The sequence below is a fragment of the Lactuca virosa genome, chromosome 1 (assembly GCF_052849685.1).
Source record: "Lactuca virosa cultivar CGN04683 chromosome 1, Lactuca_virosa_CGN04683_v6, whole genome shotgun sequence".
Classification (NCBI taxonomy): domain Eukaryota; kingdom Viridiplantae; phylum Streptophyta; class Magnoliopsida; order Asterales; family Asteraceae; genus Lactuca; species Lactuca virosa.
This window is the reverse complement of record NC_136426.1, coordinates 189,381,609-189,453,697: the sequence shown is the minus strand read 5'-3', so window position 1 is coordinate 189,453,697 and position 72,089 is coordinate 189,381,609. Positions and strand designations below refer to the sequence as shown.

The following is a 72,089-nucleotide window of genomic DNA, read 5'->3' as shown; positions in this document are numbered from 1 at the left end:
TTCCAAAACTAACTAAGATTGGGAATATATAAAAGTTTAGTTACTTAGTATTTATCATTAATACTTTTAATGAAGGGAGAATTCTAGTCCTTGTCCTACCCGTTCGACTAACGACCCTCCACCAGTCAAGGAAACGGTGAGTGAGAGTGGACACCCATTAAACTGCCATTTTATAGGCAGTAACTGTGACAACCCGAAATTTCTTCTGTTCGAACCGTTTAAAAATAAATTAATTCGGATTTATTTCTGCTCTCGTTAGCATTATTTTGGGTCTAATTAAATATTCTAATCTCAATACAATCAAGGTTTGGGTCCAAGAACGCGTTTTCCTAAGTCACAACATAGCATCCGGGCCAAACACCCCTTTGAGAGTAGTGTACGGCCGCAAACTCGAGTTTACGGTCGTACACCCCCACCCCACCCCATGGCCGAAAACTCCCTCCTATATATGGAGTGATTGGCTTTCATTTATCACGTTACTAACTTCAAAGACTCCCTCTCTCTACTCTCTCTCTACATTCATCGATTTTACTCAAGGAATCCTCAAGAATGTAAGTGATTGTTCACCTTGATTGTGTTCCAATCACTTATTTAGTGATGAATTCATGTTTCATCTCATTTAATCTCATCTTTGTCTAGATTTTCCCTCTCACCAAGAACACCAAGAACACACACTAGTTCTTGGTGGCTAAAAACCTCATTTCAAGCTTTCTAATAGTAAGTAACTACTTCCTATGCTCGATATCTACTAGAAACCTTTGATTTTCACCTACAAATCGACCCAAAAGGCATGAACACAGAGGGTTTATGGCCATACACACCTCATGGACCGTAAACCCTAGTATTTGGTCAAGTATTGACCTTAAACACTCATTTTAGCAATACACGTGACTTAGAACACTTTTGGGAGGCTAGAAAGCACCTTGAAACACCACAAATCGCACCTTTCATCGAGTGATTACGGCCGCAAACTCATGGGCCGTATACCCATTGGGCCGTAAACCCATGGGCCGTAAACCCATGGACCGCAAACACTTGGGCGGCAAACTCTTGGGCCGAAAACCCCATTGGGCCGCAAACCCATGACCGTACACCCTTTGTTGTGACCGCAAACTCCCCTCCTTCAATCACATGTGATTCTAACACTTAGTTCCAAGTGTTTCCTATTCCCTAAGGTGGTTTCCCTCCATAACAAATAGTGTTATGCCCTCATCTAATACATATATGTGCTTCTATATGTTGAATAGGATCCGTTTGTGTCCGAGGCTTCATTTGACACTCAACAATTCCTATCGACTTACACTTGAATCCCACGTCAAACAGTAAGTTCATACCCCTACACTTTTATGATTTTTAAATGTTTTCAGGGGGGGGGAATACAAGCCAAACACAAAGTTTTCAACAAGTCAAACTTATGCAATTTATACAAATCAGTGATTTTCATAAAGCATTTAGATATTTAATCCCTTTTGTAGTATGCGGAGCATAAGGGACGTTTTCTATGTTTAATTGCATAGTTTTACGAACATTTCATGAATATAACATTTCAATCAAACTATAAAGGGTATAGTTTGGGGATTTCATTAACCAGTCTTACAAATGCAAACTACTTACACGGTTGAATACATAAAGTATGACAGATTTAGTTTATAACATACATTACTACGAGAGTACAACAGTAAATAATTATTTTAGTGTAATTATTTTTACTCTACAAAACACACATAAGTTCTATATGCGAAAGAACAGTACACTTTCATATTATTACATGCAAAGTCGTTAACTTGATTGGGAGACACGTCCTTGGGCGCTTACAACATTAACTAAGTGGAGGAATACCCTTATGAACCAGAATTTCCTGGAGAGAAAGCGTGACTTTTGTGTATAGATCTATATGGGACTGACTATCCCGCACCTGGCTGCTAGCTACAGTCGGACCGGCAGGTCTACAGGTGACAAATGTCATAAAGGATATCGGCATCCGTTTCAAATGGGATATAAAGCAACAAACACACGTATACCAGGGCAAAATAAGGGATTTTCCCAGACAAACAGAACATACTTTACATACTGATGGTAGCCAGGGTTTTCAAATGGGATACATTTCATATACTAGTGGTAGCCAGGGTTTCGATACAAACGATATTTTATGTATTATGAAATTTTAACATTTATACAAATTCAGTGACTAGTTCTCATTATAAAAACATGCTTATGAACTCACCAGCTTTATGCTGATACGTTTTCAAAAATCGCTTGTATTCTCAGGACAACAATAGACAGGTACCCTTGCCAGCTTTTGGAGAAGACGGAGCATTTTGGAGTCTCGTCTTTTACTTTTGTCATATACTAATGTATACAAACTATGTTTTTCGAACAGATGTAATTGTTGTGATACTACGCATGACGTCATCCACCTCCGGACATTTCCGCCGTTTGTTTTTTTTTTACGTTTCGGGGGTGTGACAGATTGGTATCAGAGCCATTGTTTATAGTAAACTAAGTAAACCGAACCTCACATGGTATACAACTATAAACACTAAGGGGCCGAAGCGCTCTGAACTAAAAGTATACTTTAAAATATAAGTATTTTACAAGAAGTATACAAGTATTCATACGTAGCAGAAACAATATCATGAGTAGAACAAAACAAAAGTAATTGGATGTTGGACACTACGGTTAAACCTGGGCAGTTATGTAATCATGTATAGGGTCAATATAGCCTGATCAACTATATTTATTCGAGACATGTCCAAGATGTGTTTGGGAGTGACTGTGATGTTGCAGCAGACCTAAAACTTACGAAGTATTCATACAAAAAGATACAAATATAACTTAAAATACTGTAGGAGTATTTTATCTAGAGTCGAATTCATTGCAGAAATTCATTTCCAAGTGTTGCTACTCATTCCTTTTAGCGATAGTTTACTTGCATTAGTAAGTTTTCCTTATTTATCGCTTAGTAGAACACTCTATCTATCAGACTGAGATATATATTGCTTCATATCCCTTTATTCAAATCCAGGGGACTTATCATCCTCTTCTTCCTGATTATTTTAGAACAAGATGCCTCCAAAGAAAAGACCCAGCAAAAAGAACAACAATACCCCAACAGATCCGACGCCACCACCTCCTCAGTTCGATCCTGCTATGTTCCAGGCAGCAGTCACAGCCGCTATGGTTGCGTAATGTCGCAGATAAATTCTGGAGGTTCTAGCGGGTCGGGTGGTGGTGCCCAACCCCTCAATCTTGATGGAAGCCAAGGACACCAAAAGCAGTGCTCCTATAAAGACTTCATGAACGCAAAACCCACATCCTTCGACGGCAATGGAGGCGTTATTGCCCTGACTCGATGGTTCGAGAAGATCGATTCCATCTTCAAAATTTGTTCCTGTTCTGAAGCCAACAAGGTGAAATTCGCGCTTGCACTTTCACCAGCAGAGCACTGACCTGGTGGAATGGTCGGGTCAAATCCTAACCCTACCAGTAGCAAATGCTATGGGTTGGGAGAGCTTGAAAGAACTCATGCTTGCTGAATACTGCCCAAGGGGCGAGATGTAGAAACTGGAGCACGAATTATGGAACTTGAAGATGAAGGGTTCCGACGTTGACTCCTATACAGCTAGATTCTGTGATCTCGCTCTCCCCTGTCTGGGAATGGTCACCCCGGAAAGCAAGAAAATAGAAAGATACATTTGGGGATTGACGCCCCCAATGCAAGGAAATGTCTTGGCCGCTAGGCCAACCACTTTTGACAGCGCCAAATGCCTGGCGCAGACTCTCATAGATCACGGAGTTGATCTTGATAAAGTGACAGCCGCTCCCGAACCAGCGAAGGTGAGTGGTGAGAAAAGAAAATTCTGGAAGTAGCGAAAGGGCCAGCCTTCGCAGGAGCCCTCAAAGAAATAGCAAACGGTGGCAGTTCACGCTGCTACTACTCCTTCCGCTGCTACTGCCACTCAAGCACCTACCAGTAGATATGCTGGTACCCTTCCTCGGTGCGACAAGTGTAATTATCATCATAATCCCGGCACATGATGTGAAATGCTCTGCAACAGCTGTGGCAAAAAGGGGCACACAGCTCGGGTTTGTAAGGCACCAATCCAACCAACCAATCTAGCATCTGGAGCAGGTGTCGGTCAAGCCTGTTATGGATGTGGTGAAGTCGGACACTACTAGAGAAACTGCCCCAAGGCAACAACAACAGGTAGCACAAGGAGAGTGCTAGCGATGGGCAAAGAAGTGGCAGTTGCAGATCCCATAATTTTAGGGGTACGTTCCTCCTCGACAACTCTTATGCATGCATTCTTTTCAATTCTGGTGCGTAGAGAAGTTTCGTTAGTCAGGCATTCAAACATCTTCTCAAAGATAAATCCCAAACTCTAACCGAAACATTTACCATTGAGATGGCTAACGGTGAGAAAGAGAGCACTAACGATATATTCATCGGCTGTACTCTTAACTTAAACGACCATTCCTTACCTATCGACCTTATGCCTGTTTCCATAAAGAGTTTCGTTGTCATCATCGACATGGATTGGTTGAGCCCCAATCGCGCTGATATCCTTTGTTACAAAAAAGCTATTCATCTCAATCTTCCCTCTGGTGACACCCTCATGATTTATGGCGATAAACTCAGCTCGAACCTTCGTATGATTTCGTGCATCAAAGCCCAAAAATACCTGCGAAAGGAGTGTCATGCATTCCTAGCCCATGTCATTAATGAGAAACAGGAAGTTAAAGACCTCGAGAGCATTCCCAAAGTTTGCAAATTTCCTAATGTCTTTCCCGAAGAGCTCCCAGGAATCCTTCCCGAATGACAAGTCGAGTTTCGCATTGACTTAATCCCCGGAGCTACCCCCGTAGCTAAATCCCCATATCGCCTAGCGCCAGCAGAAATGCAAGAGTTATCCAGCCAGCTCAATGAGCTCCTCAACAAAGGATTCATCAGTCCGACTTCCTCACCCTGTGGAGCCCCGGTCTTATTTGTGAAAAAGAAATATGGATCTTTCCGGATGCGCATTGACTATCGCAAACTAAACAAACTCACCGTCAAAAACCGTTATCCTCTTCCGCGAATCGACGACCTCTTCGACCAACTTCAAGGGGCCAGCTACTTCTCAAAGATAGACCTAAGATTAGAGTACCATCAGTTGCGAGTTCATAAGAATGATGTTCCCAAGACAGCATTATGAACTCGTTATGGACACTACGAGCTTGTAGTAATGCCCTTCGTTCTAACCAACGCACCCGCGGTATTCATGGATCTGATGAATCGGGTGTGCCGCCCTTTTCTAGACAAGTTTGTAATCGTGTTCATCGACGATATACTTGTCTATTCCAGAAGCGAAGAAGATCACAGACGGCACTTGAGGTTGGTGCTGGAAACTCTAAGGACAGAGAAGCTATATGCGAAATTTTCCAAGTACGAATTCTGGATTCGAAAAGTAGCTTTCCTAGGTCACGTGGTAAGCGAGGAAGGCATACACGTGGACCCTTCCAAAACCAAAGCAATAGAAAACTGGTCAGCACCGAAGACGCCCACAGAAATCCATCAATTCTTGGGCCTCGCTGGCTATTATCGCAGGTTTACCCAAAATTTCTCCAGGATTGCCAAACCCTTAACAACTTTCACTCAGAAAGGTGTACCCCTTTATTGGAGTGAAAAGCAAGACACTGCGTTCCAAACATTGAAGCATGCCCTATACAGCGCACCTATCATGTCTCTGCCCGAAGGGAAAGAGGACTTTGTTGTCTACTACGATGCATCCAATCAGGGCTTAGGCTGTGTGCTCATGCAGCGAGGAAAGGTTATCGCCTATGCCTCAAGACAGCTGAAAGCACACGAAGTCAACTATACAACTCATGAGTTGGGAGTAGTGTTCTTCGCATTAAAATTATGGAGACATTATCTCTACGGAACTAAGTGCACTATCTTCACTGACCATAAAAGCCTGCAACGCATTTTCGACCAGAAGCAGCTGAACATGAGACAACGGCGATGGGTAGAACTACTCAGTGATTATGAGTGCGAAATTCGCTACCATCCCGGCAAGGCCAATGTGGTGGCTGATGCCCTTAGCCGGATGGAATGCTCAGGTCGGAAAGTGAAAGCACTAACCATGACCATCCATTCCCACTTATTCGCACAAATCAGAGAGGCTCAGCTGGAAGCCTTAAAACCCGAGAACATGTCGGGTGAAGCCTTGAGAGGAATGGAAAAGAACCTAGAGATCAAGGGAGACGGAGTCTACTATTTCATGGATCGGATCTGGACCCCAAAGTTCGGAGGATACAGGGAGGTTGTCATGAACGATGCTCACAAGACCAGATACTCCGTTCATCCAGGTTCGGATAAGATGTACCTTGATCTCAAGAAGCAGTATTGGTGGCCAAACATGAAAGCGGAGATTGCTACCTTCGTGGGCAAGTGCTTGACTTGCGCCAAGGTGAAGGTTGAATATCAGAAGCCCTCGGGTCTACTCCAGGAGCCGGAGATACCTGGGTGGAAGTGGGAGAGAATTACTATGGATTTTATCACAAAATTACCCAAATCTCCGAGTGGGTATGACACCATATGGGTAATAGTCGATCGATTGACAAAATCCGCTCACTTCCTGCCAATCAAAGAAACATTCAAGATGGAAAGACTTACTCGGATCTATATCCAAGAGATAGTTCGTCTGCACGGTGTGCCAGTTTCCATTATCTCCGATCGAGATAGCAGGTTTACCTCAAGATTTTGGCAGTCATTGCAGAAGGCTCTTGGAACTAAGCTGGATATGAGCACAGCTTACCATCCTCAGACAGATGGACAGAGTGAGAGGACCATTCAAACGTTAGAAGACATGCTGAGAGCATGTGTCATATATTTTGGTAAGTCATGGGACACCCATTTGCCCTTGGTTGAATTCTCCTACAACAACAGTTATCAAACCAGTATCAAGGCTGCGCCGTTTGAAGCCCTTTATGGCCACAAGTGCAGATCCCCTCTGTGCTGGTCGGACGTGGGCGACACGCAACTAGCCAAGGGGCAAGTCCCTGACAGCACTCTCACTGGTCCAGAAATCATCCGCGAAACTACAGAAAAGATCGTTCAAATCCGGGAATGACTGAAAGCTTCGAGAGACAGACAAAAGAGCTACGGCGATAAGAGACGGAAACCCTTGGAGTTCCAGGTTGGTGACTGAGTTCTATTGAAGGTCTCGCCCTGTAAAGGTATGATACGCTTCAGAAAGCATGGAAAGCTGAATCCGAGATACATAGGACCGTTCGAAATCCTCGCTAGGATCGGTCCCATAGCATACAAACTTCATTTACCCCAAGAGCTTAGCAACATCCATCCCGTCTTCCACGTCTCGAATCTTAAAAAGTGTCTATCTGACGAGACCCTTATGGTCCCTCTCGATGAGATCGAAATCAACGAGAACCTTAACTTCTTGGAAGAACCAGTCGAAATCATGGACATAGAGATCAAGCGAACGAAACAAAGTCGCATCCTGATAGTGAAGGTTCGTTGGAATGCCAAGCGGGGACCTGAATTCACTTGGGAGCGTGAAGATCAGATGAAACAGAAATATCCGCATCTCTTTCCAAATCCATGTTTTGTATTCTATGTTCGAATTTCAGGACGAAATTCGCTCTAACGGGGGGATGATGTGACAACCCGAAATGTCTTCTGTTCGAACCGTTTAAAAATAAATTAATTCGGATTTTTTTCTGCTCTTGTTAGCATTATTTTGGGTCTAATTAAATATTCTAAGCTCAATACAATCAAGGTTTGGGTCCAGGAACGCATTTTTCTAAGTCATAACATAGCATCCAGGCCAAACACCTCTTCGAGAGGAGTGTACGGCTGCAAACTCGAGTTTACGGTCGTACACCTCCACCCCACCCCATGGCCGAAAACTCCATCATATATATGGAGTGATTGGCTTTCATTTATCACTTTACTCACTTCAAAGACTCCCTCTCTCTACTCTCTCTCTACATTCATCGATTTTACTCAAGGAATCCTCAAGAATGTAAGTGATTCTTCACCTTGATTGTGTTCCAATCACTTATCTAGTGATGAATTCATGTTTCATCTCATTTAATCTCATCTTTGTCTAGATTTTCTCTCTCACCAAGAACACCAAGAACACACACTAGTTATTGGTGGCTAAAAACCTCATTTCAAGCTTTCTAATAGTAAGTAACTACTTCCTATGCTCGATATCTACTAGAAACCTTTGATTTTCACCTAGAAATCGACCCAAAAGGCATGAACACGGAGGGTTTATGGCCGTACACACCTCATGGACTGTAAACCCTAGTATTTGGTCAAATATTGACCTTAAACACTCATTTTAGCCATACACGGGACTTAGAACACTTCTGGGAGGCTAGAAAGGACCTTGAAACACCACAAATCGCACCTTTCATCGAGTGACTACGGCCGCAAACTCATGGGCCGTATACCCATTGGGCCGTAAACCCATGGGCCGTAAACCCATGGACGGCAAACACTTGGGCCGCAAACTCTTGGGCCGAAAACCCCATTGGGCCGCAAACCCATGACTGCACACCATTTGTTGTGACCGCAAACTCCCCTCTTCAATCATATGTGATTCTAACACTTAGTTCCAAGTGTTTCCTATTCCCTAAGGTGGTTTCCCTCCATAAAAAATAGTGTTATGTCCTCATCTAATATATATATGTACTTCTATATGTTGAATAGGATCCGTTTGTGTCTGAGGCTTCATTTGACACTCAACAATTCCTATCGACTTACACTCGAATCCCATGTCAAACAGTGAGTTCAAACCCCTACACTTTTATGATTTTTAAATGTTTTCAGGGGGGGGGGAATACAAGCCAAATATAAAGTTGTCAACAAGTCAAACTTATGCAATTTATACAAATCAATGATTTTCATAAAGCATTTAGATACTTAATCCCTTTTGTAGTATGCAGAACATAAGAGACGTTTTCTAAATTTAATTGCATAGTTTTCCGAACATTTCATGAACATAACATTTCAATCAAACTATAAAGGGTATAGTTTCGGGATTTCATTAACCAGTCTTACAAATGCAAACTACTTACACGGTTGAATACATAAACTATGACAGATTTAATTTATAACATACATTACTACGAGAGTTCAATAGTAAATAATTATTTTAGTATAATTATTTTTACTCTACAAAACACACATCGGTTCTATATGCGAAAGAACATTACGCTTTCCTATTATTACATGCAAAGTCGTTAACTTGATTGGGAGACACGTCCTTGGGCGCTTACAACATTAACTAAGTGGAGGACTACCCTTATGAACCAGAATTTCCTGGAGGGAAAGCGTGACTTTTGTGTATAGATCTATACGGGACTGACTATCCCGCACCTGGATGCTAGCTACAGTCGGACCGGCAGGTCTACAGGTGACAAATGTCATAAAGGATATCGGCATCCGTTTCACATCGTATCAAGTTTAAGTATGGTCATAAAACTCGCCAATCGTACGACTCTTTTACATAATAATATATCTCTCATAAACAATTGCTTTACTAACATAAGTGTGATACTTATGCCTTAGGAATTCGGAACCATTAAAGCAACAAACACACGCATACTAGGGAAAATAAGGGATTTTCCCAGACAAACAGAACATACTTTACATACTGATGGTAGCCAGGGTTTTCAAATGGGATACATTTCATATACTGGTGGTAGCCAGGGTTTCGATACAAACGATACTTTACGTATAATGAAAATTTAACATTTATACAAATTCAGTGACTAGTTCTCATTACAAAAACATGCTTATGAACTCACCAGTTTATGCTGATACGTTTTCAAAAATCGCTTGTATTCTCAGGACAACAATAGACAGGTACCCTTGCCGGCTTTTGGAGAAGACGGAGCATTTTGGAGTCTCGTCTTTTACTTTTGTCATATACAAAAGTATACAAACTATGTTTTTCGAACAGATGTAAATATTCCTATGTAATGTAATTGTTGTGTTTACTTTGGTTACTATGATGCAATTGTTGTGATACTATGCATGACGTCATCCACCTCCGGACGTTTCCACCGTTTGTCTTTTTTTTTATGGTTCGGGGGTGTGACAGTAACCTTATACCCCCTTATAGACCGGCTTCGTGAATAACGCCTACTAACAGTAAGACTGACTTGCTCTTATACATATATATATATATATATATATATATATATATATATATATATATATATATATATATATATATATATATACATATATATATATATATATATATATATATATATATATATATATATATATATATATATATTATTAACTTATAATACTATAAAGTATAAGGGTTGAATTTTAACTTTTAAAATTCTAAGGGCTTAACATTGAATTAAAGTATTCATGAGGGGAAACTTTACAAATTCCAAAACTTAAGGGCAAGTTTTGAACTATTCAAAAACTTTTCAATTCCATAACTTAAGTGTTTAAAGTAGTTTTAATGAAAAAACTCTTCAAGTTCCATAACTTGAGGACAAGTTATGGAAGACTTTAAAACATTTAAAAATGAGACTCTCCATTTTTCATAACTTATGGAAATTTTATGTGTTTTAATCATCATAAATGTGACTTCTCATATAACTTGAGTACTAGTTACAAAAACACATATTATGAACAAGTTTTAGATTAATTTGGATTGAAAACATATTATCACATAACTTTTCTATTAATCTAAATCAACTCATAAGAACAAGATAATTCAAATCAATCACTTTTCATGTAATTAGCCTAACCATTAAACTAATACAAAACATGAATCTATTGATAATTATCAATGAAATTGGATTAGCATGAACATTACCACATCAAAAACAGGTTTACAAGTTCAAAAACAGCTTAGGGTAATGTTCCTAGTTCAATTCCAGCCAAAAAACTCGAAAATATGTTGTCTGGGGCGCCTAATCGTCGAGTGTATGAACCTACTCGACGAGTAGGATGATTTTCTTCATGGACTCGGCGAGTCCGTCAGTGGACTTAGCGAGTCCAGTGCCCAGACAGCCAGAAAATCGAATATTTTCAGCTTTTTCAGTAATTTGCATCAAGTATAATTGAAAACAAGCCTAGGCTCTGATGCCACTGAAGGGTTTTGAGCATTCTAACACTCCTAAAGCGTACATGCAACCCTAAATACCTTGGATCTATGTTTTCTCTATTATACATGCAAATACCAATTTTTCCAAGGTATTGTTCTAACTAGCTTAATATGAAGAACATATAATATAAATTCTAGTAGAATTACATACCTCTTTGTTGTAGCTTGATTCCATGGAGCTTAAGAGCCTAGTGCCTCAAGTGTGACACCTCAAATGGTTCACACAACATCTTGGAATAACTTGAGAGAAAAGGTTCATGATATGTGTATATTTAGCTATATATTTAGTATAGATTTTTATTATTTATTAGCTAATTATTTGCAAATTATGGACAAAAGGTACTTAATAGTGTTTAAATTGTATTTTCAGTCCAAAACATATGCTCGGAAGCAAGAAGGAAGCAGGAGAGGTGATCGGAAGCTTGGGAACTAAAGAAAGAAGAAAAGAGTCAAATTCTGAAGCCACTCGGCGAGTAGGGACGTCTACTCGGCGAGTCCACACGAAGGTTCGCGAAGCAACACGTAAAGTCCTTGCCGTATACGGATTCCACAAGGGTGACTCGGCGAGTCGGTTATCTACTCGAGGAGTAGCCCCTGTTTTCCGAAAATTATAAATAGAAGTCACATACCCGACTTGAGGCTGGTTGGAGAATCCTAGTGGAGTTACCTGGCGAACAAGAATACATCTGGAGCTTAGGAATTCGTGAAGAACCCTAATTCTCAATTCCAAGTAGATTAAGGCAACATAAGTTTACTTTTTCACTTTTTCTTTGAATAGAACTATGTTTGGTTTGATTGAATTCGATTTTAGGTGTTTATCTGTTGTTATTATGAACTAATTTCATTAGTTTCTGTTTAGGGTAGATAAGTTTGCTCCTATGGATAAATTTATGTTTGGATTAAGTGTTAATTGGTGAACTTTGTTAAATTAAGCTTGTTAAAGACCCTTATGCATTAACCATAACTATTTTCTGTTAATTGTCAAGTAATTAAGCTGCATGAACATCTCTTAATTGCTTACCTCATACGATTTATGTGAAAACATTGTTATATGCCTAGGAATAGTGAATGTGAAACTAGGATTAACTAGAGAATGGGTAAATTAATGTGTGAGCTTGTGTGATAAACCATCAACAAGAGGTTAATTGAATTATTAATTTGATTAACTAATTACAAGTCTTATTTAATCTGAATAATTAAACTAGGGAATTTATTAGTTTAATCACTCGATCACTGCTTAAATTAATTTATTTTCTAAGGATTGGTAATAGCGAATGTGAATCTAATCACCTTAGTCGGTAACCAATAACAATTAATCCATTGCATTGACATAAAATTAACCATAGGAGTAAATGAATCTAACCTAAACAGAAACCCTTTTAATTACTGAATTTAGTTGGTTTTTACTTGTTTTAGCTGTTAATCATTTAAACTGCGTGTTAGATAGTTTGTCAAAGTTTCTAGTCTTGCAAAACTAGAGAAAACCTTTTACTTAATCTATTTGCTTAGTTAATTCTAGATATTAGTTTAATTTTCCGCTCCCTGTGTTCGATACCCTACTTATTCAATAATACCACTATTAGACAGGTTCACTGCCTTTGTGTGTTTAAATTTCATCTAAAAAGTAGGACTAAAAGTCGTGCATTTATATACACATCAAGTTTTTGGCGCCGTTGCCGGGGGACGGTTCAAAAATTAATTCTAATTTCTAGTATTATCGATCCTTTGGTGAGAATACTCTTGCACAAAGTTACTGCTTTAGTAGTCTAGGTATTAGGTTTAGTTTTAAGTTTATCTGATTTGTTAGAATTTTTTGTTCAATTTTTTTTTCAATTTTAGCCTTGAACTCACCCGAAGCTACTCGACGAGTCCATCGCTGAAATTCAGTTTCGTTTTTATTTTATTTTTGTTCTTTTTACGCGTGTTTTTTGTTTTGTTTGCAGTTCGTTTATGACCAGGGGAGGAGGTACACCTTTGATTCCACCACTTGAAGACCCGGAAGCAACTTTGAGGAAAAACAAAGGCAAAAACGTAGGAGAAACCGTAACATCGAAGAATTCACCGTTGAAGAATCTAAAATCTGTTTTTAGTAAGAAAAAGGGCAAGAAAGTAGGAGAATCCAGCATCTCTTCAGTGGCGGACGAAGACCCAAAGAAGGAGGATATTGAGTACGAAACCGAAAGGGAAGAAACCAAATCCGAAGAAGGAAGCGATTTTGAAGACGAACTCGCTAACACCATGGCTAACATCGATGAAGTTCCCATGGGAGAATGGAAGAAAAGGATACGTGACGATACCGGCCCGGGACTCGTGCAACCCGTGATTCCTGGGACTGCCACTTTCGAGCTCAAGGGCCACATACTTGCTCAACTTAAGGAAATTCCCTTCTACGGGAAAGATCACGAAGACGCATACAAACATTTGGACGAGGTCAACGATGTAGCCGACTACTTCAACGTTCCAAATGTACCTCGCAAAACCGTTTTGCTTTGCATGCTTCCCGTCACATTCAAAGGAGCTGCGAAGGATTGGTTAAAATCACTCTCTCCAGGATCCATCACTACTTGGGCTAAAATGAAAGAAGAATTTATAGACCAATTTTGCCCTCCTTCAAAGATAGCCAAGTTGAAGAAAGCCATAGCCAACTTTGAACAACAAGCTGGAGAGTCACTTTATGAGGCTTGGGAGAGATACAAGGGCCTACTAAGGAACTGCCCACATCATGATCTAAAAAGTCAACTAGAAGTCGCCATTTTCTATGATGGAGTCAATGTAACAACTAGGCAGCTCCTTGATTTGCAAGGACCTCTCACAAAGAAGGGACCCCGGTGATCAAAGAACTAATTGAAGAATTCTCTAAGCACTCTAGAGAATATCATAAGCCAAGGAATGACTTGACTCGGGGGGCGGTGAACTCTATTACTGATGACATGGCAGCCATGATGGCAAAATTGGAAAGCATGGACCGAAGAATGACTAAGATGGACCAATCCATCCATGCCATAAGAGTGGGATGTGAAAATTGTAGAGGGCCCCACCTTACAAAGGATTGTAACCTTGATGAGAATGGGAACCGGAAGGTACAAGTGTGCTATTCGAGTGGTGATATGTTTGATGACAATTGGGGAAAACCCAAAAAAGAATGGCTTCCATATGAAGAGTACAAAAAGACAAGGGAGGAAAAATATAAGCAAAAAGATAGAGGCTTTTATCTAAGGGAGGAACCGGTACATGAAAAGAAATCAGATTTAGAAGACATGCTTTCAAGATACGTGGCCGTGTCCGAGAAAATACATAATGACACTGATGCTGCAATTAAAGATCAACAAAACATGTTGAGAGAACACCAAATTATGATGAAAGATCAACAGGCTTTGCTTAGGAACTAGCAAGCATCCATTCTCAACATAGAAAAGCAGCTGGGCCAACTTGCACAACAAGTGAACTAGAGAAGACCGGGTGAACTTCCTAGTAATATCGAAAGCAACCCAAAAGGTGCACATATAAACATCGTGACAACTAGGAGTGGGAATATTATAACTCCTTTGGCCCCTATTCAGCAAGAAGATCCCAAGATGGTGCAAGAGGAAGAAGCAGAACACGAAGAATCACAAATTCCCGAACCGACTCGCCGAGTCAAGGTTACGAACTCGACGAGTCCCCCACTTGAACAGAAAAATAAGCCTCCTGTTAAGCCATATCAGCCACCACTGCCATTTCCAGCCCGAGCTAGACAAGAAGAGAATCATGTTGACTACCAGAAGTTTCTGGAACACATAAAGGCTCTTCAAATCAATATGCCATTCATAGAAGCGGTTGCACAAATGCCTAAATATGCAAAATTCCTCAAGGAACTTCTAACTAATAGAAGGAAGATGGAAGAGGTGAAGAAAGTGGTCCTAAACAAGAACTGTTCAGCTGCCATGTTGAACAAACTACCTAAGAAAAAGGGTGATCCGGGAAGCTTAACATTGCCTTGTTAATTCGGAAACTTAGCTACCATTTATGCACTAGCTGATTCGGGGGCAAGTGTAAATCTCATGCCATACTCATTCTTCAGGAAACTAGATCTTCCGGAGCCAAGGCCAATTTGAATGGCAATTTACCTAGCGAATAAAACGGTCACATTTCCGAGAGGAATATGCGAAGATTTATTGGTGAAGGTCGATAAGTTCATGTTTCCCGTGGACTTCATAGTATTAGATATGGAAGCGGATCCACAAGTCCCAATCATACTTGGAAGGCCTTTCTTAAACACCGCAAGTGCCATAATTCACATGCGAGATTCAAAACATACTCTTCGGGTAGGAGACGAATCTGTTACATTTGGGGTTGATCAAGCCATGAAGCATCCATGGAATAGTGATGACACGACATTCTCAGTTGATATGTTGGAAGAATTAATGGAAGAATGGAATGAAGAAGAGCCAAACAAGTCCACCGTCCCCCTTGAAGAAGAGTTTGATGCTGAAAAAGACATGTTGGAAATAGAGAGACTACTCGAGGAAGCTGAATACAATGATCTGATCAGAAATGCAGAAAACTCGACTCGCCGAGTAGCCACGACCAACTCGACGAGTCCATCCGAAGAAACTCGATTTGTCGCGAATTTTGCCCAGGACTCGACGAGTCCCCTCTCTGGACTCGACGTGTGCAACATTCAGAACGCAAAAACTGAGCTCAATGCATTACCAGATCACTTGGAGTATACATTTCTTGAAGATAGGCAACAAAAACCAGTAATTATAGTTGCTGATTTGGCCAAACATGAAAAAGAAAGTCTCGTGGGTGTACTACGAAAGAGGCAAGGAGCTATAGCATGGAAGATAACCGACATCAAGGGAATTAGTCCGGCTTACTGTTCTCACAAGATTAACTTGGAAGATGGAGCTAAACCTGTAGTTCAACGCCAAAGAAGACTTAACCCAAACATGCAAGAAGTTCTGAAAAAGGAGGTCGTTAGACTATTAGATGTTGTAATCATTTACTCAATCTCCGATAGTCCATGGGTAAGTCTGGTGCAAGTGGTACCGAAAAAAGGCGGAATGACGGTAGTGATCAATGAAAATAATGAGTTAATTCCGACAAGAACAGTAACCGGGTGGCGCGTTTGCATTGACTATAGAAAACTAAATGATGCCACATGCAAGGATCACTTTCCATTACCGTTTATTGATCGAATGCTCGAAAGACTCTCCGGTCATCTCTATTATTGCTTTCTTGATGGTTTTTCGGGGTATTTCCAAATTCCAATCGACCCACAAGACCAAGAGAAGACCACTTTTACATGCCCAAGTGGAACATTCGCATATAGACGCATGCCTTTTGAGTTGTGCAATGCCCCGACTACTTTCCAAAGGTGCATGATGGCCATTTTTCATGACATGATTGAGAAATTTATGGAGGTCTTTATGAATGATTTCTCAGTGTTCGGGTCATCTTTTGAAGATTGTTTGTCTAATTTGGATTTGATGCTAGCAAGATGTGAGACGACTAACCTTGTTCTTAATTGGGAGAAGTGTCATTTCATGGTGAAGGAAGGAATTGTGCTAGGACACAAGGTCTCAAGGATGGGGATTGAGGTAGATAGAGCAAAAGTTGACACTATAGCAAAATTACCACCTCCAAATAATGTAAAAGGAGTAAGAAGCTTTCTAGGTCATGCGGGATTTTACCGGCGTTTTATTAAGGACTTTTTGAAGATCACAAGACCCTTGACTCAACTTCTTTTGAAGGATGCCTCGTTTGACTTTTCTAAAGAGTGTCTTGATGCATTTCACTTATTAAAGGAAAAGTTAACCACTACACCTATTATGATAGCCCCAAATTGGAGTCTTCCTTTTCAGCTTATGTGTGATGCTAGTGACTATGCGGTGGGAGCTGTTTTGGGACAAAGAGTTGACAAGCATTTTCAGCGAATCTACTATGCAAGCAAGACCTTGAACCCAACTCAAGAAAACTACACTACTACCGAGAAGGAGCTACTAGCGGTGGTTTATGCATTCGATAAATTCCGTCCATATTTGGTTTTGTCAAAGACAATAGTTTTTACCGACCATTCTGCCCTTAAGTATCTTTTTACTAAACAAGATGCTATACCAAGGTTGATACGTTCGGTATTGCTTTTACAACAATTTGACATTGAAATAAAAGATAAAAAGGGAATGGAAAATGTAGCTGCCGACCATTTGTCAAGATTGGAGAACCCGCATTTGGAGGAGTTGGAAGAAAATAAGATTGGAGACGATTTTCCCGATGAATATCTTTTAGTAGTATCCGGAGAAATGCCATGGTTTGCGGATATAGCTAACTACTTAACAACCGAATACATTCCAAAGGACTTAACCCGCCAACAAAAGAAGAAATTCTTTTCAGAAATCAAGTACTACTTTTGGGAAGAGCCATATCTTTTCCGAAGTTGCGCTGATGGAATGATACGAAGATGTGTATTTGGGAAGGAAAGTCGGGAAATCTTAGAACACTGCCATAGCGGGCCCGCTGGGGGACATCATGGAGCATATTACACGGCTAAAAAGATTATTGATATTGGGTTTTATTGGCCCACAATTTTCAAAGATGCTGCTCAATATGTCAAGGAATGTGATTCATGCCAACGAGCGGGGAACATATCATCCCGAAATGAAATGCTCCAACATAATATTTAAGTTTGTGAAATATTTGATGTTTGGGGGATTGACTTTATGGGACCTTTCCCAATGTCAAAAGGAAATAAATACATCTTGGTGGCGGTCGACTATGTGTCTAAGTGGGCGGAGGCACAAGCATTACCTACTAATGATGCTCGGGTGGTGGTGCGATTTTTTAAAAAGCTATTCTCAAGATTTGGAGTTCCTAAAGCTCTTATTCGTGACCAGGGTACTCATTTTGCAAATGATCAATTAGCCAAAGTATTGAAAAAGTATGGGGTACACCATAGATTCTCCACATCCTATCATCCATAAACTAGTGGACAAACTAAAGTGACAAATAGGGCATTGAAAAGGATTTTGGAGAGATCGGTTGGAGGAAATCGAAAGGAATGGTCGGATAAACTAGATGATGCACTTTGGGCCTTTCGAACGGCTTTCAAAACACCTATTGGTACTACACCATATAGGCTATTTTATGGAAAGAATTGTCGCTTACCGGTAGAAATAGAGCATAAAGCTTTTTGGGCTTTAAAAATGTGCAATTTTGATTTGGCTAAACTTTGTGCCAACCGGTTGATGCAAATGAATGCACTTGAAGAGCTTAGAAATGAGGCCTACACTAGTTCCTTGATATATACAGAAAAGACCAAGCATTGGCATGACAAAAGACTAAAGGGTAATAAGGACTTTCATGAAGGACAAAAGGTGTTACTCTTCAATTCAAGGTTAAAACTTTTTCCGGGTAAGCTGAAAACATGGTGGGATGGTCCTTTTGTGGTGAAACAAGTTTTTCCACATGGAGCAATTGAACTTATATCAAAGGATGGGACTCATTTCAAAGTTAATGGTCATAGAGTAAAGAAATATGAAGAGGGAATTCCAAAACATGAAGGACTTGAAGAAGGGCTACACTTAGAAGAAATTACAGAAACGTAAAGCGGGAAGGAGTCCAGCTAATGACTCCTTAAAATGAAGCGCTTCCGGGAGGCAACCCGAGTTTAGAGTTTGCTTTCTTTTACGTTTTTTTTTTCGTTTTACTTTCATTTTTGTTAGAATCTGCTTTTATCAATCTTCTTTTGTGCTTAAAATGATTACTTGAGGGCAAGCAATGCTCAAGTGTGGGGTTGGTGGCATAAAAATTAAGAACTCAATTTTTTGTCAAACAGATCGAAAAACTCGTCGAGACTAGGTATCTACTCGACGAGTCCATTTTGGAAATCACGAAAAACACGGATTCGCGTATCTACTCAGCGAGTAGGCGCTCCTACTCTCGAGTGCATGTATTTACCCGAAAAAAATTTATTTTCACATTTTGTAAATAAGGGGTTTTAACCCTAATTGGTAAAACACAAGATCATTTGCAGCCACCAACCGCTCGTCGAGCATCCCTTACCTCTCAAGCGTTCATCTTCAATTCTTTCTAGATCTTGCTTCTTAAACCAAAAAGGTAAAGTTTTTTCCACTAATTCTTGTTAAAAGTCATGTCTTGGGCAGTTTTATGGCAGTAATTTGGGAAAAACTCGGGTTTGGGGTTTACTCCAAATCTAGGGTTTTAATTTTTAGGACGAATTAGGTTGTTTTACTCGAAATTTATTACACATTTATGCTTAATAGACATACCGAGACAAACCCCTGCATTAATTTTTACATTTGGACGGTTGATTTCAACTGATTTGGAATGAACTCGCGCAGTTCATCCTGCTCGCCGAGTCGGTTCGTGGACTCGGCGAGTCCATACAGCAGATGCCCAGAATTGTAATGTTTTTAATGTGTCTGTGTTTTGTTTGTGGTTTTCTTGGTTTGGTTTTGCAGGAACTATGTCTAGGCGGGGACAAAGTTCAAGGGGAGGAGACTATGGAGACCTCCCATAGTTAACTTTTCCACGAATAACCTCCAAATCCTCACTCGCTCGCGCAAAGAACAAGATGGAATCACTCAAACGAAAGGAAATATATGTCCCCAATGCAATCAACTGGCATTGGATAGGTCAAACCGGATTGGAGGAAGAGTTGACTCCTTATTTGGTCAAGTCTTTCCAAAATGATGGTGTGACAATTTTTTGTGATGGATGGAGTCGATTGTTCCAGATTCAGGAGCGATTTTTTCAAGAGCTATGTTGGGAGTTCTTTGCTACCATCTCCTTCCGAGGTGGTAGTGATTATAATAATCCGGGCATCATCACTTTCTGTCTTGGAGGGGAGCTGCACCAATGCAGCATCGTGGAGCTCGCTTGGAGATTGGGAATTTATGATCAAAATGTGATCTTGTCTGAAAACTTTGAAGCATTCCTGAAGTAGTGCCACAAGGACTTTCCCGAAGAGGTAGTTGCATCCACTTGGGAGAACACAATTGCCAACCGAGTCTACATTCCATCGTCTGCTCAAGAGGGGAGTATCTGTTCCCCAATTCATCGCCTGATTCATCGTCTTATCGCAAGCACTATGAATATGCGAAAGGATGATGATAAGGTGCCCACCCTTGATATTTTCTACATTTGGAGCATTATCACTCCCGATGTTTTCTGCAATTTGCCATATTGCGTGGCAAAATATTTGGCAGAGGGGGCGGTCAAGGAGCAGATCACTTCCAAAATCAATGGGGGTATGTTTGTTACGAGGTTGGCTAGGTCATATGGAATCTTGGACCAAGGGGAAGTAAGGGCAATGACAATGATTCCTTCCCCTCCCTTTAGCACCACTTTATTCAGGATGGCAAGGATCATTGAAGATTATGGTGGGGGACATTTTCGAATCCCGAATGTGGATGTGGTATTGGCGCCCGAGGAGCCAGGAAGAAGGGTAAGGCCAAGGAGGGAACACGTCCGTGAAGACCCACCGGTCATTCCGGTGGATGATGAGCTACCCATGGACTGGTACAATATGGAATTGAGAAGGTACCAGGATGACCTCGGACGAAGCATGAACTATCATAACGAATCATTTGTTTATTTATTTGAGCAAATGAACATTATGCCTAGGCCCGGGCCCAGATTCCCTATGTTGCAAGTTGGGAAGAGAAGGTAAATCGAAGAAGGAACCAAGCTGGTTGGAGTGGAGCAGGAGGAAATGAGGAGGAAGATGAAGATTGATATTTTTATGGTTTTATTTTTTTGGTTGTTTGAAGACAATTTTTATTTGTTTTGTGTGTTTTGAACTTTTATTTGCTTTGTAGGACATTAAAGTAGGAGTTTGGTTGTTATCACTTGTGTTTGTTTTATCTTTTTCAGATTGAAGCTAGGATGAATGCAAGAGTCTCAAATGTCAAAGCTAAAATGAGAGTTGGTTCTAGATGAGAATATTCAAGTTTTGAGTTTAAGGTCGATTCCGTTAGTAAAGAGGGTTAAAAGAGTGTCATTTATTGAAGAAAATGAAGAAGGGATACTGAACTGCTATTGCCAAACCCAGCAGAAACGGATGCAAAGCAGAAGCTTTATTTTTCCACTCAGCGACGTACTCGTCGAGTGTATGTCTTGGACTCGACGAGTCCCTTTGAAAAACTGTTACTTTTCTGCTGGAAACACTTCTGCTCGCCGAGTTTCCATATATACTCGACGAGTCACTTAATATTCCATTCTCAAGCCTTACATTTTGACTATATTCGATAATGGCTATATTCATACTCTTTGAAGATTCATTCCTGAAGTTTTTAGAGACCATTTTCATGCATATTTGGAGCCGTACCACACAAGATTTGGCACCCAATGCATGGATGAGCTATTCCCATGTCTAAAGTCAATTGAATTTGGAGCTTTAAATGAAGAAGATCAACCTCGCCACTACTATCCCAGGGGAGTTTGTTCTAATTCCTTCTTTAATTTTCTTTATCATGCACAGTATGCAATGGGGACATTGCATAAATTAAGTGTGGGGTAGGGGGTTGGTTACATTAGTAGAAATTTTAGTTAAAATTTTGAAATTTTGCATTAAATTGCTAGGGTTAATTTAGATAATCATGGTAAAAGCAATTAAGAAATGATGCTAGTGTTATGTTTGATGATTGCATAAAGACCCAAATGTTTAGTTGAGCCTATATACGTTACAATGCATTTGTGGCCTCCCTTTATTCTAGTGAAATCATGGGACGAAAACACAACCTCGCTTAGTTTGAGGGATGCAATATGTTTAGCATCGTGTACTTGAAATGTATCTAGGAAAATTTTTATCTTTAACCAATAAAGGATGAAGTTGAGCGTCCTTGCTTAAGCATGTAGGTATTGAGTGAAAAAAAAGTGAGATACATGTTAAAAAAAGAGAATTACAAGAAAAGTTGTAAGAAGTTTGGAGCAGTCAGAGTATGAAGATCAAAATTCTAAAGAAGTTCAAAAAGTTGAAGGTACCAAAAATCAAAAAGGTGGTGAATTCAAAGAAGTAAATATCAAATTATCAAAGAAGTGAAAAATTCCAAATAAGCTCTATAGTGGTATCGAAAAAAATTTGTAATTTTCTAGTTATGTATGCTTCGATTGCTCAACCAAAAATACCTTGAGGTTAGGAGGTTTTATGCGGATGGATTCGGAGGGATGCATAAAATGAGCATTGTTCAAAAGAAGTGGGCGAGTGTTTATGAGGATTGTTAGTATCTAGAATTGAGGGGTGTCCTTAGGAAAAAATTTAGAGACAAATGCATGCGTTGCGGTCTTGGCATAATGGCTGGGTTCAATTAGGATTGTCTTACATGAGATTAGTATGCTAAAATTCAGTTTTTCTTGGGGGCAAGCAAAAGTCAAGTGTGGGGTATTTTGATATGTGCATATTTAGCTATATATTTAGTATAGATTTTTACTATTTATTAGCTAATTATTTGCAAATTATGGACAAAAGGTACTTAATAGTATTTAAATTGTATTTTCAGTCCAAAAGATATGCTCGGAAGCAAGAAGGAAGGAGGAGAGGTGATCGCAAGCTTAGGAACTAAAGAAAGAAGAAAAGAGTCAAATTCTGAAGCCACTCGATGAGTAGGGACATCTACTCGGCGAGTCCACAAGAAGGTTCGCGAAGCAACACGTAAAGTCCTTGCCGTATACAGATTCCACAATGGGGACTCGGCAAGTCGTTTATCTACTCGACGAGTAGCCCCTGTCTTCCGAACATTATAAATAGAAGTCACATACCCGACTTGAGGCTAGTTGGAGAATCCTGGTGGAGTTACCTGGCGAACAAGAATACATCTGGAGCTTAGGAATTCGTGAAGAACCCTAATTCTCAATTCCAAGTAGATTAAGGCAACATAAGTTTACTTTTGCACTTTTTCTTTGAATAGAACTATGTTTGGTTTGATTGAATTCGCTTTTAGGTGTTTATCTGCTGTAATTATGAACTAATTTCGTTAGTTTCTGTTTAGGGTAGATAAGTTTGCTGCTATGGATTAATTTATGTTTGGATTGATTGTTAATTGGTGAACTTTGTTAAATTAAGCTTGCTAAAGACCCTTATGCATTAACCATAACTATTTTCTATTAATTGTCAAGTAATTAAGCTGCATGAACATCTTGTAATTGCTTACCTCATATGATTTATGTTAAAACATTGTTATATGCCAAGGAATAGTGAATGTGAAACTAGGATTAACTAGAGAATGGGTAAATTAATGTGTGAGCTTGTGTGATAAACCATCAACAAGAGGTTAATTGAATTATTAATTTCATTAACTAATTACAAGTCTTATTTAATCCGAATAATTAAACTAGGGAATTTATTAGTTTAATCACTTCATCACTGCTTAAATTAATTTATTTTCTAAGGATTAGTAATAGCGAATGTGAATCTAATCACCTTAGTCGGTAACCAATAACAATTAATCCATTGCATTGACATAAAATTAACCATAGGAGTAAATGAATCGAACCTAAACAGAAACCCTTTTAATTACTGAATTTAGTTGGTTTTTACTTGTTTTAGCTGTTAGTTATTTAAACTGCGTGTTAGATAGTTTGTCAAAGTTTCTAGTCTTACAAAACTAGAGAAAACCTTTTACTTATTAATCTATTTGCTTAGTTAATTCTAGATATTAGTTTAATTTTCCATTCACTGTGTTCGATACCCTACTTATTCAATTATACCACTATTAGACAGGTTCACTGCCTTTGTGTGTTTAAATTTCAACTAAAAAGTAGGACTAAAACCCGTGCATTTATATACACATCAATTTGGCTAGCCCTCATGTGTACACACACTAGTGCCAATTTCTTGAGCCATGGAGTCCTTATATATGGTGGCTATTAGGGTTACACCATGTAACTCATGTCTTTCCATATTCTTCATGCTCCATGGGTTAAAACCCTCCATGGAGTATCCATGGGTTACTCCATGGGTTTAGCCCAACATGAAGAACTATGGATCTTATGTCCACATATATAAGAATGAATGATTTACACAATCAATCCCCATATATTTATCTAGTCTCTTTTTTATCACAATATTAATTCCAAATTAATTCTTGATCAATACTAATTAAATAATATGATTTCATATTAATATATTAGAACTTATAATATATTAACAACTCATAATTATCCTTTTCTCACAAAATTCTATCCAAATTGTTCCGATGCCATGCAACCCAAATGGACCATGCCAATCGGGTCAAGTACATACCAATTATAGTTATGGACTTAGACACTAATCCAACAATTTCATAGTCATGAAATGCAGCTATGGCCAACATAACCCTTATGGATTCAATCTTCGCTACTGGTGAGAAGGTCTCATCATAGTTAATTCCCTGAGTTTGAGTAAAGCCCTTCGCAACCAGTCGCGCCTTATATGTGTGTACTTTCCCATGCATGTCGGTCTTTTTCTTGAAGATCCATTTGCACCCAACTGTCTTTCGACCCGGTACATTGTCAACCAAGTTCCAAACTTGATTGTCATACATGGACTGAATCTCGCTATCCATAGCCTCTTTCCATTTAGCAGACTCGGGGCCTGCCATGGCTTCCTTGTAGTTGTTAGGTCCATCCAATTTTACCAGTGTGCTATCACTGATAAATGTATCACCTTGTGTAGTAATATGGAAACCATAATAAAACTCAGGCACAGTCCTAACTCTAGTGGAACGCCTCAGAGGTACAAATTCGTCAATTGGTTCAACAGGAGTTTCCTCCTCGGGTTGATGGCTAGTGTTTGAGGTTCTTTCACCGCTTGACTCTTGAAGCTCTTCAAGGTCAATTTGCCTCCCACTGTCCCTTTGGCATATAAGTTCTCTCTCACGAAAGACCCCTATCCTTGCAACGAAGACAACATTGTCACTTGGTCGATAGAAGAGATATCCAAAGGATTTTTGTGGGTAGCTGATTAAAATACATCGCTCACTACGAGGTTCGAGCTTTTTGTGAGTCTCGCATCTCACGAAAGCCTCGCAACCCCATACTTTGATGTGATCCAAAGTGGGAACTTTCCCAGTCCACATCGCATGAGGTGTTCTAGTAACCTTCGTTGTAGGGACTAGATTAAGGATATGAGCGGCAGTCTCTAACGCATACCCCCAAAATGAGATAGGTAACGAAGCTTGACTCATCATAGAACGAACCATGTCGAACAAGGTTCGATTGCGCCTCTCAGCCACACCATTCAGCTTTGGTGTCCTATGAGGTGTCAATTGTGAAACAGTTCCACATTCCTTAAGATAGTCATGGAACTCGATACTAAGATACTCTCCTTCCCGATCGGAACACAGTACCTTTATCTTCCTTCCCAATTGATTCTCCACTTCTTCCTTAAACTCTTGGAATTTTTCAAAGGTTTCTGACTTATGCTTGATTAAGTAGATATAGCCATACCTACTATAATCATCAGTAAAAGTCACATAAAAGTGGTTAACATCCCTTGTGACAGATATGAAGGGCCCACACACATCAGTGTGTATGAGATCCAACAAACCCTCACCCCTTTCACAAGTACCAGTAAAGGGTGACTTAGTCATCTTTCCAAGTAAACAAGATTCGCAAGTATGATTCGATTTCAAATCGAATGACTCCAAGACTCTAGCCTTTTGGAATTGGCCTATGCGCTTCTTGTTGACCTGTCCAATATGACAATGCCACAAGCATGCCTTATCCAAATCATTGGATGAATCAATGTGTAACACATTATTTCCTAAGTTATCTACAACATTTATAGTTTCATATACACCATTGCAAGGTAAAGCTTCAAAATAAAAAGCACCATCATAATAAGCATAAATACCACCATTATTATTATTAAAAGCAAAGGTAAAACCTTGTTTATACAAACTGTGAAAGGAAATAATATTTCTCGCCATATTGGCCGAGAAACAACAATTATTCAAATCTAAATTTAAACCATTACTAAGAAATAAAGAATAAACTCCAATCTTGGTCACAGGTAACTTTTCCCTATTTCCCATGATTAAGTTTATCTTCCCGTGCTCCACATCCCTACTTTCTTTGAGTCCCTGCAAATCAGAACAAATGTGAATTCCACAACCTATATCAAGGACCCAAGAATTAGCATGTGATGTAATATTAGATAGAATAGTGTAAATACCTACAAAAGTGGGCTTTATTTTCCCATCCTTTATATCCTACAAGTACTTTAGGAAGCTTCGCTTCCAGTGCCCCTTTTCATGGCAATAGAAGCATTCTGCTTCCTTTGGATTAGTATAGGGTACAACAGAACCAAAATTGGTTCCGATAGAAGATGATCCATCCTAGTACTTTCCCTTGGAAGGAGCCTTCCTCTTCTTCCTTTACCATGTCCAATTGTCAGGACAGGGGCAGTAGCAGTAGGACTAGGAGTGGTAGAAACAGATTTACCTTTCATGTTGCTTTCAGCAGTTCTAAGGAGTCCATGAACCTTGCTAAGAGTGACCTCCTCCTTATTCATATGATAGGTCATACGAAACTGACCATAACAAGGAGGTAGGGAATGAAGAATAATATCAATAGCTAATTCTTCATCAAAGTTGACATTCAACTTTAGCAAGCGGTCCACATATATTTGCATTTTCTGCAAGTGGCCCGTGATGGACTCTTCATTTTAGTGGTGATCATGGAGGCTATGATCTCATACCTCTCCTGTCGAGCAGATTGATGGTACCTTTCCATCAAATCTTGGTGCATTTCATAGGTCCAGAAGTCCTCATAGGACTTTTGCAGCTCAACAGACATGGTAGCTATCATTATACACGACACTTTTATCACGTCCCTCTCATGAACCCGGTACTCCTCAATTTACTCGGGAATAGTAGTTTGCTCATCAATTTCCTTCAGCTCCTTGTCTAGGACTGTCACACCCCCGCACCAGACGTCGGAAACGTCCGAAGGCGGGTGACTTCATTGTGCAGTATCATAACAATTGAATATAAATGAAAAAGAGCAATCCAAACATCATACATTGAGATAACAAACTTACATTCTTTACATATTGTATTTGTTCTTCGAGTTACACAAAAGAGACATAAGCAGAAAAATTCCAAACTACAGCTAAATAGTCTTGCATCTGCGTCCCTTGTTACCTGCTTACTAGATCCCTGAGAATACATGTCGTTTTGAAAAGCGTCAACTAAAAAGTTGGTGAGTTCATAAGCACTTTTGTATAAAATTGATTTACACTTGTTTAGAATCGTTCCCATTGTACTTTCAGAAAATCCGATATCTTCTATGAAATCGTTTGAAGTCTTGTTTTGAAAATCATGGATATATGTGTGCATGTCGTTACTTTGGTTCATCCTTATAAGGAGTGATTTTGAAAAGTAGTGTAATTTGTAAAGGCGAGCTGTGTTCGAGAATAGTTCTTTTGAGTAGTAATAGTCAAACCGTTTCCAGAAAATCCCCTATTTTCGAAAATAGAATATAGTTGTAAATCTTGTTTTTCTTATCGGGTATAATTGAGTGTGAGTTCTAGTTTATCATTATCGAATCCGTATAAAATCGTTTCCTCCAGAAAATCCTATATTTTCTGCTATAAAATATTCATAAGTTCTATTTCCAACTGTGTATACTTGTGTTAGCTTATCGTTTTCAAAATCGTTTACAAACGTTTTCCATAAAGTCCTACGTTTTCTTATTTGTAAAATAGCAGTATTAAGCCTCTAATACTTGTTAGGTGAAAGAAATCAACATGGCGATTGCGGACATTCTACGCAATGAAAAACGACAGTCAACACAACAAACGCGGACCATCACTACCATGTGTAGGACAGTCAACACAACGTGCCAAAATTTATTTATGAGGTTTTCCTTGCATAAATTTCTAGGTAACATAACATATTCTAGTGAGTCGTTATAACCATACTAATATGACTGAGACTTGTTTTGGCGTTTCTCAGGCGCCCTCGTTTTGATAAGGACATTTGTCACCCTAGACTGGCCTGTCTAGCTGTAGCGAACAACGAAGGTGCGGGGTGTCAACCCCATATAGATCTATACACAAATTCCCGCTCTCCCTCTAGGAGACTCTTGCTATAACTCCTTATAGGATTTTAGACGTACACTAATATTTTTATATTTAGTTACTTTTGATATTTTTCTTACTAGAATATTAGCAACCTTTTGAGCAATCGTTTGAGATCCATTATTTGTTAGATAAACAATGATATCCATACTCAATGAATAGAAATATCGTTTTCGTTCCATATCGTTTATTGTGCTTGTTAACTGGGTATTTCATGTTCGTTCCGTTTCATTTATTGAAAAATAAGTCATTTTGAACGTTTATCAAAATGACCCAACATTTCGGAATTGGCAAAAATGGTCTTTCCTTTCTATAAATTGTCGGCTTAGACCCATATTAGTCAAAAGAAAAGTGTTAAGTTATAATTTATGTAAATTCATGACTACAGGTTATGACACGCATTTTCTGTTTCATGGCATATAGAACATTAGTTATGTGCCTGAAGGTTTTACGACAGCAGTTTATGACATGCAAATCATTTTGTCATGAAAACTCTGTTTTCATATATTCTTCTTGATAAAATTATTTATACTAAATATTTATAAATAATCACAAATAGTTTGTTAATCTGGTAAAAAGTCATGAGTATGACATAATATTCCAACATAACCTTTATATTTATGTTTGGCCAACAGTGATCCAAAATATTATTATTTCCATAATTTAATCACTTTCCAAAATATTTTATTTAACAACTTGTTTAAGTAAATCTTGAAGCAAATCCTTATAGTTGTTGTTATTAAAATTCGTGACTTATACTTGGTACATACTAGTTCTTGTTTCCTAACATGATTTGTGAAATATAATCCAAACTCTTGAGACTTAACCAAAATGTCGAGTTTTTGGACTATTTTTAAGGGTTTCATACATAAGCACATGTAAGAAGGCATGCATACACAATAAACAAATAGATCATGATTTACACAAGACTTTGACTTGTACTCTCCCCCAAAAATAATAAAAACTTAGAAAAGGTGGGGCATGAAGCTCACCTTGAGTTGGTTAATGAGTTGTATGGAATGATGGAGTGAAGATTTCAAGCTTAGACCTTTGGCTGAGATGAGGACTTCCCTGGGAGGAATGTTGTCCTAAAGGTGATCATCACATATTATTATGAATAAAATAATATGGATTCATTGTGAAAATCATATAAAATATTAGATGAGTGGAGAAACTTACCTAAAACTCTAGAGAGAAGTTGAGAATTTAGTTTTCCCCCAGATTTTGTTCTTGCTTTTGAGATGAGTTCTTGAGAGAAAGTGAGAGGAGTGAGAGAAAGTGAGAGGAGTGAGAGAAAATGTGAAGCCCAAATTCCTTTTACTGACGTTGCTTTAAGGGTATAAGATGATGGAGGGAAAATCATGTGCATGGGAATCTGGTGGTTCAAGCATTGATATTTGGTGGATAATGCCTTGATTACTGTAATTTGCATGGGGAATAGGAATTATATCCAATCACAAAGTCAAGCCTCCTTTTCCTTATCCTGTTCTTATCTTGCTTGAAAATAATCCCTTCATAAATCCTAGATATTATTTTATATAAATATGTTTAAAATTATCAATTTTGGCATAAAATAGGGGTTTAAGGGGTTTAAGATATGAAAATTACGAGTTTGGAGGAATTCCCGATGTCAAAATGCCTTAAAATGAAGAAAAAGTCTGAAATGGACAAAAATCTGGAGTCTAGCCTTGTTCCTGCGAGGGTCCGAAGTCAGCTTCTGATTTCCGGAGTGAATTCAGGGGTTCCGGAGTCAACAGGCGGGTTTCCGAAGTCATTTGCCCAAATCCGGAGTGTATCCTCAGATCCGGAGGCACATGCGAGATCCGGAGGTCCGGACCGGAGGCGCGAAGCGGGCAGGGAATTCCGAAGCGGGGCCAAGCGACACCATCCGGAGCATGCGAGTTTGCTCGAAACACCTTGGCTTCTTCGGAATGGGGTTGTCCGGATGAGAGGCTTCCCTTAGTCCATCAGAGGGTCCGAAATAGAGGGGGTTCCGGACCAAGAGGGTCCTTTTGGGTTTTCTCCTTAGGTTTTGAGCTGTTTTCGACTGAGGAAGGTACCTAAAGAGATTTGAGAGAGATTTGAGATACGTGGAGAGATTTAGGAGAGATTTCACATACTTGGAGAGATTTGGGAGAGATTTTACATACTTGGAGAGATTTAGGAGAGATTCGATATACTTTGAGATATTTCATATACTTGGAGAGATTTAGGAGAGATTTCACATACTTGGAGAGATTTCACATACTTGGAGAGATTTGGGAGAGATTCGATATACTTTGAGAGATTTCACATACTTGGAGAGATTTGGAAGAGATTTCACATACTTGGAGAGATTTGGGAGAGATTTCACATACTTGGAGAAATTTGGGAGAGATTTCACATACTTGGAGAGATTTGCATTCTAACACTACATGGCTCATTAGGAACACATATTGTACGCTTAAATGTGTCAGCACAAGTCTCACAATAGTTATTGCTTACACGAGGACGAAATTTCCTATCCAAAATGCTAGTTGTGACATTATCCCCCCGTTAGAGGGAATTTCGTCCCGAAATTCTTTCGAAAGACAGGGTCATGAATATGGGAATAGGTGAAGGTACTTTGGATTTATCTGGTCTTCGCGTTCCCAAGTGAATTCTGGCTCACGTCTAGCATTCTCTCGAACCTTCACAATCGGGATGCGGCTTTGTTTTGTGTACTTAACTTTTCCGTTCATTGTCTTGATAGGCTGATCAATGATTAGGAGTTTCTAGTTCACTTTAGTCTTGTCTAGTGGAATGGGGAGGGTTTTATCCGATAGACACTTCCTAGGTTCGACACATGGAACACAGGGTGTACGTCACTAAGCTTGGAGGGTAGTTGGAGTTTGTAGGCTACCAGACCGATCCGTGCTAGGATCTCGAACGGTCTGATGCCTTGGGGATTTAGTTTACCTTTCCTTTCAAATAATGTCATCCTTCCTTGAGGTAAGATCCTTAGTAATACCCTGATCCCTACTTGGGATTCTAGGGTTTTAAAACTGCTATTTGCATAGCTCTTTTGTCGGAGTAACGATGGTTGGGGTCGTGTTCGGGTTTGGACTATCCTTTCCAAGGTTTCTCGAATAATCTCGGGTTTAGTGAGTGTGCTATTGGGCGTTTGTCATCTTGTCGGCTGGGTATCTCCCACCTCAGTCCTACAGAGGATGATCTGTACCTCTGGCCACCCATGGCCTCAAGGGGTGCAACTCCTATGCTTGAGTAGTAGTTGTTGTTATATGAATACTCGATTAGAGGTAGATGGGTATCCCAAACTTTGTCAATTTCCATTACACATGCTTCTCTTCGGGGTGTGGGCTCTTGTTTACCTTGACCTCGACAGGTGGGATTTCTAGAGTTTCGGTGGTCTGACACTTATGACTGCTGAACAAATGGAAGGTAAATTGTCCGAAACTAGGTTCTTAGGTCAATCGAAGGCTATGGGTTATCGGACCCTTTCTTGATGAGGCCTTTTGAATGGTCTTCTAGGGATCGGGATCTTGGTGTCCTAGAAGTAGAGATTTTTGGGCCTTAGGAGTTGGTACTATGGTCACCAAGGTTGAGTTTGTGTGATGTAGTTGACCTTATGAGTCTTAGATCATCTTGGGAGTTTTCTTCCTATAGTTTTCCGAGCTAATGGTAGGTCGGCCTCTGCCAGTTCCTTGCTGTTGGTTAAACATGTCTCCGATTCCGGGTAGGGAGTATCGATCCTTGAGGATGGGTTTGTTTGGCTTATTCGTAGTTGGTGGTGCCTATGGTAGTTTCGTTTTTCTTCCTTATGAGTTAGATAGGTGCTTCCTGTGGTTAGGGACTGGGTCTGATGTTTCCTTTATCTATTATGCCAATCTTGTGTTCAGACACTATCTATTCTTGTGATCGTGCTAAGTGTTATCGGGTGTTTGGTTATTGGGGTGGTTCCAGGAGTCGGGGTGATTCTATATCCCTTTACCACTTGGTTGAGGTTTCCAAAGGGATCCTTGGGAATCTTTGGAGGAAGGTTGGAAGCCTTTCGGATTCCCTTGATGCTTTTTGCTTCTTGATTTTTAATCTTTATTGGGGCTAGGGAAGGGCGTGGTATCTCTTACATATGGACTTAGGTGTCTGGTTGCTAGGGATTTGTTGTTACCGGCTGAAAGAGTTTTGTTATTCGGTTGGGTAAGACGAAAGTCTATTTGCAGTGCTCGAGGTTTGTAAGGTGAGAATCAAGCTTATCCGTGTCAACTGATGACATTGGACTCCTTGTTACAACAGGTGTTACATCGATTTGGGGAGTATTGGTTGTTAGGAATGACATGTGTTCTATGTTCATGTTCTTATCAGTACTAGTTTCGTTTTTTTTGTTGTTTCCATTGAGTCTATTTGTTCCTGCTTGCTAGGTGTTTTAGCCACACGAAGGTGCTGCTATAACGCAAGGGAATTCATAATCTGAATTCTGCCAGGTTTTTCCACTATATGTGGATGTGACCTAACCATACATACTTAGGATTTTTAAAGATAATTGACTGCGGGAATCTGTGAATCGCTATTCAGCCCAGGGACAGGAAATAGGGCGGAATCGCATGCTCTTAGTTTGTGGAGTCCTAACTACATATGATGCTATTGTTCCTATGGAACCATCATGGTCCATTCGATAGGATCTCTAGTCTCTCTGTGACTTACATGATTTACTTGAATGGGGAATTAGTTTTTGATTATGTTCTCAATTGGCAAAACCTTTTTTTGTGAAAATCCGTTACATAAAGTTTATTGTTTGAAACGTACCAAAAATCTCGGTTGGGTTTCTTGTCGTCTCTTCCTATCTAGTTGTCAACTCCTTCGTCAGCCATCTCTGTTGGACAATCCCTCTTTAAATGTCTTGTTGCACCGTACTTGTGACAAACTGGACTTACTTCTGGGTTGAGGGTTGGAGTGACGCATGGGGCCGGGACCCTACAGTAGCGGGAGGTGTGCCCCATCTTGTTGGACCTTTTGCAACAAAATTTATGGCAAGCTCCCCGATGATGGTATTTACACTTGTTTCAGGGTGGATTTTTCCCAAGGTATGATTGTCTAGATGTGGGAGGAGTTGGGTTAGTAGGGGTAGGGACTGATCCCGCTTGTTGCCTTTTAGTAAGCCTCTGAGTCGAACTGCGTCCTTTTTCATTTCCGAACTTTCTTTTCTTGAGCATAGGCTTAGGTTTTAGGGTGCATTGGTGAGTTGCCCTTCGTTGGTTTCCTTGGTTGTTGTTACGGTTAAATTTATTAACACTACTTCCATTTTCGTTTGTGTAACATCCCAAGTTCCAGAGCGAGAGATTGGGGGTGTAAAGTGCAAATGGAGGTTTGGACTCGGCGAGTTGGAGGGGTAATTCGGCGAGCCGAGTCGAGTGTGGACCGCATGAATAACTGACCCGACTCGGCGAGTCGGGGATGGACTCGGCAAGTCCATGCTAGAATATGAAACCCTATTTTCAGGGTTTGCACCCTATTTAAAGAACAACATGCCTTCATCTCAGCCTCTATTTTCCCTGAGTGTTCCAGAGAAACCCTAAATCGTGAGAGACTCCATTGTTGAGGAGAGTGAAGCTTGGAAGAAGAAATTGGTGAAGAAAAGTTGGAGGAAGTTGAGGATAGCATCAAGAGAGCTTGTGGATCTGAAGTCTACATCAGTTTAGACTCATCTTTGGGGTAAGAAGTCACCTCCTTAAGCCTTTTTCCTTATTGTCATCCATGGTGGTTGTTTTGGGGATTCTTTAGCATGATTGAGATCCATTTTGGGTATAGAGACAAGATCTGAGGTTACAACTTCAGATCTAGGTTGTATTGGAGCCATGAGGGCAGAAAGCATCAGCCATGGGACTTGATTGAGAGTGCCTTTGTCCAAAAACCCTCTTGTAGCTTGGTTGGAGCTTGTTGAGCCTTGCATGCACGTAAAGTTGGAAACTTTACGTGTGAATCTGCCCCTAGGGGTCCAGATCTATGTATTGGAAGCAATGAAATGGCCTGAAATCGTCTGAATGAAGATGTCACGTTTGGACTCGGCGAGTCACATGGGTGCACTCGACGAGTTGTATGAATTTGTGCATGGACTCGACGAGTTGGAAGAACAACTCGGCGAGTCTGTTGAAGATTGCCTGGGACTCGGTGAGTCTATGCTTGGACTCGGCGAGTCTGGTCGTGGAACCCTAACCTTTTCTGGTTGAGCTGTGAATCGGTGAGTCGAGGGATGACTCGGTGGGTTGAGCAAGAAGGGACTCGGAACTTGTTGGACTCGACGAGTCTTGGGGCGACTTGGCGAGTGGAGTCGTGGCATCGGAGTTTCTGAGCATAGGGACTCGACGAGTCAACGGGTTGACTCGGCAAGTAGGGTCAACCAGGAAGGTTGACTTTGACTGAGGACTTTGACTTGGACCAAGGGTTGACCAGTTTGACTTCCAGGGGTATTTTGGTAATTATTGGTATTTATGGATTTGGTTCTTTGGTAGTATTCGGTGGTGGAGTTCGTGTCGGTGATCGGAGCAGCTGATCTTAACCTTTCAGTCGGCATTTGCGAGGTGAGTTATCCTCACTATACTGACAGGGTCTACGGCACCAAGGCCGGCCCTTTATCGGATGGAAATCCGGGTACTGTTTGTTATGTTATTGCTTTGCTATATTGCATCCTGGTAGTTAGGATGGTATACGTTAGAGACCTGGTTAAGATCGGTGTCCTGATATATAGGATGATGCTATGCTAGTGACCGGTTAGGTCGGTATCCTGGTTAGGGTGTTGTTGTGTTATGTGATATGCTGGTTCGGTTTGATTAGTTGTGAGATGTTATATGATTATATGTTTATGTGCACATGGTTGTTGGACTAGGGTTGGGTTGAGGCGGGTCCTGCTTTGTGCTGTAGGCCAACATACCCAGGGCGGACCGGTTAGGCCGAAGGCCCGATGAGCGGTCCGGATAGGCTGAAGGCCCCAAGAGGGCGGACCAGACGTGCCGAGGCTCGGAGAGTGGACCAGACAGACTGAAGGCCCGGTGCGGGCGGACCAGTCATACTATAGACTCAGAGAGTGGACCAGGTGGACTGAAGGCCCAGGTGCGGGCGGACCAGTCATACTGTAGACTCAGAGAGAGAGTGGACCGGGTGGACTGAAGGCCTGGTGCAGGCGGACCAATCACAATGTATGGCTGTTCTGTTTATGATATGATATGATATGTGTATGGTATTGTGGTTGGTATTTTGGGGGTAACTCACTAAGCTTTCGGGCTTACAGTTTCAGTGTATTGTTTCAGGTACTTCAGGAGATCGTGGCAAGGCGAAGGCGTGATCGTACCGCTCCTTAGTTTTATGTTGATGTTCTGGGATACTCTGATAATAAATGAATTGAAAACCTTTTTGTAATAACTTAATGAGTATGGGTTGTTTTTGAAAAGTTTAAATTGGTTGTAAATTTCTGGATGTTACAGTTTGTGTTGTTGACATTGAGGTATGCCATGACGGCTTCCACGGTAGCTGTTACAGTGGCTTGGAAAGTGGCGGAGTCTATTCATAGGACCGGTGCATGGTCAGGGTACTGGTTATCTTCATGAGACGACATAACTCTGTTGCACACGAAAGCTCAGCTTGTAAGTACTCATAGTTAATTTCAAGTGAGTTTACTCGTATAGTCTTAACGTACTAGTGTTAATTGGGTCAACCTACATCCCCATGATGCAGTTATGGTAGAGAGTGGAAACATGTATTGTCTGACGTAAAGTCCGTCAAAATAGCACATAGTTAGCAATATAGTTAACGGATTTGGTTGTATGGGTTTTTGGAGGGTGTACTCCTCTTAGTTTACTACTATTACTGGTTGTGATTAAAGGCATTATGAACCTACGGCGAGTAGTGAGGTGATCCTCTTTTGGCGCACAAAGTGCTTGGCCCTTTCACTTATACTATGGGTGCCCTTTTGTGTTCCTTACGCTGCTAAGGCTGTCCTAGCCTTGATTGCTATGATTTGTGGCCTCCAAATGACCATTTCTTCATCAAAGAGTGTAGATGGTATGCATAGTTTTCTGGTCCTACTTGTGGGTTTCGTAATGCATTTGGAATGGTATTCTTGTTACTTGTGCGGGATCAGATTTACATTCCTGTATGTCGGGCTTTGTTTATGGCCTCCAATACTCCATGACAGAGGGTTGGAAACCGGGAGTCACTTCGGCTTACTTGTGGCCCAAACGGATGTCTGATTCGTGAGGGTGTTGGCAATCAGAGTTCGGTGCACGTCGATTGTGGATCGGATTTTCTTTTGTGGAGATGCGCCCTGAACCCGGTAGGAGTCAATCCCTAAGCTTGTCTTTGCGTGGGTATTGTTTTGTTTCTAGGTATGTCCATTCCAGGGGCACTTATATTGGGTGCTTACGTGTCTGGGAAGGGAAAGGTGAAAGGGGTCTTTTGCCAATAGGATTAAGCTTGCTATGAGTTTCCTTGGCGTTTTCATCCTTGTTTGGCCCTTAGTCGAAATCCTCTCTTTCACAATTCATCTCTTGGTATTCCTTAGGATCCACTTCTGGGTTTTTCCTCATGGAATTCTTTTGGTCTCCCTTGCCCTATCCGCAAATCACTGTGATAGGGTAGTAGAAGTCTTGGTGAGGAATGTCAACTATGTTGTTTGTGCGAGAATCGAGGTACGAGATATACGGGGAAAGTTTAGGTGTGGGAGGGGTTTATAGTACCCTAAAATACTCCTATAGTATTTTAAACTTGATGTTCGATTCTAGTATTCTCTTATACTCATAGTTGGTAGATTTTATGTTTGTTGCAACACCACCATCACTGCCCAGCACATGTTGTTCATATCTCAAATAAATATAGTTGACAGGCTATATTTATCCCAGATATGATTACATAACTGCCTAGGTTTGACTGTAGCGTTCAACCTTTAGTTACTTTGGTTTTCTTCTCGTTATGATACCGTGTTAGTAGATAAGTACACTTTTATAAAATACTTATCTTTTTAAAGTATACCTTTACACAGAGTGTGTTTTAGTCCCATTGTATTTATAGTTGTATATCTTGTATGGCTAGATATACCAGTTCACTATAAACAATGCTCTGATACCAATCTGTCATGCCCCCGGACCAGACGGCGGAAACGTCCGAAGGCGGGTGACTTCATTGTGCAGTATCATAAAAATTGAATATAAATGAAAAAGAGCAATCCAAACATCATAAATTGAGATAACAAACTTACATTGTTTACATATTGTATTTGTTCTTCGAGTTACACAAAAGAGACATAAGCAGAAAAATTCCAAACTACAGCTAAATAGTCTTGCATCCGCGTCCCTTGTTACCTGCTTACTAGATCCCTGAGAATACATGTCGTTTTGAAAAGTGTCAACTAAAAAGTTGGTGAGTTCATAAGCACTTTTGTATAAAATTGTTTTACACTTGTTTAGAATCGTTCTCATTGTACTTTCAGAAAATCCGATATCTTCTATGAAATCATTTGAAGCCTTGTTTTGAAAAACATGGATATATGTGTGCATGTCGTTACTTTGGTTCATCCTTATAAGGAGTGATTTTGAAAAGTAGTGTAATTTGTAAAGGTGAGCTGTGTTCGAGAATAGTTCTTTCGAGTAGTAATAGTCAACCGTTTCCAGAAAATCCCCTATTTTTAAAAAGAGAATATAGTTGTAAATCTTGTTTTTCTTATCGGGTATAATTGAGTGTGTGTTCTAGTTTATCGTTATCGAATCCGTATAAAATCGTTTCCTCCAGAAAATCCTATATTTTCTGCTATAAAATATTCGTAAGTTCTGTTTCCAACTGTGTATATTTTTGTTAGCTTATCGTTTTCAAAATCGTTTACAAACGTTTTCCATAAATTCCTACATTTTCTGATTTGTAAAATAGCAGTATTAAGACTCTAATACTTGTTAGGTGAAAGAAATAAACATGGCGATTGTGGACATTCTATGTAACGAAAAAGGACAGTCAACACAACAAATGCGGACCATCACTACCATGTGTAGGACACTCAGCAGAACGTGCCAAAATTTATTTATGAGGTTTTCCTTGCATAAATTTCTAGGTAACATAACATATTCTAGTGAGTCGTTATAACCATACTAATATTACCGAGACCTGTTTTGGCGTTTCTCAGGCGCCCTTGTTTTGATAAGGACATTTATCACCCTAGACTGACCGGTCTAGCTGTAGCGAACAGCGAAGGTGCGGGGTGTCAACCCCGTATAGATCTATACATAAATTCCTGCTCTCCCTCCAGGAGAGTCTGGCTATAACTCCTTACAGGATTTTAGACGTACACTAACATTTTTATATTTAGTTACTTTTGATATTTTTCTTACTAGAATATTAGCAACCTTTTGAGCAATCGTTTGAGATCCATTATTTGTTAGATAAACAATGATATCCGTACTCAATGAATAGAAATATCGTTTTCATTCCATATCGTTTATTGTGCTTGTTAAATGGGTATTTCGTGTTCGTTCCGTTTCGTTTATTGAAAAATAAGTCATTTTGAACGTTTATCAAAATGACCCAGCATTTCGGAATTGGCAAAAATGGTCTTTCCTTTCTATAAATTGTCGGCTCAGACCCATATTTAGTCAAAAGAAAAGTGTCAAGTTATAATTTGTGTAAATTCATGACTGCAGGTTACGACACACATTTTCTGTTTCATGGCTTATAGAACATTACTTATGTTCCTGAAGGTTTTACGACAACAGTTAATGACATGCAAATACTTTTGTCATGAAAACTCTGTTTTCATATATTCTTCTTGATAAAATTATTTATACTAAATATTTATAAATAATCAAAAATAGTTTGTTAATCTGGTAAAAAGTCATGAGTATGACATAATATTCCAAGATAACCTTTATATTTATGTTTGGCCAACAGTGATCCAAAATATTATTATTTCCATAATTTAATCACTTTCCAAAATATTTTATCTAACAACTTGTTTAAGTAAATCTTGAAGCAAATCCTTATAGTTGTCGTTATAAAAATTCGTGACTTATACTTGGTACATACTAGTTCTTGTTTCCAAACATGATTTGTGAAATATACTCCAAACTCTTGAGACTTAACCAAAATGTCGAGTTTTTGGACTATTTTTAAGGGTTTCATACGTAAGCACATGTAAGAAGGCATGCATACACAATAAACAAATAGATCATGACTTACACAAGACTTTGACTTGTACTCTCCCCCAAAAATAATAAAAACTTAGAAAAGGTGGGGCATGAAGCTCACCTTGAGTTGGTTGATGAGTTGTTTGGAATGATGGAGTGAAGATTTCAAGCTTAGACCTTTTTGCTGAGATGAGGACTTCCCTGGGAGGAATGTTGTCCTAAAGGTGATCATCACATATTATTATGAATAAAATAATATGGATTCATTGTGAAAATCATATAAAATATTAGATGAGTGGAGAAACTTACCTAAAACTCTAGAGAGAAGTTGAGAATTTAGTTTTCCCCCAGATTTTGTTCTTGCTTTTGAGATGAGTTCTTGAGAGAAAGTGAGAGGAGTGAGAGAAAATGTGAAGCCCAAATTCCTTTTACTGACGTTGCTTTAAGGGTATAAGATGATGGAGGGAAAATCATGTGCATGGGAATCTTGTGGTTCAAGCATTGATATTTGGTGGATAATGCCTTGATTACTGTAATTTGCATGGGGAATAGGAATTATATCCAATCACAAAGTCAAGCCTCCTTTTCCTTATCCTGTTCTTATCTTGCTTGAAAATAATCCCTTTATAAATCCTAGATATTATTTTATATAAATATGTTTAAAATAATCAATTTTGGCATAAAATAGGGGTTTAAAATATGAAAATTACGAGTTTGGAGGAATTCCCGACGCCAAAATGCCTTAAAATGAAGAAAAAGTCTGAAATGGACAAAAATCTGGAGTGTAGCCTTGTTCCTGCGAGGGTCGAGAGGCGGGTTTCCGAAGTCATTTGCCCAAATCCGGAGTGTATCCTCGGATCCGGAGGCAAATGCGAGATCCGGAGGTCCGAACCGGAGGCGTGAAGCGGGCAGGGAATTCCGAAGCGCGGCGAAGCGACACCATCTAGGGCATGCGAGTTTGCTCGAAACACCTTGGCTTCTTCGGAATGGGGTTGTCCGGATGAGAGGCTTCCCTTAGTCCATCAGAGGGTCCGAAATAGAGGGGGTTCCAGACCAAGAGGGTTCCGGACCAAGAGGGTTTTGGACCAAGGGGGTTCCGGACCAAGAGGGTCCTTTTGGGTTTTCTACGTAGGTTTTGAGTTGTTTTCAACTGAGGAAGGTACCTAGAGAGATTTGACATACATGGAGAGATTTGGGAGAGATTTCACATACTTGGAGAGATTTGGGAGAGATTCGATATATTTGGAGAGATTTCATATACTTGGAGAGATTTGGGAGATATTTCACATACTTGGAGAGATTTGGGAGAGATTTCACATACTTGGAGAGACTTCGGAGAGATTCGATATACTTGGAGAGATTTCATATACTTGGAGAGATTTGGGATAGATTTTACATACTTGGAGAGATTTGGGAGAGATTTCACATACTTGGAGAGATTTGCATTCTAACACTACATGGCTCATTAGGAACTCATATTGTACGCTTAAATGTGTCAGCACAAGTCTCACAATAGTTATTGCTTAGAGGAGGACGAAATTTCCTAGCCAAAATGCTAGTTGTGACAATGACATATTCTTTGTCCTCATATCGAAGGGCCATACTAATGTTTCTTATCCAATCATTAAAGTTGGATCCATTAAAGATGGTTCTCCCTACCAAGTTCATTAGGGAGAAAAGAGCCTGAAGCATTGTTTTGGATAGACATCTATAAAAGAAAATGAACAAAGTTTAGATTAGATTAGAATCCTTAATATATCACCCAAATGAAATTTTAAGGCTAGGACCCAACAAAATATTCTACAATTGCGAAAACAGATGTCGTAATCCAATTGTAAAATATTTGAAGGTAGGTAAATGACGATTTACCAATTTCCACCATAAAAAACGAAATTTCCCATTAGGTTTTAATTGGATTTTAAATTCCTATATTCTTTTAAGATTCATTGAAATTTCAATGGCATGTTTAAATCTCGATTGTGCCCTCTTAAGTTTGTGACTGGGATGACGAGGATCACAAACAAGGTGTGAATAACCATGCAAATATACTTGGTACTCTTAATGTTACAAATCACCTAATCAATGTGTTGGTTAACCACACACGCTCCATTGATCTATGATTAACACTAAGCTACCCTTTGCCACTCTTTATCAGTCCCAAACTAGTGTGTCGGTTAACCACGCACGCTCCACTAACGACTTAATAAAGTGCAAAGTGTTATTTCATGGATTAGCACCTATTCACATTTTTCCTAAAGTAACTAAGATTGAGAATTTAATAATGGGTTTAGTTACTTTATAATTTCATTATACTTTTAACGAGAATTAATGTCCTATCATACCCGTTCGGCTAACAACCCTCCACTAGTCAAGGAAGCGGTGGGTGAGAATGGACACCCGTTAAATTGTCATTTTATAGGCAGTAACCTTATACCCCCCTTATAAACTGGCTTCGTGAATGAGACCTACTAACGGTAAGACTGACTTTTCTTATACATATATATATATATATATATATATATATATATATATATATATATATATATATATATATATATATATATATATATATATATAAGTATAAACATTTAATATTATAATAGTATAAGGGTAGAATTTTAATCTTTTAAAACTCTAGGGTTTTGGAATTAAATGTCTTATTAATGTGACTTTACAAATTCCAAAACTTGAGGGCAAGTTTTGAAACTTTTCAAGACCTTTCATATTCATAACCTATGAACAATTATGAGTTTTAATATTCACTAATGTGACTTTTCATATAACTTGAGGACAAGTTACAATAACACATATCATGAATAATTAGATCAAAATTTGGATCAAACACAATTATCATATAATTTTTTCTATTGATCTAAACTAACTCATAACAAGACAATTCATATCAAATACTACATATAATCACTTTATTATCTAAACATTTGACAATTTCCTTTTAAATGGATGAGGACTATCATTACCAATTCAGAAAATACAATTTTTATGATTACAAAACAGTTTGAGGTAATGATTCTATCCATTTCTGGCCAAGAACTCGAAGTTTCTGCACACAAGAGCACCAACTCGTCGTGTACCAGAACTGGACTCACCGAGTTGCCCCTTTTATGAGTTGACTCGTCAATTCTGTTCATGGACTTGATGAGTTCATCAGTCTGAGTGCAGTAAAACCGATTTTCTAGTTTTGTAAACAAGTGTGCATCAAATATAACAGAAAGTAATCCTAGGCTCTGATTTGACTATTGGGTTTTGAACACTATAACACTCCTATGGTGCACAGGAAACCCTAGATGCTTTGGAACTATGTTTTCTCTAATTATACATGCATTTTCAAATCTCCAAAGCATATAACTTAACTAGCATACAATTCAAACTAACAACTAGTTAGATAACTTACCTCTTGTGTAGTTCTTAACCTTTGGAAGCTTAGCACCTCAAGTGTTATGCCTCTAATGTGTTACAAACACCAATATGCAAAGGAGGCTTAAGAGAATAAGACTTGTAGCTTCAAAATCGGTTCTATGCTCTTGTGTACATGTGTTAGCCGATTTTGACATCAAGGGGGGGGGGGGGTTCTAGTGTTTGCAAACTCTAGGGTTTCATCCATGTAACCCTAATGTGACATGACTTTCCATCTCCCTTAGGCTCCATGGGTTAAAGCTCCATGGACTATCCATGAACCATTTAGTCCACCCTAAAGGACATTTGGCCCACACTATAATAATGGATGATTTACATAATCAACCCCTTAGATTTAATTAGTCTCATTTTGATCACAAAATTAATTCCAAAGTAATTCTTGACCAATAATCTTATTCTCAAAAGTCCATCCTATCAAATTGCACTGGTGAAGGCAACCCAAAAGGACCATGCTACTATCGGGTCAAGTACATACCAGATATAGTTATAGGCTTAGACATCAAATCCAACTCTCTCTCTCTCTCTCTCCCTATATATATATATATATATATATATATATATATATATATATATATATATATATATATATATTAGTGTGTGTATCAGTGTCGTGGATCTATGCTCTAATTTAATGGCAGCAAAAACAAGGAACCCTAATGGCAACATATCATATATGAGTAAATGTATAAATTGCTTGCTTTTTTTTTTGTCTAGTTTCACTGATATGCATGTATTTTAAAGGATTGGAGTGGAATAAAATATGTAATATCAAGCACGTTGATGTTGTTATCAGAACCATAAAGGCTTGTCTTGAAATATTGAACCGAAACTTGGTCTTTGTGCCTATAAAGATGTTGATTATCAATAACTTTTTGTGGATGTAGGATAAAGATGTTTGTTGTGGATTTGTTGAGATACAGCTTGTCTTTTTTGTTCATTCAGTGAACTTTGAGTAAAGGTGAAGATCTGTTTCTTCCTTTTTGGACCCTGAGTCTGAGTAAGCCAATAAAATAACTGTTATGTTGTGTATTTATGATTTAATGTTGTTTTCTATCTGTTTAAAAACATCAAAGAGTAGGTTTCGAAGAGCTTGTTGAAGGAGCATTTTAAGAGGATATCTGGTATGTTCAAGTTTCGTATTTAATCTTTTTTGGTATTCTCGGTGATTGACATAACACATCTCAATTATAATTTTTCTTATTAACAGGCCGGGACAGGATTGGTCCGTTAAAAATTCATATGTATGTGTGTATATATGTGTATGTGTGTATTTGAGTATGTATGTGTATGTGTATGCATGCGTGTATGTGTATCTATGCGTATGCACAGTTTTATGTACATTTATATGATGTATAACTTTGTGAAAACAAAGCAATCAAAGTATAATAATGTTGTGAAAAAATGAAACGAAAAAAACGACATTAGACCCTTGAAAAATAGAAAATAAAAAAAACCCGTAGGTAATCCGTAGGTAAATACCTACGGATAACCTTTATCCGTAGGTATTTACCTACGTTTTTTTTTTCTAATTTTTAAGGGAAAATATTGTTTTTTCAATTTCATTTTTTTCACAACTTCATTATTCTTTGATTTCTTTGTTTTCACCAAGTTATACATAACATAAACCTACATACAAAGGTATACATATACTAATAGTACTATTAATAATAATAATAATTATAAACATAATGATAATATATAATAATCGTAACGAATGTGTTTAAGACACAAACAAATGAACAAACGAAAAAAAACAACGTTTAACACATCAATAAGATAAAATAATATACATTTAATGTATGAATAATGAAAAATGATGATAATTAGGGGAAATATGTATATTTGTATAAATAAGTGTATGTATGTATTTATTTATGTATGTATGTATGTGAGTATATGTATATATATTTATGTATATGTATGTGTGTATATATGTGCTTATGGATATGTATGTGTGTATATATGTGTATGTGTGTATTTGAGTATGTATATGTATGTGTATGCATGCGTGTATGTGTATCTATACCTATGCACGGTTTTATGTAAATTTATATGATGTATAACATTGTGAAAGCAAAGCAATCAAAGTATAATAATGTTGTGAAACAATGAAACGAAAAAAACAACATTATACCCTTGAAAAATAGAAAATAAAAAAAACATGTAGCTAATCCGTAGGTAAATACCTACGGATTGCCTACGGTTATGGATATGTATGTGTGTATATATGTGTATGTGTGTATTTGAGTATGTATGTATATGTATGTGTGTATGTGTATTTATGCGTATACACGGTTTGTTTTTTTTTTTTTTTTTTTTTTTTTTTTTTTTTTTTTTTTTTTTACAGTGAATCAAAAGGGTAAAATATTTCATTTTAAAAAAATAGAATATTTATACACTATATTAATTATATTGAAAAAAAACATAGCTGATAATTTTCAAATTATATTTAATTATAATATAATACATCAATTTTTCAATTTGTTGATACCTACAACATTCCTACATTTCCTTATACCTACAGAATTGCTACGCCCTCCTAAAACCCAAATTCCCGCTTGAAGATTGCTCGTCGATCAAAATTACCCAACAAAACCCTTGTTTACACCGACGTTTTCCGAAGCCTGCTGTAGCACACATCCGCCGGTGATTCTTGACTGATTTCAGGTAACCAATTGGACTTTTGTGATTTCCGAACTCTGATTTCAGCACACATCGGTGACCCACATTGACCAAAACGGTTGAAGGTTTTCCCTCCAACATCGCTGTCGCACACCACCGCCTACGCTGCCCCGTACCACCACCATCGCTGCACCATACTACCACCGTCGCTGCCCCACACCACCATCAGCGACACCCCAGGTATGTATGTATGTCGATTTCAGTTTGCTCACATTTCACAAATTTTTTCCCCTGGAGAATCAATTTCAGTTTCTGTGATTTCAATTGTCTTTGTCAGCTATGCTTTCCATATTTGTAACTTGTCCATTGTAGTAGATTTCACAAATTTAGACCAAGAGAACTTGAATCATCAGTCTGCAGCAGTTCTGCAGCAATACTTGTAACTTGTCCATGTGCAGAGCTCAAGTGAAGCTCCAAATTAGATACCCTTTCCTCTTCTGAATTCTGTGACCCTGTCCATATTTCTCTTCTTCGCGATTTAGAACTCATCAAGATCTCTAATGGAAGTATTCACCTATTTGGGATGGAATTTTCCTGTTCTGAATTTGCTACTTAGCTTATCTAGATGTCATTCTTTCCCATCCAGTGTTACTTTTTCTGGATTTGGAATTTTACCCAAATGCAATCATTGAAATTTTGCCTATTTGGATGATTTTACCCTTGATGTTTAGCTTTGAAAATGTGTTACTTTTTCTGGATTTGGTAATGTTTGCCTTAGTTTTGGTTGTTTGGCTTTGAAAATGTGTCGCCCTTGTAAATCTTTGAAATTTTGCCTATTTGGACAATTTACCCTTGATGCTCTAGCCCTTTCTAATAGATATGTATTAGTATATACTTTATATTGTCAATTTGAAGTGTTGGAGTTTGGTTTTAAAGAATATCAAAGGGATTGCTTTGCTAGACGATTATGCCCTTTGAAGTTGATTGCCTTAAGCCCTTAACTTGGCTCTGTTGCAATTTTAAAAATATTTTGGTGTCAGAGACATATTTCCTTATTTCTATTTTTGACAGTAGATCCCAAGAGTATTTGTTTCGGTTTTAAAATTATATTACAAATAGCTGGAGATAATAATATTTTTGTTTTCTACTTTTTATATTATATTGACATTTTAGATAATGACATTATTTGAATGTATATTTTTTCCTAATTTTTTTCCTAATTCACATTTCACAGTTTTATTTGACAATTTTTTTTTTTTTTTGCAAATCAATTAAATCTGGGTTAACTTTAACGGACATGTTGTAATTGTTAATGTTAACTATTGATACGGTAATTGATTTTTTGATTCAAATAATTAAAAATATAGGCTTAATGGTATTTTTTATCAATCACAAAAAGTTTATGTTGCTAACTCTTTTGTGCTTTTATTTATATATACTAATATATGATATTTTCATGATTATTTCAATTGATTGTTATTTTATTAGATTTAAGAGTTTAAGTATTTGGGATTTTTTTAAAAAAAATTATATGGAAACGCAGAGGCAAACACATAAGATTATTTTTCCATTTAATTGTTATTTTGTTAGTTTTAAATTGTTAATTGGTTAGTTTTAAATAGTTTCATTTGTTGCATCAACATATTTGATTAGTGTTTCATGTATTGCTATGCTGATTTGTTTAGGTTATACTACAATGATATGTTTATTTGTTTAGTGTAAAGTACATTGCTATGTTCATTTGTTTAGGGTTTAATTAAGTAGAATGATAGGTTAAACGTTGTTTCTAGATCGAAATGACATCAAATAGAGAATGGCTTTCAATACCGAATTTCGACATTATGTCAATCATTTCTTGGACTTTGCTTACACGAACGCAACAAACATCCAACATAGTATTGTGGAAGGGGTGGAGGTTTTTGAAATTAGATGTTCGTGTAAGAAGTGCAAAAATCATTATTGTCTATGCCAGAATGGATTCATGGAAGATTATATGTTGTGGTATGCCCATGGCGAATTATATCCAACACAAGAAATTGGTCAATGTTCAAACCGTGAAGCGGCTCAAGACAATAATGAAGGTGTGGGTGATTATCATAGATACGAGCAGATGATTATCGAAAGCATGCATCAACCTGAGGCTCCTTACTATCAACAGGTTTCTTATTGTCAACAAGCACAACAAAACACAAATCAATCAGCCTAAACTTTCTATAAAATGTTGAACCAAGTTAGCGAGCCTTTATGGGACGGGTCTAAAAAAGCTTCCACACTCTCCACCACCACCAGATTGTTGAACTGGAAATCGGAGTGCAATGTATCAGACTCTTCATTTGATAGATTAATTCCTATAATCAAAGACAGTCTACCTATAGGTGAGAAGCTTCGTAACAACTTTTACGAGACCAAGAAAATGTTAAAGCCATTACAACTGCCTTCACAACAGATTCATGTGTGTATAAACCATTGCATGTTATTCTATGGATATCATGCTAATCTGGATCGTTGTGTAGTATGTAATGAAAGTAGATACATGGAAAAGGGCAACAAGGTTCCTAATTTGGTCATGACTTACATGCCTATTTGACCTAGACTTCAAAGATTGTTTTATTCGAAAAAGACGGCTCAACATTTGACTTGGCACTCAGATCATCCGATAGATCATGAAAAGATGATACATCCTAGTGAAGGTCGAGCTTGGAGTCATTTTGATGAAGTTTTTCCTGATTTTGCACAAGAGACACGTAATATCCGACTTGGGTTGTGTACCCATGAGTTTAGTCCAAATAATTCAAATGGGAGTCCGTATTCATGTTGGCCAGTGTTTATCAGAATATACAACCTACCTCCTTGGTTGGCCTTAAAACATCAATACATATTGCTTCCTTTGATCATTCCTGGGCCGAAGAATCCTGGACAAAATTTGGATGTTTTCCTACAACCTTTAGTGCACGAGTTAAAGATGTTGTTCATAGATGGCATTGAAACTTATGATGCTCATCGTAGGGACAATTTCCAGACGAGAGCTGTATTGATGTGGACAGTTAGTGATTTCCCTGCTTATGCAATGTTGTCCGGATGGAGCACACATAGTAAGTTAGGTTGCCCATGTTGTTTGGATCAATCAGAATCATTCTGGCTTCAAAAGGGAAATAAACATTGTTGGTTTGACTGCCATAGAAAATACTTACGCAAAGGACACACTTTCAAAAATGATAAGATTAATTTTAAGAAAAACAAGACATCGAAGACCGAAGTAGATATTTCGTACCTAACCGGAGATGAAATTTGGCAGACAGTCAAACATTTTAACACTGTTTACGAAGGTACTCCGTATGGTCCAAATTATATAAAGCCGGATGGGTTTGGAGTGACACATAATTGGGTAAAGAGGAGCATTTTTTGGGAGCTTCTTTATTGGCATCATTTGTTGATCCGACATAACCTTGATCTGATGCATATTGAGAAGAATGTGTTTAAAAATGTGTTTCATACTAGTATGGGCACCCCCAAATCTAAAGATAAATGACCGCAAGACAAGATCTTGAGATGCTATGTGACCGACTTCTTCTAAACCCCATCCGGGACAATAAAGGGAAGGCTTGGATCTCTAAACCCCATCCGGGACAATAAAGGGAAGGCTTGGATCATGAAAGGGGACTACACTTTAGAGAGGGTCAATGTTAAAAAAGTTTGTGCTTGGCTGAAAAAGCTAAAATTTCCAGACGGGTATGCATCGAATATAGGGAGCTGTGTGAACATCAAAGATGGTAGTTTTTACGGTTTCAAGAGCCACGACTGTCATGTGTTTATGCAACGCTTGCTTCCACTTGCTATTAGAGGGTTTGTTCCAAATATGGTATGAGGCCATAACAGAGTTATGCATGTTTTTTCGAGTATTATGCTCGAAAACATTGCATATGGAGGACTTGTACAACATGAAACGCAGTATTGCTCAAACCATCTGCAAGTTGGATAAAATATTCCCTCCTAGTTTCTTTGATTCCATGGAACACCTAATCATACATTTAGCTGATGAAGCAATTCTTGGTGGTCCGGTGCAATACAGATGGATGTATCAATATGAGAGGTAATCATTTTGTTTGTAATATTATGTATTAAACTTTTAAATATTTCTTTTAGTATTGATAACACGTTCTCGATAATTTATAAGTATAGGAAGTTGGACATAATAAAAAGAAGAATTAGGAACAAAGCAAGGGTAGAAGGTTCAATTGCCAATGGACATCTAGTCAATGAAATCGCTAACTATTGTTCTTTATATTTTGCCCCCACGGTTGAGACACGACATAATCAAGAGCCATGAAATTTTGCACCACAACATGACAATTCTTCAAGTGGAGATCTATTAAGCATATTTGCCTTTCCATCAAGAAGATTACATGAAAAGGGTGGAAAGAAAAGACTCTTGAGACATGAAGAACTTCACAAAGCACACACTTACATTCTACTAAACTGTGCAGAAGTTGCCCCCTTCATCCCAGAGTTTGACCAAGCAGCCCAAGCATCATATCAAAATGAACTAGTTTCAGTACTCAGAGATAAATACTCTGCGGAATGGTTTAAATACAAAGTAAGTAAAACCAATTCAATAATACTTGTTAATGTTTGTGTTGTTTTTCAACATACCTTTTGCATATATGCTCTTTAATGTAGGTAACGAGGGACTCAACCGATGGAAGTGCTAAACATTTAGAACCTTTAGCGAATGGCCCCTCGCAGGATGCTCGGTCTTACAACGGCTACTTTGTAAATGGTTATAAGTTCCACACACAAGAATATGGTAAATTACGTGCAACGAATAACTATGGACTATGCGTGAGGGGGAGATGTATAATGGCGAAGAGTCAGACTACTATGGCTTATTGGATGAGATCCTAGAGATTGACTATTATGGCATGAGGCACTCGACTGTTGTACTATTTAAATGCACTTGGTTTGATAATATCCGTGCTGCAGTAGTTAAAAAAAATAAATTGTTTGATGTTAAAAGTCTCGTATTCAAACTAACGACCCTTTTTGTTTGGCATCACAAGCGGAACAAGTATTTTATACACCATGTCCTGCAGTGACAAAGGAAACAAAAGATCTTTGGGCGGTTGTCAAGACAAAACCAAGAGGGGTATATGAAGTCACCGAAGCTGAAACGAAAGTTGCGCTTGATGGAAACAATGAAGCAAATGGATTCTTTTATCTTGATGAGCGGTTTGAGTTACCGGATGAAGTAAATGTTAGTGAACGTTTGACCCTATCCTCAAATAGAACTAACTTTGAGCAAATATCTTCCGATGAGAGTGAGGGTTCTGAAGCGGAAAACCAAGAAGATGATACAGATGAAGAGGATATAGACGAACCAGTTTATTTTGACTACTCTGATCCAAATGAGGACGAATGTTAGGAAGTTTGTTTTATGTTATATTGTATATACACTTTAATATTTTTGTTATCACATTTTATTTTTGATTTATAATATAGAATGTATATGCTAGTCTATTTGTTATTTTTCATTATCATCTAACATATCTGACTATTTTTGTTCTATAAACGCAAAATGTCGGATAAAGGCCTAGCACGTAACCTTTTTCCGGTTGGTCCTCCATCAGGTGGTAGGCCATCCTCTTTACCTGGTAGGCCATCCTCTTTACCTGAACCTAGTGGCCTTCCACGCATCCCTCTTACAGGTGGTTGTGTACCAGGAGCTAGGTCATCACCTTTGTCTGACTCTAGTGGCCTTCCACACAGTGGTTTTGTATCGGGAGCCAGGTCATCGCCTTTGCCCGATACTAGTTGCCTTCCACATAACATTTTAATGCGCGGTTCTGTATCGGGAGGCAAGTCATCTCCTGACCTTAGTGGCCTTCAACACAACCTTTTTTTGGTTGGTTCAGCATCGAGAGCCAGGTCATCGCCCGAACCTAATGGCCTTCCACGCATCCCTTTGTCGGGTGGCGTTTCACGCACTTCAGTTAGGACGACAAGGTCGGGATTCTCAGGGAGTAGTAGCATGGGTGCCATAAATATGCATATGGGCTTGACTGATGCTATAGCAGATACAGGGGTGGTATAGAATGTTAGGAATGGTATTGCATATGGTTATGAGATGACAGGAAACTCCTGACCTTAGTGGCCTTCAACACAACCTTTTTTTGGTTGGTTCAGCATCGAGAGCCAGGTCATCGCCCGAACCTAATGGCCTTCCACGCATCCCTTTGCCGGGTGGCGTTTCACTCACTTCAGTTAGGACGACAAGGTCGGGATTCTCAGGGAGTAGTAGCATGGGTGCCATAAATATGCATATGGGCTTGACTGATGCTATAGCAGATACAGGGGTGGTATAGAATGTTAGGAATGGTATTGCATATGGTTATGAGATGACAGGAAACTCCTGACCTTAGTGGCCTTCAACACAACCTTTTTTTGGTTGGTTCAGCATCGAGAGCCAGGTCATCGCCCGAACCTAATGGCCTTCCACGCATCCCTTTGCCGGGTGGCGTTTCACTCACTTCAGTTAGGACGACAAGGTCGGGATTCTCAGGGAGTAGTAGCATGGGTGCCATAAATATGCATATGGGCTTGACTGATGCTATAGCAGATACAGGGGTGGTATAGAATGTTAGGAATGGTATTGCATATGGTTATGAGATGACAGGAAACTCCTGACCTTAGTGGCCTTCAACACAACCTTTTTTTGGTTGGTTCAGCATCGAGAGCCAGGTCATCGCCCGAACCTAATGGCCTTCCACGCATCCCTTTGCCGGGTGGCGTTTCACTCACTTCAGTTAGGACGACAAGGTCGGGATTCTCAGGGAGTAGTAGCATGGGTGCCATAAATATGCATATGGGCTTGACTGATGCTATAGCAGATACAGGGGTGGTATAGAATGTTAGGAATGGTATTGCATATGGTTATGAGATGACAGGAAATAATGAAGAGCCTGCTAGTGATTTTTTCTATAATGAGCCTAAGCAGGAACATGAGCCTGAGCATGGGTAAGAGTCTGTGCATGAGACTGAGTCACCAATGGTTCAGACGCCCTATTATTCGGGTACACATGGTGGATCAAATGATGCAGATTCGAATGGCTCTCATAGGCCATTTATCACACGAAAGGGGTATAAGTAAGTCTTTTTTTTTTTTTTTTAATTTATGATTGTTGATATTATTATTATCCTTATATGGCTATTTCAATATTGTAGGTTTGGGAGACAAAGTATTCATCGGGCGATCTTAAAGATATTTTGGCAGTCTATAAATGAACCTTCGATTACTTATAGAAAAATTCCAAAGGAAGTTGTCACTCAAATGTTTGAGCGTTTCAGGGTAATATATTAATTATTTATTTTTAATATCTATTTCTCATTCATTCTTATTTTGCATTTTAAACTTTTACTTTTTATATTTTTACAGACTCAATACCGATGGGATCCAAATGAAGAAGGGAGAATTCGTGAAGGTTTTGAGAATACGCTGAAAGATCGCTACAGGGGTAGAATGAAGGATGCCAGGGAAGCATCGGTAAATTCTGCAAGAAAAGCTGGACACGTTATCGCAGAGATAAATTATAACTTTGAGATTCTTGCAAATTACAATCCTGCTGAATTACATAGAGATGTTTGGCGACGTTTGTGTTGGGTAAGCAATCTAATACATTATTGCTTATCCTGTTGTTTTTTATTTTGTATTCTAATTCTCTCTCTCTCTCTCTCTCTCTCTATATATATATATATATATATATATATATATATATATATATATATATATATATATATTACAGAAATGGGACACGGATGAATGGAAAAAGTTGTCCAAATGCAGAAAAAAAAACCGTAACACTGATTCTGGGGGGCAGCCAGACATACGGGTGGTAGCATTGGATTTGAGGAGCACCGTCTTAAATTGGTGAGTAATCATAATTATAGATTTTAGTGATACATTTTTCTCTCAACACTAATTACATCAATTATGTTGTGTCGTTTATATAGAAAGAGTTGACGGATGAAGACCTTTCATTCATTGATCTTTATTATAAGACACATCTTACCGCCGAATCAAAGAAAATATTTTGGGGGAGATAAAGAGGCGCCAGTGGATTTTGTGAATGAGACATCTAGGGTGGCGATCGTAAGTTGTCTTTATCTTTCTGTATATTTACTAATATTAGTTTTTACTTTTTAGTACAATGACAAAAGCGTTCTTTTGGTATATTTTAGGAATCATATAACAAAGCCTTATCTCAAAAATACGGTGATGATCCGACTCAACATAATGTGAATGATCCTGAATTGTGGACCCAAACACACTTGCTTAGGAACGACGGGAAACAAAAAGGTCCTATCTATGGGGCAGGATACTCGGATCTTCACTTTCTGATGACGGGTGCATATTCTTATGAGTCAACTTCAGCTTCCGCTGACTTTGCAAAGTCACAACAGGAGGTACAATTATTTGCATAATATATTATACAGAAAAAATATCAAGTAAAGAGGTACCTAATATGGATGAAAAAAATATGTTGATATTGGTAAAGTACATTGCTGTTATGGGTGAAAATTGAAATATGTTGCCATTATTAATATTAGGTAAAGTGCATTGTTATTATGGTTGAAAATGAGACCATGTTGCTATTATTAAATTAAGTAACATAATGCTATACTGGGTGAAAATTATAGTATGTTGCTATTATTGATATTAGGTAAAGTAAATTGTTGTTTTTGATAATAATTTAAGTACATTGATATTATGGATTGGAAATGTAAAGTACAATGGTATAATGGATAAAAATATAGTATGTTATTATTATGAATATTAAAAGTTATTATTATCGATATTAAAAACAATGTACATTGTTATTATGAGTAGTGTGTTCTTATATTGAATTAAAAGTAAAGTAATTTGCTATTATGGTTTAAAGTTGAATTACATTTACTAACTGCATGTGTTTGTCTTGCTATTTTTAGGTAAATGAGTTGCGACAACAAATGTCAAACATGTAACAAGCCATGGATGAAAAGCAAAGTCAAATGAATTTGCAAATGCAACAAATGCGAAATGAAATGGAATTGCAAGTGCAACGACAATTGGCGGCCTTTATGAAACAAATCAACCCGTCCGGTAATCCACCAAGTAGTTCTTAGTTTTTGTTTTAAAACACTTAATGAATCTTATGTTATTGACTAGTTCTTAGCTTTTGTCATGGTATTGTAATGGTATTTTGAGTATTTGAATGTATGAATGGTATGTTATTGACGATTTTAATGTTAATGAATGTAATGGTATTTGACTATTATTTTAATTATTTGTTTGGTTTTTTTAGTAGAAAATTTGGATATTTTTTAAATTATAAATTTAATAGAGCAATAGATTTAATATAGCAATAAATTTAATATTATGTAGGAATTATAAATTTAATATAGCAATAGTTGTAGGAAATAAATATTATGTAGGAATTATAAATTTAATATAGCAATAAAACTTGGTTAAAAATCATAGAAAAATTGTAGGAAATGAATAATTTGTAGGTATTCTGTAGGAAATAAAATCCACTCAAGTCTATAGGTAATCTGTAGCAAAAGCAGTTGGTAGGTATTCCGTAGGAAAAAGATGTTGGTAGGTTATTCTGTAGGAAAAGTAGTTGGTAAGTATTCTGTAGGAAAATCAGTTTGTAGGTATTATGTAGGAAAATGATATGTATGTATTTTGTAGGTGTTTCGTAGGTAAATAACCCGTAGGTAATCTGTAGGTACTCCGTAGTTAACGTGTTCCATAGGTATTCCGTAGTTAAATTTGTAACAGAATATTCCGTAGGAAATGCGTAGGAAGGTTTGTAGTTGATTTGTAGGAAAGAATTACCCATGGGGGTTTTCCCTACAACCCGTTTTTTGTAGGAAATCTGTTGGTACCGCCTTGTTCCTACGGATTTCCTACCAATTCTGTTGTAGGTAATTACTTAATTTTCTAATAGTGTGATGAGGTTGGTCCAAACTCATGGATGTATCAGACTAAGTCTATGATCTTCGAATGGAGTATGGAACCGCAAACTATTACCTTGAAGAAAGAGACATGTAGAAGACATCTATGGCAGCATACACCATAAGGAATTATATAATTTTGGTTGAACCGAAGAGGATTGAACAAGAAACTCACCTCATGGAGATTTAATCTATTATCCGTTTATGTTTTGTAATAGTTTTCAAAACACAGAAATTAGAACATGAGATTTTTTTTATAATTTTTTATACTCTCTGGTGTTTCAACGCCATTTCAGGTTTTGATATTGATGCTTTATGGTATCTCTTTCTCTGCTTTCTATTGTACTCAATAAATATAAAAAAATGTGAAGCTTCTACTATTCCTCGGTAATTTTTGTTAGATCTAAAAGTTGGCATCTTGCCATTTGTTGATAGGCTTTATCATTAATTATATTTTTATCTTCTATGTCACTATAATTCTAATGATATTTAGAAGTTTAACGGCATATATATATATATATATATATATATATATATATATATATATATATATATATATATATATATATATATTGGCAGCTCCAATATAGATGTTTCGAATGGAGAATCAATGAATTATGTGTACCATTATGATACTGAGTAATTTAAAAAATGAAATTGCTTAATAACAAAAGGAACATTTTTTTATAGAGAGAATGTAGTGGATGTGTATCCTTTTATGCAATTAGGAACGGAATAACAAGAATCGTATGGTATCACAATAGGGCGGAATGTAGTTAGGACTTTTCATTTGATCATTAACCCGTACCCCAAAAAGAAGGGAATTAATGTAGTTTTTTTAAATAGAGATTAAATGCAGTGATAGAGGTTTTATTTTTTTATTTTGAGTTACAAAGTGTCTAAAACTTCTAAATTGTGGAGTTAGATAGTACAAAATAAGTTTTAAAGTATAATTCTCATACAGTTTAATTTACATGTCTTATAATAATAAAAAGATTAAATTATGAAAATATCCCTATAGATTAATAAAAATTACAATTTAAGTCCAAACTTCTAAAACTATAAACAACATGTCATGTTTATGGATAAAAGGTTGAAAACTTAGTGTTATATATATATATATATATATATATATATATATATATATATATATATATATATATATATATATATTTTTTGTGATAATTTCACTATATTTAATAAAAAAATGATGTGTTTGCTATGCAATCTCTAGAATATCACATATGTGAAAATAAACAATTCGTCACGACCACTTACATAACAATTGATATTCGACGCTTATTGGTAATTGATAGTTGCAGATATATTGTGAATTATTGCTTTGCAGGTGCATCTCCCAAATTAGCAGGTGGTTCAATGATGATGATACGATGACTAGCATTGTTGACAAGGTGAGAGATAAGAGATCAATGATGATTGCTTTTTTTCAAAAAAATAAAGAATATGTCAGTGCGAGGCAATATATATAGATACAAAGATTTTTGAATAAAATTACATGGAATCCGAGCTCACGTCGTTTGAATCCTTGAAACACATGGATTAATGTGAGGTTGTTTGGTTTCTTCTAATTCCGTTGAAGATAAGGGATAATGCCTTCATCTACTTTTAGCACACATTAGTAGCCCTACATGTTTCTAAAGATCTCTACACTATCAACAACCTAAAACACCCAACTATTTGTGTAAAAAAACTAATCGCTACTAGAAATTAATTTCTAAAAAAATTATTCACGCCCGTCGCTTAGCGTGGGTAATGGTTAATATATATATATATATATATATATATATATATATATATATATATATATGAAAATATTAATGTATCTTGAAGAAAATGTTAACAAATCTATTACATAACCTGAAATTTTAAGGATGCTTTTTGGGCTTTGATCCTTTTGATTTGCGTTGCTAGCTTGCAAATTCAGAAAAAATATTGTCTACGGACCATAGGACAAAAAAAACCAAGCGCTTTCAAATATCAGTTATGGATCCAGTCAACTTAAGTGTTTGAAATAGTTTCAAGCATATGTGGCACTTGATTTTGCAAAAGAAAAAAAAAAGAGAGAATATTATGTGGAAGTAAAATACAAAGTTTAACTACAACCAAGAACCATACATAAGATAAATTAAATTATTTACAGGAGAAACAAATCACTTTCACTAACATTTCAACATTTCAACATTTCAACCAATACATTGAAACTATTATTATATAGATTAATATCATGTTCCTTTATGCACAATATTCCATTGTTATTGGTCTAAACTATTTATTTTTTTTTTTGTATTTTTTTGTTTAATAATTTATCCGTTGCATCGATGTACCATGGTACACATGGAGATATAAACCTACCTTTGTTACGGTGATTCTAACACCGATAGACACACGTTTGATTTTCCAATTTTGTTACAGAGATTGACACTGCCTCGACTCCGTTCATCTTCTTCCTTCTCACCTTTTTTTCTCTCACTTTGCGTCTTTGCCTATCCTTCTTGACGGATTCTCTTTGGAGTCGATGGCCACCACCTACATCCTCCTTACATCACCATGGCTCCATCGGCAAAAATCATCAACCGCATTCACCTCCACGTTCACCCCCAAAACCTGAACCACTGGTGATCTCCGACGTTACCCCACCTGCTACTAGGAGAACCAGACCTCTCAAAACCCTAACTCAACTTCGTCATAACAATCGCCATCTTCAAAGGGCAAATTATCTCTTGCAAAGGAAGCTATCGACCCTCATAGCACACCTCCTCTGATTTCTTCACTCCGTTTACCATATGTGTCCTTCCTCTTATCATCTGCTTCAGCAACAAATCGAAACCCAGAATAATCCCAATAACGTTCCAACAAATCAGCAGTCCACGACTACATCACTCTATATGAGCCCTAATTTCTTCACTTTTTTGGATTTCGGAATCGAATAAAAGCAATATCTGCACACGGGTGTTTCAGGTTAATTTCGAAACCTCTGTTCGATTTTTCTTTGTTTTGAACTATCTGGGCATATCAGTCCACTTTCTCTTCTGGTCATCGTTTGCCTTTTTTTGGGATTTGCCGGTTCACTGCTTCTTTGGGTGAACCACTTCTTTGGGTAAACAAGTTATCAAGACGCCAATCCCTTCCGGCTTTCAGGTGCTTACTTTTCTGTAGTTCCTTCTATTCCTATGGTGCATTTGAAGCATGTGCAACCTCAAATTGATATGCTAGAAGAGGGAATATTTCTTGTCTTATGGTGAGATCGTAGAACATCAAATACTGCTAGATCATGTCACTAGTCGATCAAGAGGCTTTGGTTTAGTTACATTTGATAGTGAAGAGGTTTTGGTTTTGTTACATCTGATGAGCTAGGTTGATATTGTGTTGTAACTTTGATGGTAACTTTTACTTGGACTTTTATTGTATGAAATACATTTTTTTTGTTATATCATTTATTTTATGTTGTGTTATGAGATATTAATTGTCATTTAATTTGAAAATTAGTAAATCTATATATATATATATATATATATATATATATATATATATATATATTTAAAAAAAAATATTTTTTATAAATTTTAAAATTATGACACGCAATGTGTGTCGTAAATGCGCGTCATAAGGTTACGACACGCAAATGCGTGTCATCTTCCTTTATGCCATGAGCTTCCTTGATACGCATTGTGTGTCATCTATGCGCGTCGTAAATAGACGACACACAAAAGCGTGTCGTCTCTTGTTATGACAGGGCCTTCCTTGACACGCATTTGCGCGTCGTCTGAGCGTTTTACGACTCACATTGCGTGTCGTAAAACGCTGTTTTTCTAGTAGTGGTCTTTTGGAGAGAAATCTTGAATTCTACTTTAATTTGGAAGATCATTCATATGTTTTGTAGAAACATGAGTTTTTGAGGGAGTACATGTCCCACAGTGTCACTTTTTTTGTGGGACAAAAAGCTACAACTTTTGTCTGATTGATATTTGTCTCAGTTTATGCATGCCTAAACACCAAAAAATACGTACCATGATATCTCTACTAAACACAGGACCCTCTACTAGTTATATGTATCATGTTTCTATTCATTGTAATGCCACTCCATACATCTTTTTTACAATACATAGCGCTAAGAAATTTCCAGCTTCATGTATCCCTTTTAGATCATATAGAAGATAAATTCCTCCCCCATGTGTCTAGTATGAAAATTGAAACCTTTCAGTTTGGTTACTATTTCAAAGTTCCATACTGCTAGTGACCAATCTCAATATGGAAGTTTAAAATAAGGACAAAAACTAAAAAGGATCCAGCTTTAGACTATGCATTGTAAGACCACAAACCACATCGACTATCCTAAGTTCCTATAATTCAAAAAAATATATATATGAAGACGAACATATAACGGTTTATAAGGATGTAAAAAGGTAGAATGCCACCTCACGGGCTCTCATCGAATTCTTCTACTTTGTTCAATAGGAGCATTCTTCTCATTCCCAAATGTGAAAAAGAGATTTCACCTACAAAATCAATGAATGTGTTTATACTTTGTTTTACAAGCATTGGATTCTAATAATAAGTAGGAACAAAAATTGAAGAATTGGGTAAATTCAAAATTTGGAAATTTACCGGATAGAAGGAGATTGTCATTAAACTTTAAAAGAGGAAGGAATGATGTGTGTTGTTGTCTTTTTCGTATGCATCCAATGAGCTTTAACATTACCGTATGCGACCACGTTAAATCTGACAGAAAGCACTGACGGGACGTTATCTCGCCACAGCCTTGGTCGGGTCTTTGTCTTAGCCCGGACAGGCCAGCGCCAGGATGACAACTCGCTTTCCCTCACGAGAAAGAATATTCCTCGTGATCTTCTCATTCTCTCATGACCAATCAGGTCATGACAAAGAGCCTGATGACGCCCATAACTAATGTCACTTGGCTGTTAGACGACGTGAGCGTACTTCTACCGGTAGGAAAGTGCCACATCTCACTCCCACATGGGGAGAGTCACCCCATTTCGTTAGCAAAAGGTATAAAAGGATCCCTTCCTTCCCAAGGAAGGGGATCATATTCTTCCCTATACAACTTTACCTAAATCTCTCTCAGAAATAAAGCTAACTTGATCGTCGGAGTGATGTACTGAGAGAACTCCTGGTCGTCCTTTAACGATTTTTCTGTGTTGTGTTCTCAGGTAAACCTCCAAGACCAACTCGTCAACAAATGACCAATTCCCTGAAGAGTTTGTCACAACATTTCGTGCCATCCGGACGTATCCTAAGAGTGATACAGCCAATAGACGACGCTGGTTATCTTTAAAAGGGGGATTTAAACCCAACAACAACCAGGACGGTAGAAGAAGATATGTTCCGAACACCGGTGATAGTAAACGAGGAACATCACCATGAGTATAGAACACAAGCCCCAATCCAGGTGCTAATGGTGGGTCCTGCTTATTATGACAGAAATAGCTATGCCAAAACGCAATAGCAGTTTCCAGCAACTATCGTCAGAAGGTTCGCTGCCTCATATGGCGATAACACATCTCGATTTGCTATAGGAACCTCTGTATGATGGGAACGAGGTACTCACTATCTCTAAATCCCGTAAGAGAAATGCAACTCACCAAACGGAGGATGGATAGAGGTACTCTCGAGAAATCTATTCAATATCACTTTTTCGAGTAGCTATCCCAAGCTGTCGAACTGGGATCCACGAGATCCACTCTTCATATTTGGATTCATTCGCCATAAGAAAATCCATCAGATATACATCGACAATGGTAGTAGCTCCGACATACTCTACGAGCATTGTTTCAGGCAACTACCGGAGACATGGAAGGAGGGGCTAAGGCCCCCAACTGTAGGACCATTGGCGGGGTTCACTGGTCACAGCTTGTGGCCATTGGGAACTATTCGGCTACCTTTAACGTTGGTCAGTCATGACGAAAGGGACAGAACCACAAGAACAATCGAATCTTCTGTGATTCGGTTTCTAGCAGAACAAAATATTTTGCTCGGACAATCAACAATCTCCTTACTATAGTTCGTTCCATCGACGATACATGGCATAATTAAACTTAGCACATGCCAAGGATCATCAACAATTATTGCCACAAACACCAGGGCGCTGCACTGCATCAGATCATAGCTGCTCCCGAGTTGGTGCGAGCTCCAAAAATGTCAAAGGATGATTGTTCCACTAAACAACACCAGGTAAACGCATAATACCCATAGCAGCTTGTGCGAATCGGTGCTTACCTATCAGGCGAGACCAAGGCACAAATGGTAGCGCTCCTGAAGCAATATTCCGCTGTTTTCGCCTGGAAGCCAATAGATCTTACAAGCGTAGACCGACAGGTTATAGAGCACAGTCTCAACATCATACCTGGAAGAAATCCTGTAATACAAAAGAAGAGGGGCCAAACGGAAGACCGGAACGGGGCTATAAATGCAGAAGTAGACAACCTAGTGAGTGACGACATACTTAGGGAAGCAATGTTCCCGACATGGATAGTAAATCCCGTTAGGGTAAAGAAAACCAATGGGTCATGGAGAATGTGCATTGACTACTCAGACCTTAATAACGCTTCTCCAAAGGATTATTACCCCCTTCCGGAGATAGATCAGAAAGTCCAATCGCTCTAATGGTTTCCATTCAAATGTTTGCTTGATGCGTACAAAGGTTATCATCAAGTACAGATGAAAAGAGAGGATGATGCGAAAAAAACTTTTCACACCGAGAAGGGCAATTTCTGCTACCAGAAAATGCCGCTTGGACTCAAAAACGCGGGTGCTACATATCAAAGACTAATGGACAAGATATTCGTTGATCAAATTGGTAGGAACATCGAGGTCTACGTTGATGACATGGTAATCAAGAGCCGTAACGAAGAAACATTACTCCATGATGTGGAAGAGACTCTTAAAACGCTAGGTAAAGCGCGGATGAGGTTAAACGCAACCGAGTGTACTTTCGGCGTAGAAGAAGGTCAATTCCTTGGGTATTAGATATCCAAGGAAGGGATTCTGCCCAACCCCATCAAAATCCAAGAGTTCCTCGAGTCGAAAACTCCCCAAAACCTCAAAGGTGTACAAGAGATCAATGGTCGGCTAACGACATTTGGAAGATTTATTGCCAAATCAGCAAAAAAGGATCATCCCCTGTACCAAACCCTCAAAGGGTGCTTAGATAAAAAGCAATTTAAATGGACAGAAAGAGTAGACGAAGGATTATAATGACTGAAAAATGCCATACACCAGCTACCGGTCCTCGTTTTCCCGCTACCAGGAGAAACGCTGCAGATTTACCTAGCAGCATCGGAAGAAGCTATCTCCTCCGTGTTGGCGGTGGAACGGAAAGGCAAATAGGTCCCTATCCAATTTACAAGTAGGGCCTTGCAAGGGCTAGAGCTCAATTACCCATTCTTAGAGAAACGGGTCCTCGCCCTAGTATACGTTGCTAGGTGGCTACGTCGGTATTTCCAAGCTCACAAGGTGGATGTCCTAACCAGATACCTGGTAAAGCAAGTTCTACTAAGGCCAGAAAAGTATGGACGCCTGGCCAAGTGGGCCATAGAATTAGGCGAACACGATATCAATTATCACCCTCGGACTAGCATCAAAGCCCAGGCCCTCGCAGATTTCCTAGTCGAAATCTCAGATACTATCAAGTGAACACCAACGACAATCTCTGTCGACCCATTGGAGCCTGAAGCCAGCAACGAGCTTTGGAAATTATACATCGATGACACAGCAAGTAAGGAAGGCTCAGGCGCAGGCCTGATCCTTCAAAGCCCCAAAGGAAAAGAAATCACTTACGTACTGTGATTCAATTTCCAAGTATCTAATAACAAAGCAGAATATGAGGCACTCCTAGTAGGCCTGAGGTTAGCAAGGGAGGTCGGTGCAAAGCGATTAGCAGCTCTAAGTGATTTGTTACTCATCACGAACCAAATAAACGAAACATATGAAGCCAAAGATCTTAGGATGCAGAAGTACCTAGATGCAGTCCGAAACTTAATAAGCATGTTTAAAAACTTTTCAATAAAGCAAATCTCCCATGGAAAAAATGCAAGGGCGGACGCTCTTAGCAAGTTAGCCTCAACTTCCTTTGATCACCTAACAAAGAAAATGTTAGTCGATGTGCTCCCAGAGAGAAGCATTGATAACCAAAAGGTTAATATAGTATCGACTACCCCATAATGGACCAAACCATACGTCGATTACTTGCGCCACGGTGTACTCACGGACAACTCGGCAGAAGCGAGAAAAGTCAAGGTCAGGGCGTCACATTTGGCAATTAGAGAAAACAAACTGTATCAAAGAGTGTATTTAAGCCCTTGGCTAAAGTGCATCTCTAAGACAGAAGGACAAGTGCTCGTGGAGGAAAGTCATTCCGGAGACACGACAGCGCACGAAGGGGCTCGGGCACTCACGGGCAAAATACTCCGCCTAGGAGTATAATGGCCATACATATACAATGAGGCAACAGCCCTAACCAAGAAATGTAAAGAATGGCAGGCATTCGCTCCTTTCCGGAATCAACCGGCCATGCCGTTGACCAGCATCACCATCCCCTAGCCCTTCCATTAGTGGGGGATGACATAGTGGGACCATTCCCACTAGCGCCAGGGGGTGTGAAATTCTTGTTAGTTGTTGTGGATTATTTTACAAAGTAGATAGAGGCGAAACTATGGGTCACCGTCTCGGAAAAGCAAATGATAAAGTTCATGAACAAAAATATCTTGGCTCGCTTTGGCACACCCAAGGTTCTTATAAGTGACAATGGCACACAATTTGAAGGGAGCCCCTTTAAGGAGTGTTATGAAAACAAGAGGATCCATTGCCGGTTCACGTCTGTGGCGCACCCCCATGCCAATGGACAAACTGAGATTTCAAACAAAACCATAGTTAATGGTTTAAAAAAAAGGTTACTCAGATCAAAGTCTGCTTGGGTAGACAAGCTCCCGACAGTGCTGGGGTCATATCGTACCAGCAGAAGGTCGGGCACCGGAGAAACACCATTCAAGCTTACTTATGGGATGGAAGCAGTTCTCCCATTAGAAATAGTAGCTGACTCACTGCGAACAGAGAGTTTCGAGGAAACAACCAATGAGGCAGGGCGACGCCAGGACTTAGACATCAAGATGGAATAAATATGTTGTTTTGTTCGTTGTTGTACTTTTCCTATATATTTAATTTACCTGTGATCCATGAACTAAGTCACACAACCCGACATATTGTGCCGCCTCGGCCGCGGGTGTGACATATTGGTATCAGAGCTAAATTAGCTATAGAGAACTCGTATCATCAAAAGAGGAATACAACTATAGCAATAGGCTCCTAATAAAAAAATATTATTAATTACACTACTTCTTGACTATATATAGGATGAAGTAACTGGTTTGAAGTGTAAATTGGGTTGCTGGATTTTTGAAGGACAATATGCTATAATGATCCTTCCCTCCAGTGCTTCTTGTCTGGCCCTTATCCTTACTTGATAGTGTTGAAATAAAAGTGACCCTCTTTAGCTAAGGAACCACAACTGTCTACTATTGATGATACCACAGAATAAGTAATTACCGGAGAAGCTTTCGATTATGGAGTACCACAATGGAGTTTTTATGTACCGCAATGGAGAGTTTGTGTACCGCAACCGCAACCTCATCAACTACCGAAGAGAAGAATGATCTGCACTTGAAGACAATACTGACTTAGCATGTTAGCATAGTTTTATCCAGTGAGCATTGCATGGTCAATGAAGTCAGTGGTTTATTATTACTTTATTAATAATGTAACTTTTCAGAATCTATAAATAGAGTCTTCCTCTTCATGTATTCTTACCACTTTTACGATCTTTCTGAACTTTCATTTAAGTACAAAGATCATTCTCTCAATCACTATCTTGTCTAATTTTTCGAGATCCTCTTCACCTTAAGCCGATCACACTTACTAACTTGTGTCTGAATGCAAACCTTGTTATGAATCAGCTTGGTGTATACTTGATATAACTTGTTGTCATTTATATTTCCTTTACTTTTCTGCATCTAACTTCTAACTTCTAACCTTCTAACTCTTCTAAATTTTATTATTGTTGAGCTAACAAGATCCTTGAGATTAACTTATTCCGCAACTTATTAACTTGTACTAACGTTTGTTCAAGTGTTTATCCCAAGTTTTTCTCTCAACAATTGGTATCAGAGCCAAAATGGTTGCTTTCTATACAAAACTATGCTCTTAGCAAGCCTTATATACCACTAAAGCTCTTTCTTAAAAAAACAAAAAAAAACAAAGGAAATATGGCACAAGCTTTATCCTTGAACATTTCCAACAGTGTTGGAGGCTCGAACAGAGCTCCAATACTCGTTCCTAGCGAATAGCACCAGTGGTCACAAAGGATGGAAAGGTATCTCAAAATACTCGATACAGGTGTGTGGAGATCGGTGGAAGAGGGACCTCATGTCCCAGTTCTTACTCCTGTTCAGGCTGATGGTGCTCAGGCACACCTAGGTGGAGGTTAAGGTGCTATGAATCGATTGACGAATGATGATGTGGATAAAATAGAGAAGGATGCCATCACATTCTATGAAATCTCCTGTGGTGTGGCTCTAGAAAACTTCGACATCATCATCAACTACAAATATGCCAAGGAGATATGGGATGTCCTCAAGAATCTTTATGAAGGCTAAGAACAAGCTCAAAATAAGAAACTCACCATGACTCTCAATGAGTTTAATTAACAACTTTAAAGCTCATACTAGTGAAACTCTTGAAGATTCTTTCAAAAGGTTCAAACTCATCGTTACAAAGTTCTCAAATGCTGGTATAGTTCGAAGCAATCACAAGACAAACCTGCAATTTCTTAATGGTTTGGGTAAACACTGGATGACTGATAAGATGATAGTCTAGGGAGACAGGAAATTCACACTCTATCACTCTTCAAGCTTTATGGTGAAATGCAAGCTCAAGAATTAACCGTTCTAAAGGATTGTGCAGATTTGGTTGGACCTCTTGCCCTGATAGCTCAATCAATGCAGCTCAATACTCTTCAGTACCTGTATACCACAAAGTCATCATACCAACCTTCATATGACAACTCCCAACAGTCTTATGAAGCTGATGCAGAATATGATGATAAAGAGGAATTTCAAAAAGCAATTGCCCTTTTCAGCAAGCAGCTTTACAGACTCCGACCAACCTCCTTTCGAAAGAACCAATAATACACCAAACCTCTCTTCAACCGCAATTTCAACCCACAGAATAACCATCAAAAGTATCCCAGAAATCCCGAAGTTCCACCGCAGCCACAAAATGTACCGCTGTCAAACGAAACCCCGTAGAATAAAAAGCCTTTAGTCTCCAGTACCATTATAGAAGACAAAGATGTTATTGTGGTGTGTCACAAGTGCCACAAGGAAAACCATTTTGCTAGGGATTGCAAAGCAAATGTTCTCAAGGACAAAGCCTTCTACCTTAGAATGGCAAAGAACAGAAGATCAAGAAAAAGAGAAAGCAAGAACTTATGTAGCTCATGTGAAAAGGGATCATCAAGTGTGGTCCTCCGGTGATGAAGAAGAAGATGTGGACAACAACCGAGGCAAAGGGAAGATTTTCATGGTTGCTATTAGTGACGAGGATGTATCGACAAAGATGGAGAAGAACTATTGCTATATGGAAAAAGATAGAACCATCAGCATTGTCGAGCAGGTAAAACTCATGACCCAATCTAATAATTACAACATGCATGATTGCCAACCATATATAGAAAGACTTAATTACATGTGTGCTTCCGTCCTTACAGACCATGTAACGACCCAAATTTTCAAAGAAATTTTTCATTTTTTATTAGTCAAACACATTTGCATAACCAGGAAATCCAATCACAATTGTTTCCAAAACCACGTTCAATACAATATTATTCAAAAACATCAGAGTGTCCCCAATATGTATCAATGGAAGAGAGATAGAGTGCACGCCGCGCCATCACGCCTTGCCCATGCCCTTGGGCTCAGATGTACCTGAAACAAATCAACAACCTGTAAGCGAAATGCTTAGTGAGTTCCCCAGAGCATACCACACTACACATACACATATTCAGATAGCTAATTAAATCTACACACATATCACATAAGCCATACATACAATAGATAAGGATGCCGTGGGCTCGTCCCCAGGGTCTTACTCCAGGATGCCATAGGCTCCCCACATGGTCTTACACCTAAGTGCCATGGGCTCTCCCATGGTATTTGATAGGAAAGCCATGGGCTCTCCTCATGGTCTTACGTCCAAATGCCATGGGCTCTCCCATGGTCTTCCATGCAAAACACACAATCACATAGCATATCAAACACATAATAACTAATACATATATCATGATCACATAATGGGCCGGCCTTGGTGCCTTAGACCCATTGGTATGGTGAGGAGACTCACCTTTGTCTGCTGAAATACAAAAGCTGCTCTCCTACCAGTCTGAAACCTCCCATGCTGAATGATAACAATAAATTAAAGTCAAGATCTTAATTAGTCAAAAGAAACCCAAACTTCAACCCCTTCATGTGGCCCAATTATCCTTTCTCTGCTAATGGGCCCAAAGTCTAAGTCCAACCTCATTAATGGGCCTCTTGGCCCATTAAAGCCCAACCAATATATCCAAGGCCCATAACAGATGAAATGGCCCACAATTCACAGAATGCAACCAAGTCCAATAACCAAGTGAGGCCCAATAGCCCAAAAGCCCAAAACAGGCCCAAGCCCGTCTACGACACGTACGCTCAACGTACCACCCTGGTACGCGCAACGTACTGGGGCTCGGTGACTTACGTGCGGCGTACTCAGATCTACGCCCGTCGTACTAACAGGTTAAACAATTTTCCATTAAATACTAAATGCTCGATTCTTATTCGTCCAGAAGTCAGATCTAGGCCTATTAAGACGACCCAAGGCATAAAGTTGGCAACTTTATGCCTTTGCATGTCCCAATTGATCCCAACACCCTCATTAAGACCATTTTGAAGCTCTTAACCCATGCATGAGGTCAAAACCTCCACCAAGACTCCATTTTTATGTTGGAAAAGGACTAAGGGACATCAAATCTATCATCTCCATCCTCTGGAGTTACTTAACTCACAAGAAAAGGGTCCAAGACCAACTAAATGGAAAAGACTTAAAACCCTAGCTAGATCTAGTGATTAAAATGGAAAGGTTCAAGCTTTATGCCTCCAAAAGCTCCTCAAGGTCGACAATAAGCAGATTCTTGAAGCCAAGTGACACTCCAAGCTCCCTTGGCAACTTCTTCTTCTTGGATGAACACTAAAAGAACCACAAATGCACTCTTAAAGCTCAAGCTACACTCACAAATGATATTAGGGTTTTTCAGGCCGTTTGAAGGTGAAGGAGGCAGATAAAGGTGATGCTTAAAGGAGTTAAGGATGTTTATATAGGTCTCAAGTCCGGTTTTTAGGGTTTGAACATGCTGGCACATACGCCTAGCGTACTCCTGGTACGCCCAGCGTATGTGCTGCTCCTCTGTGTTCCTTCTCACCAAGTACGCTAAGCGTACTCATAAGTACGCCCATCGTACTTAAGGGTATCTTATGCCAAAATCAAGATACTTCAAGAGATATAAAGTCATACCTGATTTGGGTGTTACAACTCTCCCCCACTTGGACTAGACTTCGTCTCCGAATTCCATAGCTGCAAACAAATCGGGGTAATGCTCCTGCATTTCGTCCTCTGGCTCCGAGGTCCATTCGGAACCCTTTCGGTGCTGCCATTGCACCTTTACCAATTTCACCTCCTTGTTCCGAAGACCCTTCGTCTTCTAGTCTAATATGGCGACCGACCTCTCCACATAATATAGGCTCCCATCCACCCGAATATCATCTAAGGAAACGATAGTGGACTCGTCCGCAACACACTTCCGAAGTTGAGACACATGGAAGGTATTGTGAATCTGACTAAGCTCCTCCGGCAGCTCTAAACGATACGCCACCTTGCCCACTCGGGCCGAGATCTTGAACGGGCCTATAAATCGAGGCCCTAACTTGCCTCTATTTCGGAATCTGATAATCCCTTTCCAGGGCGACACCTTCAACAGTACAAAGTCCCCCACCTGGAACTTAAGGTCTGATCGCCGCCGATCAGTATAACTCTTCTGGCGGCTCTGCGCGACTCGCAACCTGTCGCGCACTTGTTGAATCAATTCGGTAGTCTTGAGCACTACCTCGGTGCTCCCCATGACCCGATGCCCAACCTCGTCCCAACACACTGGGGTCCTGCTCTAACGACGTAAATTTTCAAAAAAAAATTTCGTTGTTAAATTACCAACATCATATATAATAATTCTCAAAATCTCAAGTGTCGATGTCATAACATATTTCAAAATAGTTTTCAAAAGAAATTATCAAAATCCAGGATCCTCATTCATGACTCTTTTCTCTTGTGTGTACAATCGAGCCGCCGCCTTCCCGCAATCCTGATAAGAACCTGAAATACATAACACATAACACGGTAAGCACGAAGCTTAGTGAGTTCCCCAAAATACTACATACATATAACTAGCCACTCGAGGCTATGGCTCTACGAGACCTTCTGGTCGATGTGTCTTAGTGGACCTTCTGGCTCCACAACTCGAGTAGACCTTCCGGTCCTACCCATGATGACCTTCCGGTCCTGCAGCTCGTTGGACCCTCTGGTCTGGTCTAGTTGAGCCTTCCGGCCTCATATAGAGCCTTCCGACCTGATATATACTTGGACCTTCCGGTCCGGTTGAGCCTTCCAGCCTCATAAATCGTTGGACCTTCCAGTCCGGTCTAAAATAACTCATAGCATAATATCACGTAGACAAGATGCATAACTCAAGTAAGCACATAAGTCCTTTCGGTCACACATAAATACCACTCTAGGTAACGTATAGTGAGAAGACTCACCTCGGGTAAACTCGGATGATCTCGACCTCGAAACACTGATCTAGCCTCCGCCTAATCACATACAAAAATTACCTCTAATTAATAATGGCTCTCAAAGGCTAGACTATTCCCTTCCTATGCTCTCTCAGAAGGGTAAAAGACCATTTTACCCCTCCAATGGTCCAAAGGCCCACTTGTTGACCAAACCCTAAAAGTCAACGAAAGTCAACCCTAGGGAGTACGCGGCGTGTACCAGCTCTGTACGTTGGGCGTACACGGATGCTATACAGAATTGGGGATGCTCGACTCCTACGCTGCGTGTACTAGGATTACGCCCAGCGTACGCCCCAGTTTCATAATCTTCATGATTTTGCTCTTAATCAAATAAGACATAAGCTCATATCCCAGATCTGGTCACTCTAATGCCTCTTAATCCATAAAGTCAGTGACTTTAAGCCTTTGCATGGCTGTAAAGGTCACTATAACCCAAAACACACCACTTCCTTCCTTAAAGAGCTCATAACTCATGCATGGCTCACTCATAACGTCAAAGATGGTATTTTTATGGATCTATATCACAATATACACTAAAAAGGGGTAGATCAAGGTCTATGGAGCTCCATTACTCATAAAGTCTCCACCTTTGGGACTAAAACCCTAAACTGGTCCATTATGCACAAATCAAAAAGGTTGAGAAAGCTTTGAGCTTTTTACCTCCAACTGATGCTCCAACCTCAGAAAAGCTCAGATTCAAGGCTTGCACTCCAACTCTAGCTTCTTTAAGGCACCTTCTCCTCTTCAAAAGCACAGAAGAACACTTTCAAGCTCAACCACACACTCACAAGCTCTAGAACGAGGGTTAGGGGACTCTTAGGGTTTTGATCTCTAGAAATGGTGGCTAAAAGTGAGGCCGTAATGTTCCTTATATAGGGCTCACCCCCACAATTAGGGTTTCAATCTGAACCTAGTACGCCCAGCGTACTGGGTAGACTCCGCGTCAACAACACACTCATGAGTACGCGCAACGTACTCTCCATTACGCCCAGCGTACTCAAATGCCCTACATTCTTTTCAAGGACTAATTTTGAGAACTCGAGGAAAGAAAAGGATCAAAGAGCTATACCTGAATTCCGGGATGTTACACCTGCACCTCCGACCATATAACATCTCAAATGGGGCTTGGTCAATACTAGCACGATAACTATTTTTGTATGAGAACTCTGCCAATGGGAGATATGTATCCCAACTCCCTCCAAAATCCAGTACGCGTGCCCGAAGCATGTCCTCCAGCGTCTGGATTGTTCCTCACTCTGACCGTCGGTCTGAGGGTGATATTACGTACTGAAATGTAGCTGAGTTCCCAGTTCCTCATGAAACTTCTTCCAAAGCTTGGAAGTGAACCGGACATCCCTGTCGGAGACTACAGACATGGGCACCCCGTGTCTAGCCACCACCTCGCGTACATAAATGTCTGCCAACTTCTCCGCAGATATACTCTCGGAAATCGGAATAAAGTGGGCACTCTTCGTCAGCCTGTCTACGATCACCCATATAGCATCCACTCCCCTTGCTGTCGTAGGCAACTTTGTGATGAAGTCCATGGTGATCTCCTCTCCCTTCCACATGGGAATGAGTAGTGGCTGAACCTTGCCATGAGGTCGCTGATGCTCGGCCTTGACCTTCCTGCAGGTCAAGCACCGCTCCACGAACCAAGCGATTTCCCGCTTCATGCAGGGCCACCAATAACTCAGCCTCAAGTCCCTATACATTTTCGTAGCTCCTGGGTGTATAG

At 38.9% G+C, this 72,089-nt stretch overlaps 2 protein-coding genes and 1 non-coding gene across 7 annotated transcripts; 2 read left to right on the top strand and 1 right to left on the bottom strand.

The window, feature by feature from the left end:
• Positions 1–13,769: 13,769 nt before the first annotated feature.
• LOC145151779 (small nucleolar RNA R71) lies at positions 13,770–13,876 on the bottom strand. Its single transcript, XR_013732334.1, has one exon. It is a non-coding gene; the product is annotated as a small nucleolar RNA R71 (small nucleolar RNA).
• A 3,987-nt stretch (positions 13,877–17,863) lies between these two features.
• On the top strand, positions 17,864–18,733 carry LOC145125651 (uncharacterized). The gene is made up of 2 exons (XM_079061078.1): positions 17,864–18,066; positions 18,139–18,733. Exons 1-2 carry the CDS (start codon positions 17,864–17,866, stop codon positions 18,731–18,733), a joined length of 798 nt encoding a protein of 265 aa, XP_078917204.1.
• A 26,558-nt stretch (positions 18,734–45,291) lies between these two features.
• Positions 45,292–54,706, top strand: LOC145163282 (uncharacterized). Of its 5 annotated transcripts, XM_079082123.1 has the most exons (9): positions 45,292–45,446; positions 45,527–45,641; positions 49,886–52,541; positions 52,620–52,743; positions 52,831–53,055; positions 53,198–53,322; positions 53,406–53,544; positions 53,634–53,858; positions 54,381–54,706. In XM_079082123.1, coding segments are annotated over exons 3-7 (573 nt in total). In that variant the 5' UTR covers positions 45,292–45,446; positions 45,527–45,641; positions 49,886–52,443; the 3' UTR covers positions 53,407–53,544; positions 53,634–53,858; positions 54,381–54,706. The 5 variants fall into 5 exon arrangements, 3 of the variants coding, with proteins under 3 accessions (XP_078938249.1, XP_078938246.1, XP_078938252.1); XM_079082120.1 differs by having other exon boundaries at positions 45,292–45,641; XR_013739687.1 differs by lacking the exons at positions 45,292–45,446; positions 45,527–45,641 and adding an exon at positions 47,032–49,491 and having other exon boundaries at positions 49,581–52,541.
• Positions 54,707–72,089: the final 17,383 nt, after the last annotated feature.

What these genes read in the sequence shown, in the direction of transcription:
- LOC145163282 (XM_079082123.1), top strand. Translation starts at nt 52,444, where the DNA reads ATGGTTCAGACGCCCTATTATTCGGGTACACATGGTGGATCAAATGAT. An exon ending in ATCACACGAAAGGGGTATAA is followed by an intron (nt 52,542 to 52,619) that starts GTAAGTCTTTTT and finishes TCAATATTGTAG; the next exon opens with GTTTGGGAGACAAAGTATTC. An exon ending in AAATGTTTGAGCGTTTCAGG is followed by an intron (nt 52,744 to 52,830) that starts GTAATATATTAA and finishes ATATTTTTACAG; the next exon opens with ACTCAATACCGATGGGATCC.
- LOC145125651 (XM_079061078.1), top strand. Translation starts at nt 17,864, where the DNA reads ATGTCAAAAGGAAATAAATACATCTTGGTGGCGGTCGACTATGTGTCT. An exon ending in TTAGCCAAAGTATTGAAAAA is followed by an intron (nt 18,067 to 18,138) that starts GTATGGGGTACA and finishes AGTGACAAATAG; the next exon opens with GGCATTGAAAAGGATTTTGG.